The sequence below is a fragment of the Podarcis vaucheri genome (genome assembly GCF_965113315.1).
Source record: "Podarcis vaucheri genome assembly, chromosome: 4".
Classification (NCBI taxonomy): domain Eukaryota; kingdom Metazoa; phylum Chordata; class Lepidosauria; order Squamata; family Lacertidae; genus Podarcis; species Podarcis vaucheri.
This window is the reverse complement of record NC_138762.1, coordinates 79,258,573-79,330,661: the sequence shown is the minus strand read 5'-3', so window position 1 is coordinate 79,330,661 and position 72,089 is coordinate 79,258,573.

The following is a 72,089-nucleotide window of genomic DNA, read 5'->3' as shown; positions in this document are numbered from 1 at the left end:
ATAATGCTATCTCGAGCTATCCCCTGTGTGGCATTTCATGGGTTAAGGAAGCTATAGATATAAACTCTCAGGTTTGGGAATGGCAGCTATATGGTGTCACAAGGAAGGCCTTAAGCATATGTGGGGAGGGGAAGAAAGAAAAGGAGTGCCATTTCCCCTCCTCTCTTCTTGAAAATGGAGACATCTAGTCTACAGGTTGACCTCCATGCTGGTTGGTTACACTGGTAGAGGAATGGGGGCTGAGGGAGCACACCGCCCTCAGGACCATGGGGGGGGTACCATCACAGCTGCCCCCCAATGCACGCCATGCACCCCCCCAACCGCGCCGGGCGCCATGCCCCCGGGATATGGGCCACACCCCTGCGGGCAGCAAGCCATGCCCCAGGAACACGCACATGCCCCCAGGGATGCGCACCATCCACGCCACGCCTGCTCTCTGCTCCCAGTGCCAGAGCATGCAGCTCTGCCACTGCTTGGTCATGCCCACAGAATGGAAGTTGGCTGGATCCCCAGGGATGTCCTTTACCACATGCTCTGCCTGACCCCTGTGACTGAGGGCGGCTAGGTGCCGATCAACATCAGCACTCTGTGAGCACATGCCCCGCCGTGTGCACGCATGACGTCAGCATGCCCCACAGCGTGCTAATGTCACTTGCGAATGCCACAGGACATGGCTGCCATGGAACTTGGAGGTTAGGCCTGCCACTGGGAATTTTTTTTGCGAAGGGCTTGGCCCTCCGGCCCCAATACTTGGCGTCTCTGTGCTTCACGGGGAGGAGGCTTCAGGCACCAGGCCTGTGGGCAGACCAACTCTGCGTTACAAAGATGTCTGCAACCGTGACATGAAGGCTGGCAACATTAATCCCGCCATGTTGGAATCCCTTGCAGACAACTGCAGTGCCTGGGGACAGTCAAAGTTGTGTATCCACACAGTGACCAAAGGAGAAATGACTGCTGGGGGGAGCGCAGAAAGCTGAAATGCCATGGTACACCTGGTTCATCGCAAGCGGACACCTTCTTCTGTCTCCTGAGACAGGCAGATGTCAACTAAAAACCAGTGTACAGTGTACCTGCCCATGTGTACTGTACTTTGTATTCTGAATTATAGCACAAAGCTAAGGTAGTTTGCGACTCCTTGATTTTATTGTTTTATAGACAGCATCGAGAAAGCAGATACAGGGGCCAGTGTTTCCTAGAAATAATAGTTTTGAAAAACAGTCAATTTCAGAAGCTCAGAATTCTGTATGCATTAACAGAGTTGTTAGATCCTCTACGAAGAGCAAGTGCTATCAAAATGCTGCGCAGTTGTCAATGTGAAGGCATGGGGAGGGGAGGAAAATGTCCCCAGGGCAATAGAAGGCTTGAACTTGTAGGATATAATGCTAATGATTGCTGAATTAGACTATCTGTCATAATAGAAAATGTAATAAATATTATTCCTCGCAGTGTCACTACTACAGGGACAAAGGATCTGAATCGAAGTAAAACCGCAGAGCACAGACTGCTTGCTCATGACATGAGTATTAATTGCATTGAATCATCTATTAATATAAACACCTAACCTATATTTGAGACTGCCCTTTTTAAAAAAAATAAAAAAAATGGTTAAGTGCATTCTTACCAGTTACATGAACATTCCAGAAGCTAAAGCAGTATTTTGTACTATATTTGGAATCTGGCACTAAAATTTCAACTGGAATTTCACCGGTGGATTATTAGTAGAGGATTTATTTCGGGTTAAAATTAATACGAGACAGATCACGACCTTGTGCTAGCAGGAGATCTGAAAAGGAAGATAGCTAACTTGTGAAGGTTTAGATATGGGGAATTCCGGAAACTGGATGAGATAAGTCTTAAGTCTTAGATCTATTATTCTGCAACTTAATGGGAGAAAAAAGTAGAAATAACTGAGAAATACGTATAGGATTCTGTCCCGTGATTCTGAGTTTACCTGTATAGGATTGCACTTGTTCCCAAGGAAGTTTGTATAGGTTTGCAGCCTAATAAAATTAGAGAAGGAAGTATATGTTTCAGACAACAGACATGACCACTCTTGGGTTAACTTTATTTAGGCTGCAGTCCTATAGCTGCTTACTGTAATTTAAGTCAATTTAAAATGTGGGTATGCATATGCTCATTTGCATATACTCAGAATATTTCTTTTTTAAAATCAAGGTTGGCAAACTTTTTTTGTTTTTGTTTTTTTTTGCTGTAGCATATGAAGCAATTGTAAAGCATGGAATGGTTGTGGAACGCAGACAAAAATGTGAATTAATTGTATGCTTCACAACTGAAGCAATGCACATTTATTTAAATATGCATTTATTTAAATGTTGACACTTTTCCTGGTGCACAACAGGAAAGCGTAACATTGCGGTAATGTCAGTAAAAGTAGCACTAGCATAGCAATATAACTGGTTGAGTATATATATATATATATATGCAGGTTTTGGTGTCTTCGGGTGTCTTCCCGTGTAAGAGTCGGGGTGTCTGTGCGACGTTTCGACGAGGTCTCACTCGTCATCTTCAGGCTGGTGCTTTCGGCTTCTTGTTACTGGAACAAAGAAGCCGAAAGCACCAGCCTGAAGATGACGAGTGAGACCTCGTCGAAACGTCGCACAGACACCCCGACTCTTACACGGGAAGACACCCGAAGACACCAAAACCTGCATTCCTGTACCCGTGAAAATCTACGAAAGCAAATATATATATATATATATATATATATATATATATATATAGTCAAGTCCGTAAGGTCTGTTTGAATGATGCAGTTTTAAAAAGATGTCTAAAACAAAACAGGGCTGACTCCTGCTGGACTATTGGCAAGGAATTTCACAGAGGAGAACGTGTTGCATTACATGCCCTGACCAACTGCCCCCCTTTCCGATGAGAAAATTAAAACTAGGGCCTGAAATTACCTAGTTGAACTGCTCAGTAATATACCCTAATGAGGCCTCTAATGAGGCCTCCCGCTCATAGCTGTCAACTTTTCCCTTTTCTTGCAAGGAATCCTATTCGGAATAAGGGAATTTCCCTTTAAAAAAGGGAAACGTTGACATCATAATAACAATTGTTCTGGGCACAGCTCTCCCTATTCCTGGAAGGCCAACGCCATCCAGTTCAAAGGTTCCCATTACAAAAGCCGATTCTCACTCTGAACCAACACACCAAGACTGCAGGTTCATCTTGAGTTGGGCATGTGGCGAGACCATTTTGTGGCCGCTTCCCCATATGCCAGCGCTCAACTCATATTTGATGCCACCACAAAGCTCTAAATGTGACTTGGACAGTGTTGTTTGCGGGCACTGTGGATTGAGTTTTAGATGAGTGGTGCCCACCACACTCACTCAAAAATCCAAACCTTTTGGTCAGACGATAGGTTTTTGAAACATTCTCTTTATTAATGTATGACTGATTGTTCTCTTTTGTATTCATTTTCTCCTTTTACCCTGTTGATTAACTCAATGAAAAGAATTATGGCAAAAGCAAAAGCAGAAAAAGGCATACACACACTGAATCTCCAGAGCCCCTCCGAATCCTTTCTCCACGAACATCAAACTGGCATGCGTTTGGTTGGGTTATTTATTTCAGAGGTGGGCCGCGATGAGCAGTGTGACGCTTGCACGCTTATCAAATTAATAATGTTTGCACTCCCACAGCACCTATAATCTGAGGATCTCAAGGCATTCACAGCTTAACACTTGCCCAAGTGCCTGCCCAGGCAGCGGCGAAAATGAGCAGAGAATAATTTAGGAATCCCAGTCCCCTTGATACTTTTATCCTGTCTGTGTGGCGCAGCAGTCATTACAGTAGGGACTGCTAAATGGATAATGCGCTTCCCAGCTAGGGAGTGGAACTACACCAGTCGGCAAAGAGGAAGGGGCAAGATGCCTTTTGAAAGAAGCTGTCTTTCTTGCAAATCCAGCTAATACAGTTCTCAGAAGCAGCGATGGGGTGGGGGAAAGCACTGAGAAACAAAGGTAAATAATTGCCCCTTTGGGTCTTTGTACAATAACTGACTCAAAATGGATCGTAATGCCCGAAGCTAATCTTCCTTTCTCTGCAGCTTATAGGTTCAGCCACAATATAGGTTTAGCCACAATGGCAATTGGCAGTTGCTGCTAGTATTGGCTTGGCTCTTGCCGCCAATGCATATAGCAAAATTATACTGCTTGCTCCTTCAAGTTTTGCAAGACGGCACTGCACTAAAACGTTGTAGACTATCCCTGCCCCCTAAAAGGAGGTACATAGCTCCAGTCTGTCTGACTTCTGGTTTCTTTAGGTTTCTCTCTATCTTTCTCTGTCAATTCACAGATTCTGGACAGATTGTGTCCGTGTTGTTTTAGCTTAAGCATGGGTAGCCTGGCTTTCAAAATCTAAGTGTTTCCAACTCTGGGGCCTTTGGGTTAAGGACAGAGTATTAAGCAAATACATAAAGCATAAATGAATAAAGTAAATAAATTGTGTGAATGCAATTAATATGTTTACAATCTGGGTATGTTAGCCAGAGTTTCCTGGTTCAGTCATAAGCCAGGATCCCTGCACTGATGCTAGCATAACAGTAGGAGAGATGGAGGAGCCATAACACTCTTATGGCTTCTGAAACTATGGTTATGAAGCCAAACGAGAATGTCTGCAGAAGGCTTCGGTCTTCTGAACACGCAACTTTCATGCACTTCTCTGTCCCTGTTTCCTAGTCATGTTTTCTCCCTTTCTCTACCTGTACATACTTCTTTCTTCTTCTTCCACGTTCTCTTCCTCTCCCACAAAATGCAGTGCAAAACTGTCCAAAAATCCAGCCATTGAGTAAAGAAGTATGCAAGTTGAGACTCTTTAAGCGTAATGATGAGACTTGTATGTTGTATTTGATTTTCTAGGTTACAGAATTTCATTTTCCTGGTTTTTTGCATGTTAAGAATACAAACAACTGTACTATAGCTCATCTGGTATATGAGCTGGGGGGTTGTATTTCCCTTTGACAAGCGATGTACAGTGCACATAGTCAAAACCCCAACAGTGCTTTAGCAATACCCAGCTGGTCTAATAGTCTCTCGAGACTTTAGCCAATCAGTTGTAACCCATCATAAAGCCAACCATAGACACAGAATCAAAGCATATATTGGAAAGGAACTATTACAAATGATGGGACTTACTCCCAAATTAGCATGCACTGGATTCCCTGGGCATAAGCCTCATTGAGCTCAATGCACCTGACATCTAAGGAGATGAGTATAGGGTTTAACTGGAAATCCTTATTCATTGAGTTACATGTGGTGTAACACCCAGGTAATCTGATGTGTTGAGTTCAGTGGGTTTGGACTTTCTCCCAGGTATGTGTACAGGATTGCAGCCTTAATGTCCCAAATCCTTTGACATGGTCTGGTATAAGACTCCAAGATTGGGAAAGAACGTGAGCTCTCTCTCTCTTAAAGTAGAAAACTCTGCATGCAAGGAGACATGGGACTGAGAGATGTGTGATTGGATCTCCCACTGGTTGTTTTTTAAAAAAAAGCATTATAGCAACTACCCGCCCCCGCTGAATTCAATTGGGAACATAGCACTAGGGGAGGTAAGGTTTAATCTTTTTTGAATTTTCCTGTTGAATACACACACACAGAGCTGCTATTTTCACCACAGGGGAAAACATGGAGGTCCTCAGGATCAGCTGACGCACATATGTACTTCTGATGATTGCAAAAGGAAGTGGTGTGCATATATGTGTGAACTGGATCTCATAGCGGTCAAGATGCAGAGCTTCATTTGAAGTTGTTTGTTCTTTAAACACTCCCCTGCACATTTCTCTTTGGACCTTATTCAAAGTCTACTGCTTGACTCTCTTTCTCTACACAAATCTATGCACATTTATCAAAAGACCATCCTTCTGCGTTTGGAAATTGGGTATGTTATCATAGAAATGTGCCCAGCTGATATTCCTTCCCTTCCTGCTTCTGAACTCAAAATAGCACAAAGTGACCAATCTATGGGCAGCTGCACTCCATCATTTACATGGCAGTGATATATGTGCGGTTCTCTCATCAGGCTTTACATTTCTTGAATAATGTATATGTGAACTTGGTGGGGGTGGTGGTAGTGGAGAGAAAGCAAATTCTCCTAGGCATGCAGATTCAAGTGTCCTCTGTTTTTGTGCTGAGTAGCTAAAAGGAGATGGAGGAAAGAAAACAATCCCATTTCATCCATTTCTAAAACAATGGCATGCAAAAGTATGCCCGTATAGAGTCAGCTATAGGATTCAAAGTGAGAAATGGGATGAGGCACCCTTAGAATGGGAGAGAAGCGCTAAGAGAAAGCTAAGAAAGCCACTTTTCGACTTCAAGTATGGGTGCATCTGTCAGTTTGGGATGATCTTCATTTTTCATATCCAAAGTTCAGTTCTCTATGTTTCCATGTCAGTTTCGGATTCATTTATTTCACAAACGTCTCTGTGAAAATTCAGCACCAATGTCAATATACACAGTTTTGTGTGCAATTTTGCAATACCCTTTCCATATTACAATGTAGTTTTGGCATGCGATTTTCACCCATGTATGCATTTTAATGCACGCTTTGCCCTGGAATATGCATTTTGTATGCATTACTTGGCTGAAGTGCTGCATTGCAAAATTCAGTGACGTGTGAATTTCAAACAATAAAATTCAGGAAGTGCTAATTGAGTAGGTTCACCTTTAATTTTAAACTGAACTGATGTTCTCCCTCACTTTTACCCAGCACATACCTCATTCTCCAGTTTTCTGCTTCAGCTGTGGTTTCCCAGACACAGGACCCAGACACAGAGCTAACAACTTCTCTGGTTTCACCCTGTTGTGTTTGCCAAAAACCTCAAATCCCCAATGATCCTTATTTGTTTGCATCTTAATGAGAGAAATAAAACCACCTGAAAGATTCTTTTGCTGTGAATTCAGGTACTCAAACCTGCCCTTGTCTCATGTTTTCTTCCTCCACAGCACTTTTGGGGAGATACCTGCAAGGTGCTAGGAGAATTATAATGCATGCATCTGTCACCAGCAGAGAAGATGCATGAAGTCCAGAGCTTCCGCTGGAGTATCTTGGTATGCTATTTGCCACAAACCATTTACTCAGTCCTCGTTTCTTCCTTCAATGTACAACTTGCCACCCCAGCAGTACCTGCATTCTGCATGCGAATACAAGAATAACTGAGCCATAACCATTCTGATGCCGTTCAGGCAAATGACTCTCCCAAATCTAGAAGACTCATCTGAAAGGCTTCACTCTGCTGCTGCAGGAGTTGCAAATGCCATTAAATTGCAAAAGTGGCCTGTTTCCATTTTTTAATAGAATGGATATCTGCAGATAGAAACTGAACACCGAACAGGATGAGAGTCATGAAAAAAAGATCATATCCAAAATTCAGCTGAAACATCAGGCACAACTGTACTTTTTCATTTTTAAGAGACAGATTAAGTGTTGAGAGCAGCTGTCAAAATAAAAAAGATTATTTACAAGAATCTGGATTTTCTTCTTTTTCGGGTGGTGGGGGGTGCTGGGTCCAGTTACGAAGGTCACGTTACTACCATACTGCCAGTGTAGTAGCAAACATGGGATTAAAACAAAACTGAACTTCACTGTACCACATAGATCTATTAAAAGGATGTGATGATAAGTGTGACCTGGATATGTGTTTTTGGAACAAAAACATACTCCCTGAGTTCATGCCTGCATACACGCAAAAGGGATTTAGTAGCACCATTCATCGCTTGGGCATACCACTAAGCCAAGCTATGGCTCACAATGAACATATTTATATGCTGGCTCCCAGGGACCAGATCGCATCTTCTTTGTTCCTTCCCAGTCATTTTAGTTCAGTGTAGCACTGTAGCTAAACAAAGGTTTGGCTTAGCATGTTGTTTGAAGCTGGGATTGTGGTTAAACTCTGTTCTCCTTAACCATGGCCTGTAACCAAGGTTGTTTCTCTCTCTATCTTAACCATGGTTAAGGAAGAGAGAACTTAACCATGCTATTGGGTTCAAATGACACACTAAGCCAAACCTTGGCTTAACTGCTGTTCTTTGCTAAACTTTAAGGACCAGGGAGGAGTAAAGTGGATCTGATCCCCTCTCTGAGAGCCACCATGTTTGCACAGACCCAGGAAGCCATATCTTAATTTAGCATGATGTGTAAACCAAGGTGCAATCATTCTGGTTTAGTTTGAACCAGTGCCTGTAGACAGTTAAGCTTTTGCGTTGCATCCTCTGCAGGTTGTAAACCACAGTTCCCAAGATTCTCTCCGTGTGCACGGGGTGGGGAGGATGTGCTTTGAATGTGCTTAAAAGGTACAGTACACACACAAGCACGTCATGGGGACTGAAGCCTATGTTTCTGCAAGATACATGGCAAAGAATTTAAAACACTCTGGCAGGCGTTTAATATTATAATACAATCTGCTTTCGTTTGATTGGAATTCGACCCATTTTGTATGCAACAATTGCAATTTATAAAAGCTATGCTAATAACAAATGGATATGCTGTGTTCATAAAATGGCTAGCAATGGTTTTTTAAGTAATGATGGGTTTCAGTCATTTTTGAGGCATGGAGTTGTTTTCATGGACAAAAGATCTGTTGATTTAATGAACATGCTAGCACTATAATACAAGAATGTTGAAATTAAGTCTCCCTCAGTTTTTAAAATTTGTGCCGCTATAAGGCAGGCTAGCCCCTCCCTGAAGTCAAGCTTACCTCATGATGAGTTCTCCTTGGCATCAGCAGTTCCCTGATTTCTCAGCCACCATCTTCCCACTTTCCTCTTTAGAAATGGGGGAAGAAGCAAAGCAGCTATAGAAAAATCCAGATAAGAAAGAGAGCTATTGGGGAACTCACCTCCTTAAAAACTCCTAGGAACAGCTTGAGCTTTCTCTGAGTAAACCCGAAAAAAGATCAGGGCTGCGTTCACATGGCAGTTTATTCTGTCTCCATGACATTTCCCTAACTGTTCATTTCCGCATTATATTTCAGCTTTTACGTGACATAAAAGGTGGCTCCAGAAATATGGAGGAATATAGTGCAAGTTTAATGCTCATTTCATGTTACTTGCAAATGAAAAAAAAAAAAGTGCTAAACCTGTGCTATATTTCACGGTGTTCTTTTTATATCACACAAAAGCTCAAATATAACAGTTAGGGGGAACGTTGTGAAAATGGAACAAACTGCCATCTGAATGCAAACTAGGAAAGCCCCAAATCAAGATGGCGGAAATGTTTACCCATTTCTGCTCACTTGTATACAGTGCAGCTAGTCTCCATAATTGGAGAACATTTTACTCCGTTAGTCAAAATGTGACCTTAGCTAAAGACGAAGGAAATATCCCAGGGTGGAGCCAGCTAGCAGAGCAGAGCATTTCATTGCAGAGAATAGATAAGCCACACGAGTTGCTTGCAAGTTGCAGCTTTTCTCTTCAAAATACACGTGGTGTGTGTGTGTGTGTGTGTGTGTGTGTGTGTGAAGCATACAGCTCTTCTATCCTATCAAGCCAACATTTCTCCTTTACTGCCTGTTCCTGAGCCTGATTTACTAGAATGGCGTGTGTGTGTGTGTGTCGGGTCTTCACTACTTGTGACTTGTTTAATACATCCAGAACACGAACCAAAAATATTTTTTTTTAAGACTGCAGTCGGTCAGGACTTCCTTTTTAAAGGTTAATATCCGTTTAGCCCTTGCTGGACCTTGCCACCTAGTGGCTAACAAGGAGAGCCACTTGGCTTTGGGGGAGATAGTTTTTGCTGCTCCCTCCTATCTGCTTCCATCCACCATTTGCTCTCTCCCTCTCTGTTTGACAGTGGAATCGTCTCCCCTCAGGAGGTTGGAGGATTTTAAGCAGAGGGTGGACGGCTATCTCTCATGGATGCTTTAGCTGCGATTCCTGCCTAGCAGGGGTTTGGACTAGATGACCCTTGAGGACCTCTCCAGCTCTACAATTCTACGATTCTATTATTCTCTCTCAACCTTCTCTTACCCAGAACTACTTTGAAGGATCCTGTTCTTTTGAGGAACCCACAGTGGTGTCATGAAGATGGTGTGACTGTAAGAGAAAGCCCTGGAAAGGAAGACACTTAAAGGCAGCTAGGAACGAATTAACAAAGTGGACCAGGGCAAGTCATTGTATGGCAGTACAATGTAAAGGACCGCGAACAGTTACATCCAGTCAAAGGCAACTATGGGGTTGCGATGCTCATCTCGCTTTTCAGTTCGAGGGAGCTGGCATTTGTCCACAGACAGCTTTCCAGGTCATGTGGCCAGTATGACTAAACCACTTCTGGTGCAACGGACCACTGTGATGGAAGCCAGAGCGCATGGAAACGCCATTTACCTTCTCGTCGCTGTGGTGCCTATTTATCTACTTGCACTGGTGTGCTTTCGAACTGTTAGGTTGGCAGGAGCTGGGACAGAGCATCGGGAGCTCACCCGGTCACACAGATTCGAACAGCCGACCTTCCGATCAGCAAGCCCAAGAGGCTCAGTGGTTTAGACCACAGCATCACATGCTGGTGCCCAATGGGTCTGTTTGGGCAGAAGGAATGAGGGTGGAGCTGGGTGGAATGACTGACAGCACCTAAGTACAAAACCCTGAATGAATTAGGATTCACTTCCCCAAAAGAATGCCTCTCCCAGTATTGTCCTGCCTGGGCTTTAACATCTGCCAGAAAGGCCCTTCTTATCATTTTATCGCATGCACACAAAAAGCCCAAGGTGATTTAGCTCTGAGTAAGGTCTTCTTGGTGGTGGCAACACCCTGTCTGTAGAATGCGGTAGTACAAGTGGAACCGATACAGCTCAGTGTTCAGCACCAGATGAAAACACTTCTTTTGCTCCAGGCCGTTGTTTTTTATATGCTTTTACTGGTTCATTTCTTCTTCTTCTTCTTCTTCTTCTTCTTCTTCTTCTTCTTATTATTATTATTATTATTATTATTATTATTATATTGTATTGTTTCATTCGAAAGCAACCCAACCAAATGTAGTCTACATACATCTGGCAAAATAAATGAGATTTTATCTCTTCATGCAGCGGTTTCTGTTCTGTGAGATATTTACGTATTTTAGTTTAATTCTCTCGAGGACAACCCACCGGGCAAACAAATAACTTCCACGTACGCAGCCTCACGATGCTGCTTGAATGTCCTTGGAGACACTCAGTTTTTTTGTTTGCCACCATTTGTCATCCTCTGCTCAGAGAGATCAACAGTTTTTAGCACACAGATCAATATTCTCTTAACCCAGACCTAATCTAAGGAGAGTTTCCCAGTGTTTCACCTTGGCCTACGCCTGAGTGCCGGAGCTGCCCTTTTTTCCCTCTCTCTCCAGCAATAATTTTGTCTGTGTAAGACAGCAATTTTTCATCCTTTGGTCAAAACTGGTGACAAAAGAGGGAATAATGGTCCCTGACATATCAAATGATAGATTTGACACAAAGCATGCTGAGCTGGGAGCTTTCACGTGCCAAGGTAGAAAGACAGATAAGCCTGCTAATGGCCCTTTTGACATAGCTACCTTTTTCCTCCTCTCCCTCTTAGACCCAAACAGTCTCTGCTGTATTCCTCCCTCTCCCTCACTTCTCTCTCTCTCTCTCTCTCTCTCTCTCTCTCTCTCTCTCTCTCTCTCTCTCTCTCTGCCCTCCCCCCGGCCTTCTATAACTGGGCAGGAAGGGGAGAAATGCACTGCACACCCCAGCCCAAAATAAACGTTTTCCTGTCCTATAAAATGATCAATCTATGCCCTCAACGCCCCTCCCCAGCACAGTAAGGGCAGTTCAGCCTGCTGCTTGAGGAAACACTAACAAATATAGCCAGTGAGAGGGAAACAGATGGGACTAAGAAATTAAACCAGCAGAGATCTGGACAGCATTCAAAAAAAGGAGAGAGAGTGTGTGCAGAAGTTTATAATGCTAGAAACAGAAATGCTCTTTAATTTCTTTTTCTTTTAAAAAGCAACAATCCTGAGAGCTACTTTTTCAGAAGTCTGATAGACTCTATGCCACAAAGCCTGCAATCCTATGTGGTGTCTGTTATGCATACAGACGCAAACTCTGGGGACATCTCCCATTGAACTCAATGGGGCTTATTTCTGAGGAGACATGCCTGTGATTGCACCCAAAAAAGATCTGTTAAGGCTCTGATGAAAACTATTCTAGCAGGGAATCATAGACTTAGTTGACTTTAGCAAATCACTTGACTTTCAGAGAAAAAAGAAGAATATGATTAATTCTTTACCACTGCAGTGCTGTGGTCCTGTACCAACTTACTCTGGAGTTGCCTGCATTGAATTCAGTGCTTTTGAATACATTTGCATAGGATTGCACTGTTGAACATGCTTACTGATGGCTGGGTTGTGGTCTTCAAATGTCTTGTTTTCTATTATTTGTGTGAGAGAGATTGAGGGTGTTGTGTTGAGTTCATATTTTGCCCCTCACAAAGGGGGAACTTTTGGAAATGAAATAATTAACTAAATCACACCAAGCCAAAATAAATCCATCCCACTGGAGGATAGAAAGAACACAACCTTGTCCAGACTCAGTGCAAAACTGATTCCAAAGCATGGGGGTCGTATTACATTTTGCCACACAAAAGCTCCTTTCAGAAACCTGTCTAACAAAACAGGCACATATATTTTTAATTCCTCTATAGTTTTCCTCCAAAGCATGCGCTCACTTTTAAAGGCCCTGACCTTGTGTGTCATTTTTACTGGCAGTTAAAGTCATTTGTATTGTTATGGCCCTACAAAAATGAAAACAACAACTACAACAAAAACCCCAGCCACTCCACCTGCTTCTTAATGGCTGATGAACTTTGGCAAAAGGCTATTTATCCTCCTTCGTGTTTTTGAAATGTATATATTTTTCTACATTTTCCCATATTTTACATGAAGACAGTTGAGCTTTTCTGTAGCTAGACTATTTTTATCCCCCTTAATGGTACCATAGACATTTTAAATTTGATCCAATAAAGGAATAAACTGAAATTATTCCAAGGAGAATGTTGCACTCGCAAGGTCATCAAAGATCTGAGCTTGATGTTTTGTCGCTGTGCATTTAAAAAATACCAGAGCGTTCAAAGCCTTGTGGCTTGTTTCTCTACCTTTTTATAAATGTTTATGCTATACATAAGGGAAACATTATATATATATAGATCAAATGCATTTTTGGTTCCCTCTAACCTATGGTTGGTTTTTTTGAAAAAAGAAAGTCTTAATGAAAAACATTTTTTTATTATTACAAGTACATACCTTGGCACATTCTCCAGGAGTTTTTTGCAATTTTGACATTTCAACCAATCCTTTCAGAAAGAGGAAGTCCAATAAAAAGTTGGCCTGCAGTATTGATCTCCTCCCTGCTCACCTACTGAAAATTAAGTGGCCCACCAAAGATTAGACTGCCCGAGGGCACAAGACAGACTCGTCTGCTTCCTCTCAGCTCCAAGGAGTTTCCTGCCACTGACTTAGCTTCCATACACACTGTACATTTAAAGCACACTGATTGCACCAATGAATTCTGGGAACTGTACTTTACCCCTCACAACTCCCAGCATTCTTAAGCTAAACTTCCCAAGGTTATTTGGGGCAAGCTATAGAATCATGGAATCGTAACAGATGTTTGGCGTACAATTTCCCGATGTTTGACAATAGTTTGGCAATTCTGTATTGATTTGTTTTGGATATTTTGATGTTTGTATGTGATGCCATTTGCCAGTAGTGATGTATGGAAGTGAGAGCTGGACCATAAAGAAGGCTGATTGCCGAAGAATTGATGCTTTTGAATTATGGTGCTGGAGGAGACTCTTGAGAGTCCCATGGACTGCAAGAAGATCAAACCTCTCCATTCTGAAGGAAATCAGCCCTGAGTGCTTACTGGAAGGACAGATTGTGAAGCTGAGACTCCAATACTTTGTCCACCTCGTGAGAAGAGAAGACTCCCTGGAAAAGACCCTGATGTTGGGAAAGATGGAGGGCACAAGGAGAAGGGGATGACAGAGGACGAAATGGTTGGACAGTGTTCTTGAAGCTACCAGCATGAGTTTGACCAAACTGCGGGAGGCAGTGGAAGACAGGAGTGCCTAGCGTGCTCTGGTCCATGGGGTCACGAAGAGTCAGACTTGACTAAATGACTAAACAACAACAACAACATGTGATGCCAATAAAAGGTTTGATGATGATGATGGAATCATAGAATTGCAGAGTTGGAAGGGTCATCTAGTCCACCCCCCGCAATGCAGGAATCTCAGCTAAAGCATCCATGACAGATGTTTAGTCGGAACCTTCTTTTCTTGTAACTTGAAGCCATTGGTTCGAGTCCTGCCCTCCAGAGCAGGACAAAACAAGCTTGCTCCTCTTCCATGGGACAACCCCAGGAGATAGTTATCATATCTCCTCTCAGTCTCCTCTCTTCCAGGCTAAACCCAGCTCCTTCAACTGTTCCTCATAAGGCTCGGTTTACAGACCCTTTATCATATTGGTTTCCCTCCTCTGCATGCTATGCACTTCAGACACAAGTCATGTGTTTGAAGTGCAGAGTGGGTACCAGCAGCGGCCAATAGGGTGGCACTGGTGGGGCTGCAAGGCTCTCTTGATTTCCCATGGTCATGTGTTGCTGCCTGGTAGTGAGAGGATGAGGGAGAGGAGCAAGGCAGTGAGAAGCTTGGTGTGGTATAGGTACAGTGGTACCTCGGGTCACAGACGCTTCAGGTTACAGACTCCGCTAATCCAGAAATAGTATCTCGGGTTAAGAACTTGGCTTCAGGATGAGAACAGAAATTGTGCAGTGGTGGTGCGGCGGCAGCAGGAGGCCCCATTAGCTAAAGTGGTGTCTCAGGTTAACAGTTTCAGGTTAAGAACGGACCTCCGTAACGAATTAGGTTCTTAACCCAAGGTACCACTGTACATCAGCAGAGCCAATTGACACTCCTGATGCTGCACCCACATTATGCCAAGCTCCTGGCTCCTACCCCCTCTTGGTAAACAGCAGTATGAGGCAGCTGGGACAGCATGAGTCTCTTAATCTCAGGGTTGTGGGTTTGAGCCCCATGTTGGGCAAAAGATTCCTGCATTGCAGAGGGGGTTGGACTTGATGACCCTCATGTTCCCTTCCAACACTCCAATTCTGTGATACTTCCAGATCCTAGGACCTCTTGAAGAAGCCCAATATTTATAACATCACAATGCCCCTCTCCTCCTGGGAAAACCTGCTGCCATGTTTGAGAATTGTGGTTCAGGTGCACTGATCTTGCATTACTAAGGAAGAACTCCTTCACTTTCTCGATCCGTGTGGCAGTTTAAAAAATATGTAAGGTGCATTGTTTGAGATGCCCTATATTCCCTGATGCAAGCTTAATTGATTTAAATGGGGTGCAGCCCACCAGTAAGTTCTCCTGCTCTGCTGAAGCAAAGGGGAGATTCCAGTCCTTTCATGGAATCCTAAGCAAGGATCCTAAGCTCAAATGGACCATGCTCCTTCCTGGTTCTGCGCCGACAATCCCAAAAGAATGCAAAGAGTTAAGATGATGTTTCTTGTTGTGAAACTAATCAGATTCATATTAGCAGCGGTAAATGTCATGTTGGCACCTCTTCTTTCTGACACATTAGAGTTTCAAGTCTTTGCTATGAGGAAATAATGAAGTAAAGATATGCAGCCCCATATACTATGCAGCTTTCGTTGTCAGCCTGCACAAAAATGAATTGCATCTGCTACCGAGGAGGTCGTGGGGGCAGCAAGTTAGGACGAGTGCTTAGAGGAAGGATGTACCAAAAGAAACAGAAATCTTGCCCCCTCAACCCTGCCCCCTTCCTCTGCCAGAGTATAGTTTTGAAAACAAAATCTTCATAATGAATACTATCCCCACTCTATCCCAGTAACATAGTGGTGGATTTCACTCACATGAAGAAAGACCTTGAAATCCTAAAGAGAAAGAAATGTGATAAACCCTATCACTTACTATCAAGTAGATGCTTTTGAATTATGGTGCTGGAGGAGACTCTTGAGTGTCCCATGGACCTCAAGAAGATCAAACCTGTCCATTCTGAAGGAAATTAGCCCTGAGTGCTCACTGGAAGGACAGGTCGTGAGGCTGAGGCTCCAATACTTTGGCCACCTCATGAGAAGAGAAGACTCCCTGGAAAAGACCCAGATGTTGGGAAAGATGGAGGGCACAAGGAGAAGGGGACGACAGAGGACAAGATGGTTGGACAGTGTTTTCGAAGCTACCAGCATGAGTTTGACCAAACTGTGGGAGGCAGTGGAAGACAGACGTGCCTGGCGTGCTCTGGTCCATGGGGTCATGAAGAGTCGGACATGACTAAACGACTAAACAACAACAACAAAGTAGTATTATGATCAGAGGGAGAAATGGTACTTTATATTAGAGCTAAATTGGGTCTATGAAAGGGTACTTGGGCATCAGACAGTGGGGTACAGATAGCCAGGGATCACTAGGTCAAGTACGATGGCCCAGAGTGAGTGATTCAGGGCTGTTGGGGCAGGGCATCAGGCAGGAAGGAGACACAGCCAACAGGAAGGAAACCCCGAAGAAAGGCAGAGACCTTACTGGTAGGAGCTTGCTACCTGACTTTCCTTTCTGCCTGGTGAAAAGGAGCACCCAGCAGAACTGACCCCACCGCTCTCAGGTGTGGGTAGAGAAAGGAGAGCAACATTTCCTTCTCCCTCTCTGCTCCTACTTGTATGTTTCATTTTTTAAAAAAATAATAATCTAAACATAAGCCCTGCCTACTATTTTGGGACCAGATCCAGGGCAGGAGGGGTGATCCCCAAGTTGGCTCACAAGAGGTCATCCTGATTTTGGACTCCTGAATTGAATCCATGGAGAAGGTGAGAGGGGACTGTGCTTAGTCCTACTTGATATTAATGGTGCTGCAAGGATTTTGATGGAGTTGGGCCTACCACTTGCCGTGCTGAGAGAAGATATGAATCAGCCAGCACATGAGGTAAGTGCATTTAATGGAAAGCTTTCACAGATAAGGGATTTCTGTGGGGCCTGTGTTTGATCTAAACCAGGTTCGTAAATCCGTACTTAGAGATTTTTTCAGTCATCTCACATTCCGTTAAGGCTACTTTATCATTTTAATGCAATGACTACTTTTTGCATGCTGCATTGTTGATTGTCATTACCAGTGTGGTGTAGTGGTTAAGAGCAATAGACTCGTAATCTGGGGAACCGGGTTCGCGTCTCCGCTCCTCCACATGCAGCTGCTGGGTGACCTTGGGCTAGTCACGCTTCTCTGAAGTCTCTCAGCCTCACTCACCTCACAGAGTGTTTGTTGTGGGGGAGGAAGGCAAAGGAGAATGTTAGCCGCTCTGAGACTCCTTTGGGTAGTGATAAAGCGGGATATCAAATCCAAACTCTTCTTGTCTTCTTCTTCAAAAAAAATGTTTAGGGGTACTTTCATTTTGATTCAAGAAAACCACAATTTTATAGTTCAAATTGGGAAAAATAAATGCAGTAAATGGACAAAAGTACAAAGATTCACAAAATGTTTAGGGGTATGCGTACCCCTGCATCCCCCAAGAAAAAAGCACTGGTTGTTACCATAGGGTTCCCCCCTCACGTTTTGTCCGCCAAAGGTTTCAAACTTTATTCTTGCACCTGCTGTCATTCAACTGAGCACAATATCACTAAAGACTACTTAACAACACCAGTTAGCAGCAGCCAGCACCAACTCTGCCCAAGCCTCACATTGCTATTTTCACTAAGCATTAGGTCTGTTTGGTTGCAACACATGTGCCAACCCCCCTTTAAAGCAAATATTATGCTCCATGGTGAAGTACAAAAGCTAAATATAATTATAAGATATCACACTGCCAAGTGATTTTAGTTAAAAAACATATATGTGTTTACACTTCTGAGAAAGGATAGAATTTGAGAACTTGGAGTGTAGTGTTAAAAATTCCAAGATGATGGTAACAAATGAAATGGTTTATTTCTATACACAGTTTTTCTCTGACTGTAACACCACATCTACCAGAAGCAGCAAATCTAGAACTCTAGCTCATGAGAAAGGTACAAAACTCTTCCCAGAAATGTAAGTGTGAATTCCTTTACATATCAGATGTTACATCTATTAAACCACAGAAGGAATCGAGTTGGTAACCTTGAGCTCACAGAAGGTCTTTTGATCCAGTGGCTACCTATGCTAATCGAAGAGAGGTGATTTTTTCTAATTCCTCCTCGCCCCTCTGCAGTTCCTCTCAACCATCTTCTCTCTGTTCTGGAGAGTTCCCCAACTGGGTTCCCTCAAGTTGATTGAGGAGGGAGGAAAAAGTATATGGCACCCGTCATCAAAAGACCCCAGGGCAGCTTACAACACAAAATCAACATAATAACCACACAAACCAAAGAGCTTGGAACTATTTATGGAATGCTTATATTAGTATAGAATGATTACGTTGGACCTCAAAGATGGCATTGACCCAACGTAGGCAGACTAGACACCCAATTGTTTCAGTCTGAGAAGGACCCAAGCTGCTTCTTCGCATGGAACATGCAAGTGGAGAGAGTGGGGAGACATCTGGCAACATTCACCTGACCTCCAATCTGGCACTGCCAATGGCACATTTGCACTGCATTGATTTTGCCATCTCAGCCCACCCCCCTCGACCTCCCAGTAGGCAGCAATGATGCAACCAGCCAGAGGTCTTGTGAAAGCTGGTGCCCCACCCACCACGCTGCCAGCCGCTGGTTATAGGACCTTAACTATAAGCAGGGAACCTTTTACAGCTCAAGGGTGACATTTCCTAATGGTCAGCCTTTCGGAGGCTGCCTGCAAAACTGTCCAGGGCAACAGGTGGGGTTTTTAACCATTGTACAGTAGGCATCATTCCAGCTGAATAGAAAGCAGAGATTGACACACATACACCTCCACCAAAGCAAACAATAGGCAGTACCACTGTTCAAGCACCTTCTTTCGCCAGGCAGAAGCAATTGAGGAAGGTGGAGTGGGTGTGGCCTGGGATGTGGGTGTGGCCAGGGGAGGGGTGTGGCCTGAGAAGAGTCCCAAGGGTCAAGAAGAGAGGCCTGGAAGTCTGGAAGTTTCCTTCCTTCCCATGAAGAAAATGCACAGTTGCCCCCCAGGGGAAAGTGTGTTACTCACCAAACCAGGGACAAAAACAATACAGCATGTATGCTTTGGAGTTTGTTTAAAATGGCAAGCAAATTCTTTTATGAGTTTGGGACCACACGAGGCAAAAAGCCAACACATTTTCCATTCCCGTTCCTGTCTAAGACTATAATCTGGAGCATAATTAATACATAGTCCCATTGAACCCAGCAGGACTTACATCTAAATAAACAAAGGTTTTTGTTTTGTTTAGTTATTAGCATTTTTATTGAGGGGTTTTCCATTTAGCAATCAAGACAGATAGCAAAACACGAGGGAGGGCATCTGCTCTGAAAGCAAAATGCCCCCGATTCAGTCCCCAGCATCTTCAATTAAAAAAGGATCTCTGGAAGCAGGACTGGGGAAACTATTGCCTGAGACCTCAGGGACTCGCTTCTAGTCAGAAGAAAGAGTCCTGGGCAAGATGGACTCAGCAGAAGGCAGTCTTGTATAATGACAAATGAAATGCTCCTTGTTCCTGGCACAAGACTACAGGAATACAAGAATACATACAAGGATGTGATCCTGAAACAAATTAGTTGCCAAGTGCCCCAGACAAGAACTGTAAGAAAGAAAAAGGGTTTAGCAAACAAGCCATATAAGTAAACCTGGACAGAAGCTTTAGGAGTACCCAACATAAGGGAAGGTGAGTTTAGGGGGAGTGTGGTCAAGTCAACGTGCAGCCATTTTAAATGCAAATATCTCAGTCTCTTCCACTCAGGAGTGGAGCCTAGCTGCTCATTGATTCAACAGTGACTGCAGGAGGTTTAAAGCTGAGGTTATCTCTGCAAGGAAAATGGGTGGAAATTGATTCCTAAAAGGCTTTCGGAATGTCCACATAAGTGATGACTGTCAGCTGCACAGAATCCACAATATGCTAAAACACAACAAGAATTCTACGCTGCTATTGTCCTGTGGAGATTGGTCAGTTTTATATTTTCTTTCAAAAAACTGCTTAACTCAGTTGTCCAAAGCTGTTATTAGCAGGATAACTCTGGGAGTCTTGCATGTTTTCACATAATGGCATTGTCCTCAAGCTTAGACGGAGGATGTTTCATCCAAATCCATGCATCTCTATCCTACTAAGTAAATGTAGATCTGATTTCTTGTATTTATCCCTGCCTCACTGAATATATAAAGCAAAGACAAACCTAGACAGCATCTTAAAAAGCAGAGACATCACCCTGCCAACAAAGGTCCGTATAGTTAAAGCTATGGTTTTCCCAGTAGTGATGTATGGAAGTGAGAGCTGGACCGTAAAGAAGGCTGATCACCGAAGAATTGATACTTTTGAATTATGGTGCTAGAGGAGACTCTTGAGAAAGCCATGGACTGCAAGAAGATCAAACCTCTCCATTCTTCAGGAAATCAGCCCTGAGTGCTCACTGGAAGGACAGATCGTGAAGCTGAGGCTCCAACACTTTGGCCACCTCATGAGAACAAAAGACTCCCTGGAAAAGACCCTGATGTTGGGAAAGATGGAGGGCACAAGGGGAAGAGGACAACAGAGGACGAGATGGTTGGACAGTGTCCTCGAAGCTACCAGCATGAGTTTGACCAAACTGCGGGAGGCAGTGGAAGACAGGAGTGCCTGGCGTGCTCTGGTCCATGGGGTCACGAAGAGTCGGACACGACTAAACGACTAAACAACAACATTATATATATATATATATATATATATATATATATATATATATATATATATATGAATGAATATGAAACTTAAATATATGAAGCACAAATTTTCTCTCCCCCCCCCCATCTTGGTAGTTTCATCTAATGCTGGACTCTTCACCCAGCTGCAGGGCAGGCTGAATTCTGGTCAGCAACTTTATTTTGCATAATTATGCATCATAATTATCTAGTAATTCAGTGCTGTTTTTTCTGCCACCAGTATGAAAGCTAAAACATTATCTCCCACTGCCCACTTTGCTCGGGTTGGCTTGAGGCCTCAGCTCAGTGAATACAACTGTTTCATTCTTTTCACAGCCTATGTAACTTAAAGGCATACCTACCAAGCCCCTTCAGTTTCATTAGCTCTGGAGACTATCAGGGCACAGAGACCATAGACCGCCCCTTTCCATGAAAAGAAATCCCTTCTGCCCTGATGCCTTGAACGGCTTAGCATTTTCCCCTACCTCAGCCATTTTAAAACCTTCATCCCCAAATCTGCCAGTTGTCATTTAATTCTGCTGTAGTTGAAATATGAACGGACAGGGTTGATAGAAGTCCCAGCCACTCCCAGCTCTAGATTTATCAATGTTTTGTGTACAAAACAGCACCAAGCCTTCCCCTGCTTACCAGCTGGTCAAGGAATTAGAGCCAAACAATTCCTACTTGATGCCAACCAGGCAACAGGTTAATCCAGCACTGCCTGAAGTGCCATTGTGGGAAGAGCAAAGGCAGCCTTCTTTAGAAGCTACCATGGCAACACCCTTTGCCACATGACCGTTATACCGCTTCACCCGCCAGGCTTCTGCTAAAGTAGAGGTGGCGAACCATACCCTCCAACATTTCTCCAATGAAAATAGAGACAGAACCTCTCAGGTCTCCAAGGGTCAAATGCTGCCCTTCAGGGCTTCTCTGTCTGTGCTTTGAGACTCTCCCAATGTCACATTTTTTCCACAGGTCATAAACCGTACTGGTCATGCTCTGACCCCCTTTCAAGTGCTTTGGGTTGGCTAGAACGTGCCCTTGAAGTGTGACAAAGCTCTTGGGTGGAGAGGTATACATGCAGAAACCTCTTATCTTGCATGACTCAAAAAAGTAGTCTATCCTCCACAAACACATGACCCTGGAAGACGACCTTCAAGCTGAAAAAGGTTCCCCACTCTTGAAACGTTGAGTGACGGTCTTTCTGTTTATTACTTATCCCAGCTGATGACATCTATTGCCCAACAGTCAGATTCTAGCGAATGTGCAAGGGATTTTTGAGAATCTGTGGGAAGCAGTCTGACAAGCAAGTGCTAACATTGTGCATAACAATGAAGGAGAGATCAATACTTTGCAGCGTTATGTGATAATACGCTCTAGTTTGTGACAAGTCTTTCTAGGCCCAATAAAAGGGATTTTCCCCCTTTCAGTTTAATTTAAAGTAACTTTGCTTTGTCTATTGTTTTCATGTAAACTTTTAATCTGCAGTGTTAACTTGCCTCCAGCAAATTATGTCTATAGGATGTTTTTCCAAACTGAGCAATTCTAGGGGGATTCTAAACTGTCTTTATCAAATACTACACGAAGAAAAATCTGTTGCTTGAGAGAGATGCAGGCAGAGACATAAAAGTAATGAAAAAAACATATTTTATTTATTTTTTAAAAAATAAAAAACAGCCCATCAGGGAACCCACCCCCTCCACTTTAAATAGCAGCTGCTGTAATGAATTTTACACATGGTATAAAAGGTTATATAGGGACGTGGGTGGCGCTGTGGGTTAAACCACAGAGCCTAGGACTTGCTGATCAGAAGGTTGGTGGTTCGAATCCCCGCGATGGGGTGAGCTCCCGTTTCTCGGTCCCTGCTCCTGCCAACCTAGCAGTTCGAAAGCACGTCAAAGTATATTTGATTTAACTGATTACATTTCTTACCCACCTATCTTTCAAAAGTCTCCCAGGGTGGGTTACACACCACACAGTACTTTAAATCACAATTAAACAGAGCAGCAGCACTCATAAGCAGAGGTTCTGGGGATCAGAAATGTGGGCTATAAATGAAAATTAACAAATAAAGAAATGAATCTATAGACTAGCTCTGAGGCTGCAAACTGAAAGGTCGTTTAACGGGATGCTTAATAGAAAACAGCTTTCTGTTGCAAATTGGACTACTTTAGAACCAAGAAATATTGCCACAAATTAAATATCCTTAGGATTGCAATGTAAAAGTTCTGAAATATAAAGTGAAATTGAAAAGAGGCTTACAAGCAGGAGTAGAGTTTGAATTACATTTCTCACAGGTACTTTACGTTGTAATAAGCAATTTAGAGAGTCAGGCGCTTACTTTTATCTTATTTCAAATGTAATTAATTCTACTGTTTTTAACTGCAGGATGGTACATTAAAATGTAAAACTAAAACTAGCATGGTTCATTAGCTGAATAATGTTTTAATACTTTTGTAAAAATTTAATGTACTACTTTTAAAATATCAGTAAATTAGCCCCATGTAAAAAGGGAGACGAGCTTACATTAATATGAAAGAATAAATGCATTTTTTAAAAAAACCAACAAAGGCATCCTTTGGTCATTCTTTTCATACCTACGTTTGAGAATCTGTAACCAGTATTCACATTAAAACCAAGACATGGTTTTTAATGTGCATACTTTCCTATTGCTTTCCTGTTGTTAGAAGAACCAAATGTTCAGTAGCCTGTAAATTAGATCTTCTTTTTATAGTTGAATGGGAATAGTTGTAGAAACAGCTGGAGACATTGTAGTTCTTGGTGTTGGGTATCACAGGAGGAAAAGGAAGCGGGCTCATGCTTCCTCTTTCCTGTGCATCTTTGGAATGGTCAGGTAGCATCCTTCTGGACACTCTGTGGGGGGAATAACCCAGAAAGAGGGGGGAGAGCCTCATGACTACTGGCAAGGCTAGCGCTAGGTTTCTGGGGGGTCCTTGGACACAGGATACCAGGGGGTCCTCTTCTCCTCTCCCTTTCCTTCCTAAACCACATTCCTCCCCCCTTGTGATCTCACCCCTTTAAAACAAAACACATCATTCCTGGTATGCCCCCCCCCTTGTAAAAACAAAATTTAGATTGGGGTTTTTTTTTTAAATGTACACCTCAGCTCCAAAAGATTCATTCTGGTTTACCATGCTAATGATAGGCAGATATATTAATAGGATCAGAACCTGGTGCTTTCCACTCTGTTTACAGACCACTGACAAATAATTCTTAATTTTGGCCGTTTCTGTTCACTTCTCTACTTTAATTTTTTCTACCCATACACAAGTGTTTGCATCTAGGTGAGTAGAATATACCCTTCTCTGTCATTTGCAAAGACTGTTAAAAAAACACACACATAGAATAAACATCTTAGTTTTCCACCAGGATTTTCTACTCACAAGTAACTCAGCTGTGCTGAATTAAAGGCATCCCAGAGTTGATCTGAGAACACGTTTTTTTGCCGCGCGACACCATTACATCAAAGCACCGAGGTAAGCCAAAGACAGAATGCTAGATGAAAGGCTGCCCTCTTAAACAAGTATTCTTTTAAAAAAAGTTAAATTCTGTTTCTTGAGAAAGGCATTCGGCTGCAGTGTTAGGTACAAAACGACATTAGGGGATACTACTGTGTCACACGGTTTCAGTTCGGGAGAAATAAAACTCACATGAACACAGGTGTAACACAGTATTCCAGCCTGCCTCAGTACTTCAGAAACCCTCACCACAAAAAATCCATGAAGAGGAATCACCTTTGTTGCGTAGGGCAGAGTCATGCTATCAGAGCTACTAGTATGGAGCTACTAGTATGGAGCTACTAGTATGGAGCATAAAAAGGGACCTATCTAGGGACAAGCTATTTGAACAAGCAGGGCTACCATAAAGTGTCACAAACGTACAAGTTTCCAAATTAAAGATACCTATGGCTAGGCTCTGGGAGCATCGCAGGTGGCACTGTGGTCTAAACCACAGAGCCTAGGGCTTGCCGATCAGAAGGTCAGCGGTTTGAATCCCCGCGACGGGGTGAGCTCCTGTAGCTCGATCCCTGCTCCTGCCCACCTAGCAGTTCGAAAGCATGTCAAAGTGCAAGTAGATAAATAGGTACCGCTCTGGCGGGGAAGGTAAACGGCGTTTCCGTGCACTGCTCTGGTTCGCCAGAAGCAGCTTAGTCATGCTGGCCACATGACCCAGAAGCTGTACACTGGCTCCCTCAGCCAATAAAGCGAGATGAGCGCGGCAACCCCAGAGTCGTCCGCGACTGGACCTAATGGTCAGAGGTCCCTTTACCTTTATGGCTAAGCTCTGGGGGGCCAAGTTTGAAGCTCATGAGGTGGCCTTGGGGTCACTTACTGTCTCTCACTCTAATCTACCTCACGGCATGGTTGTGAGAATAAAATAAAAAAAGTCAAAACCGCTTTGAGAATTACTCAAAAGCACATCTGAGTATAAACTTTATCTTACGTGATTCGAAGTTTTTCATTGATCATATTTAAATCCAGATATGAACACAACTTTTTTTTGATTACGGTAGCAAAAGTGATAACACGCTATCAGCAACTGTGAGGAAGAGCTACATTTCTGAAACAGGTGTGTCATGACTATCACAGCCAAGACAGGCTGTCAATAGATCATCACTCTTCTACGGCAGAGCCTGAAGCACAGGTGTCAAATAAATAGGATGGGGTGAAATAATAAGATAACTAATGAACTCCTTTTTTCTGTTTTAAAATTCTTTGCACTCATTTCACCAGCATTTTCTTTGGATGAACTACATTTTGATGCAGCATGTACTGAGAGTCATAGTCCGGTTTAGTGAGTGCTGCACTTGGAGCAGTTAAACCTGGGTTCAAAGCCTTGATTTTATTTAAGAGACAGAAACCCAACATTGTTGGGATGCTAGGGGCAGCATCAGGATTTATTTCTTTGTTTTTGCTTTTATAATTGAAATATACTCAATATACTCCAGCACTCCTTGCTCCACGAGTCGGTCCAATTCCTCGTCTATACGGGGTTTCAAGGCGAACGGGACCCGGCGGGCCTTGAGCCTGACCGGTCGTACTGCGGGGTCAAGCTGTAGCGCAATGGGGGGGCCCATATACTGTCCCAATTTCCCGTCGAAAACCCCTGGAAATTCCTTGCATATGGCGTCCACGTCCACTTGTAAGGTAGTGTGGTTCACCCCGGTGACAGCTAGCCCCAGTGGTCCAAACCATGCCAATCCCAGTAAGCTAATGTAGGGGCCCTTGACCACAAGCAAGTCCAGTTGCCGCGTCCGCCCTCGGTATTGCACCCTGAAGGTCCCCACCCCCATTGTGGGGACCTTACGTTTCTGGAAGTCCCGTAGGGTGAATGGGGCCGGCCTGAGTTTGGGACCCCCAGTAGGACACAGTTTCCTTAAGGTCTTTGCCGAGATTATGGATAGAGTTGAACCCGTGTCAAGCTCCATGCGGCATGGGGCCCCCTCTATCTGTACCTCTACATAAATTTTCTCTACGTTGGGGTGGGGCAACTGGTATACCTGGCAGTCCGTGAGCTCCGTCGAGTTGCCTTGGTGCGTTGGGCCCCGGGACCTGGGGCTCTTGGGTTGGTCATCTGATGCCTGGTGTCGGGTGGGCCGAGCCCGACACACCCGGGCGATGTGTCCCGATTTTCTGCACTGCCTGCACTCTGCGTTGCGGAAACGGCAGGTCCTCCTCTCGTGACTCTCCCCGCAGCTTGCGCAGTTTCCTCCTTCTCGTCGAGGCAGCTGTGGTCTGTGCGCTGCTTGAGTGCGCTGCTGTACTCGGTGCACCTCCTCCCTGTCGGATCCTGAGTCGTCGGTGAGGTCTTCGTGGTGGACCCTTGGTTGGGATGGCAGGCTCGGCCGTGCCTCTTGCGTTGACCTCTCGGCAGCTTCCGTTGCCAGGGCCTCCTCCAGAGCGACCTGGAACGTTAGGTCCTTCTTAGCGTAGAGGCGTCGTTGCAGCTTCTCATCCTTCAGGCCACCGACGAGGCGGTCACGAAGCATGTTCTCCAGCTCTGAGAAGTTGCAGAACCGGGCGGCTTGGCGGAGAGAGGTCACAAACCCAGTTATGGTTTCCCCAGGGGCTTGTCGCTTTGCGTAGAAGGCATTTCGACGAGCCACCACTGAGGGCTGTGGCGAAAAGTGCCCCTTCAGCTGTTCCATTATTGTTTTGTATGGAACAGTAGCGACGTCTTCAGGCGCAAGGAGAGCCCGGGCGATTTCAAACGTCTCCTCTCCGCAGACGCTGAAGAATATTGCCCTCTTCTTGGCGTCTTCTTCGTCGGTGACCCCTTTGGCTTCCAGGAGGAAGGTGAAACGGGAGACGTACGCTTCCCAGTCTCCAGATGCTGGGTTGAATGGCGAGAAGCTGCTGTTGGTTGCCATTCTGAGTTCCTTGTGTCTCGGAGCTGAAGCCTGGATACACGGTGCGAGGCAGCGGTGCGGCAGGTGGCGGTGCTGCGGTGCTGTGTGTGGCAGTCAGCTCAGCGGGATCCCACCTTCGTCGCCAGTGAAATATACTCAGAGTCGCAAAGTGATTTCATGCTCTTTATTCAGCTCATAGTGGTGAGGAGGAATGAATGGAAGTCCCCTCCCAGTATCTGCCTTATATACATTATTTACACAATGGGCTGCACATGATTGGCTAATTCCAGAATTCTACTGTAAGCCAATCAGGTTGTGGATTCACTTCAATCTGGAGCAGGATTGGGTGGTTCCTGCCAACCAATCATGCTGCTGCATTGTTCCAGGGCCAATCAGACTGCTGCATTCTGAATCCTATTGTTCTAGGACTAATCAGACTGCTGCAATTTGGATCCTATTGTTCTCAGTACATAACACCAATTCCAGATTTTCTAGTCTTTGGTATGTAATGGGGTGTACAACACTTCTATGTGTACCCCAAACAATGAGACAAATCAAGGTGATTTGGGGAGATTGCCATGTTACTGAGTTGGACCGCACCTTTTACAAACCATCTTGAAGGATTCAATAACATTCTGGAGACGGCTTTCCAAACAGCACTTGGCCATTACTTTCCTCCCAGAGAAATGACACCACGCTAGCTGGAAAAGGAGCCAGAGCTTGAAATGGAAAGGGTGGAGAAATCTTTAGTTTTGACTGACAGGTTTAGCAGTGATTTGGAGGAGGGATTAAAACTGTGCTTCTTCTCCACATACATCTTCCCCATTGCAAGTCAATGAAGAGATCTCCATTATAGTACCCAAAGGCTATGACAGACATAGGATGCACAAACAACCATTGAGGGAACTACGTCCTTGCTGGGACGGGGGCTCTTTCCCCTCTCCAGTCTTTCCCAGGTTCTTTTCCCACCATTAACCCCCCCCCCCACTATGAAGAGATTTTACAGAGAGGAGACTGTATCCCCCCAAAATATGTTTGGGGCACAGAAACCCACCCATATCAATGGCACTTCAGGTAACAAGGTCATTGTTGTGACATCACTCCCACCCCAGTCTTCCCTGGGGATCCATGGTCTTTTATCCCAGCCCACCCACTATGATTCCTATTTCTATTGATTTTTATGATTCCTATTTCTACAGTTTGGCAGTGGTTAACTGGAACTGCCACACTCTCCCTTCCTGCTGCTCAGGAACCTTCTGCTATGGGGCATTTTTGTGAGAACCACTGGAGCTATCATTCTGAAATTGGCAAGCTTCACCCCCCTCAGAAGGGGGAGCCCTGCTTGCTGACTACATCCAATTCCAGCAGAAAAAATTAAAAAAATGTTATGGATTTTTATATATTAAAAAACCATACATTAAAGGTGCCCTTGCACACACAAAACAAAACACCCCCCCCAAATGTATCTGCCTGCAGTATGTGCACCCTGAACCCACTTTGGAGGAACTTAGATTCCTGCAAATTTAATCTCCGAAAAAGAAAATATTTGCTTTTCGTTTTACCATCCTAGTGAATAGGGGGGAAGGGGAAACAGAGCTTCCTTTTTAACAGATCAGACTTGGACCTGAAAAGCAAGTCAAACTGGGAAGACACTGATCAGATCCCAAACAGATCATGCCACTTCATGAAGCTAGAAATATAGATCTAAATGAATCTAATGGTCATTGCATGCCCCAGTAGGTAAAGATTTCCAATTCTTGTAATCTAGCCAATACACTGAAATAGTATTGCAATATGTTCTCTGTCAGTGAAACAATACCTATCAAATCAGCACTCTCTATTTACTTCCATCCAGGAAAAATACTTATTCCTTGTTAATGCCCAGTAACTTGATTATTGTCTTTTGACCTTTAGGTCTCTTCCCATATTATCTTTTTATGATGGTGGTGGTGGTGCTGACATGGATGTGCATGACATGTTACAAAGCACAAGAGGCCAGGCTCCCACCTAGGGGGCTTGTAGTCTGTAACATAATAATTACAATTTTCAGTATTCACCTAAGATAGCCTTTTGCAATGCTGTCCCCTCAATATACTGTTGGACTCCAACTCCCATCATCCTTGGCCACTGACCATGTAAGCTGGAGCTGATGGGAGGTGTGGTTCAAATAATCTGAAGGCTACCAAGTTGGGAAAGGCTTGAAAGTGCACTGTCCTAAGAATGCAAAGTGTAAATGCAGGAAAGACTTGTTCCCAGACTTCTAAATCATGCAGGCACACTCATCAGAGAACTTGGACTTTCTGACAGTGGCAAAAATTTCATAATTAAATAGCCCTTTAACATCTTTTTTGGGGGGAAAGAGAGCAGTCCATTTTTTTTTCTGATTTGCCAGTAACATAAAATTATATGAGCTGTACTGGGTCTTTATCTTGGCTTCTTTTATGAGTTCCATAATATCTTCACTGACTTTAGTACTTATCAAAGTTTGGCCTGGCGAGATGGTGAAGTGTAGAGGCTTTGCTTGCCAATGCACAGAAAATCTTGCTGCGGAAGAGAATTAAGTACTCTCGTCAGACCTGTACAGAAAAGCAACAAATCTCCAGCAGTTCTTCAGGGAGGTCACTTATCTAACTGGTCTAAGGTCAGCGAATAAAAGTTTGGGAACGTGCTAAGAGCAGAGCCTTTGTACACCGAGTCGGGGTCTACAACGTGCAGACAGAGAGCATTGCAGTTAACAATGGCACCCATCAGTCAGTGGTTTTCTGGCAATTGTGAAAAGATAGTATTTTTTTAAAAAAACAAGTTCACCCAATGAGGCCAGCGCTCTTATTTCCACTGAGCTAAATCTGTAAAATGTCAGGGGACTTACATGTAAGGGAAATGGCAACTTAGAAGAAATCGGTGTACCTTTCTTGAAAGAAGGTGGAATATGAAAGGGTTATGAGTGACTTTCCAAAATGTTCACATTTTTGTTAGGTATTTATGACCTTGCTAAATGTCAGTCTGAAGTGTTTATGTGTCATATGTGTGACATCTCATATTGTCTCTGCTCTGTGTAAATGGAACAGACTTCTCAGGGATGTGTGTTCAAGCCCCATGTTGAGCAAAAGATTCCTGTATTGCAGGGGCTGGACTAGATGCCCCTTCCAGCTTTCCAATTCTATGGTTCCTCTCACATAATCAGTCTTCTCCTTCATCACATCCCCTGTGCTCCCTTTATCTTTTCTGGATGGTTGGGAGGATCAACTTGAGCAGATTTGGGATACCATGGAGGGCTGCGGGGAAAGGAGAGGAAGGAGAAGTCTGCTTGCACAAAATTGGATGACTTATTTATTTGGTCTAGCCCATGCCAATTCTAAATAATACCCCAATAAAAGTATACTGCCACTCTTCTACACAGTTGAATCAAATGTGCATTGCATTATTCAGATTTCAACAATGAATAACCTGGTGAATGTCATGCTCCGAAGAAAAGCATTCCATTTAGGGTTGTGAGAAATATTTTACATGCCCAAGAAAGTTTTCAAGGCAAAATATATGCCCAGAGTAATAGCATCACTGTAGCTTACCTGTACAAGGTAGGACAGCAGCAAGACTGGAGTGGTGAGGGTGAACCAGGGAAGGCAATCTGGCATTCCTACTGTTGTGTCTGAGTTGCCCCAAACTTACTGCCAGTCTGCCTTGTCCCTGGGGGTGGAGGAGAAGTTAAATGCAGTTTGTATTTGAAGGTGAACATACTTAATTTCTGCCTCCTGAAACACTGTGGAAACTGAAACAGAGCCATCCTTTGACATTTGCATTTCTCTGAATTTTGCAATACAAAATTATCCAGCTACGTTGTGAGTACAAAAATGCATATATGAAGATAAATTGTGCATTAAACATGTAGTCATTTGTGAAAGCCACATCCCAAAATGCATTGTGTTAATGCAAAAATGTGTATATTGGAAGAAATTTGCAGTAGAAGACGGATGAATTTTCATGAGAACCTTTTCGTTCATCACAAAGTGAGGTGGACGTGTGGAGAACTGAACTGAGAGTCATAGGTTACCCCCTTCCTCCAGCGTTCTGGTAAATAGAAGGCATGCCAAGGCTGGGAGATGGATCCACAGAGGTACCTTGCCTCTGCTGATTGGTGATTGGCCGCAAACACAAGCCCTGCCCACTTATCAAAGTGGCCTGCAGGGGTGAGGAAGCCGTTCTTCACCCTTGCTTTAGTTCTTTCCATTTGCAGCCTGTAATGGGTATGAGTTACTCGTGTGTAAACTGGTGCCTTTCTCGGTTAATTTGCCTTGTTAAAACCTTCTGACTGCACAGCCCCTTCTCATGGTGGCTGCCTCAGTCACTGGCAGAATCCGTCAGTGGGCGTTTCTTGAACCTCTTCCAACATAAAAGTTGTTTGACACCCAGTCTCCTCCTCCTCTCACTACGCGGGAGTCTTCTGCGCAGGGAAGGCGTGGGTAGCGGAGGACCTGGGCTCTCCTCACTGATGTCCAGTGAAGAGTCCTGGAGCCCTCTCTCCACTTCCCCCGTCTGCCTCCCTTTATCCCCGGTGTTGCGCTGATTGGCTTCCCCCTCTCCTGAGCTATTTCTCCCCCTGCTGCTGGGTCCTTCACCAGCATCATCTGGGAGCCTCCCCTTCGCCTCTTGCTCCGATGTCAGTTCCCTGACACAGCCTAAGTATGATGCCGAGATTTCACCACAATGACTTTATTGACCACCACGGCAAAAAGGCAAAACAGGGGACATCAGCCTGGTTGGTTGCCTCACCACTGAAGGCACTTTCCCTCCCTCACCCCCTTTCTGCCCTTGATGAAATGAGGGACGCTTCATCTTCTATTACAATACAAAAGACCAGACCCCCAGGGTATAGGACAGTATATAAATTCAATACATAACAACAACAACCACCACCACAACAACTTCAGTTGGGTGGGAGGAAGGCAAAGAGTTTTCAAGAACTGCACTAATTTTTATTTCTCCCTAACCCTCATACTCAAAAGAAGATGTGCGAAGGGAAAATATCTCCAGCAATTCAACATATACACCACACACGGACAATTCTCCAACTTATCTTCACATCCACAACACACTTCCTTTCTCACAACCCAAACCATCAGAAGGAGAAACGCTCGAAGTAGTAAGATATAACTTTCGTTGTCTCAGCAAAGAAAGGTGAAATGTGTGTGCAGAAGGCGAGAAAAGAAAAGAAGATTGAGAAATGGGTTAAATACAACCCTGTAGGTTACTGTAGGCCAACTCCTGGCCATATTAAATCTGAGGCAGAGGCACTTGATGTGTATCAGCCTCCAGCAGGGAAGAGAAGGTGTTGTGCCACATACAAAAGTGACCTCCTGGCTTATCCTTCTGAGTTTCTTACAGAAAAGGAGGCTGCTTTCTGGGAAAGAAAATGAAGAGGAGTGAAAAACGGGAAACGGAATGAGTAAACTGGTTCTCCTCCTCCTGGAGTTGCAAAGGCTGCTGCAATGTTTCCATAGTACTGAAACATCAAAGGGGCAGAAAATAACGATTCTCAAGGCTCTGGATGGTTTAAGAAGCAAGTTTTTTTAAAAAAACAAAAACTTGTCAGGTTTTCTCTGAGAAGAAAATGCAATGCAGTTCTTCCAGGCCTCTCCCAAGACTCGTGATGAACACATCCCGTACAAGAGAGCTGATATTGAAAATTAGAAGCACTTCATCATGTAGTACATGAAGGTAAAAGTATTTAACTTCTAAAATTAGAAGTGCCAGAGCTCAACTTGACTGAAGTCAGGCTTTTTTAAAAAAAAATTTTTAGAAGCTATTCTCAATAATTGCAATGCGTGGGGATTACTCAGCAGTTCTCTTCCTTAGGGGGCCAAACCAGATGTGTCATTAATTGTGTTAATGCAACTTATGTGTAGGGGATTTTTTTTTTGTTTGCTATGTAAATAGCAGCCACACAGGAGGCAGAGCAGCATGGGGCCTGCAAGGAGTAGGGAGGGAGAGTTTTTTGGGGGTCACCACAAAAATGTTTTCCCAGCTTCTCTTTGCATTAGGATTAACGGACAAGAGAAATCACTTCTGATTCTTACACAATCAGAAGGGATCCTTCATCATCGGACACATTCTGTTGGTTCGAGATCTTTGGATAGTAAGCAGTCAATAATTGGAAATAATAAATAAATGAATAAACTTCACTAACAATTTACCTCACGAGTTGGAATTAGTGGCTATAGCTGATTAAATGGCATAATGTGCTCAAGCTAAACCAGGCATGGGGAATCTTTCTGACCTGGTGGCCCAGATCTTTTCTCTCCCCTCACCCTGGAGACCAATGTTTGCTTCTTTTAGAAAAAAATAACTAATATTTTATTTAGAAAATTTCATTTATAAAAGATAGAGAAAAAAGAATGAAAAAGTGAGAGTGAGAAAAAGAAACAATACTGTTACATGACCATACATTAATATACAGACTTGTATAATACTGTTATCCTAATACACATATAATTGCCTGTAACATAGTATATTCTGTGCCAATTCATTCCAAATATCATTGAATTTAACCCAAAGAGAGTCTGCATCTATAAGTTCAAATGTTGCTAGTGCTGCCATGTTATCAAGCCATTGATTAAAGCAGTGGTGGCCAAACTCGGCCCTCCAGCTGTTTTGGGACTACAACTCCCATCATCCCTAGCTAACAGGACCAGTGGTCAGGGATGATGGGAACTGTAGTTCCAAAACAGCTGGAGGGCCGAGTTTGGCCATCACTGGATTAAAGGGAATCATATCTCTATTCTGCCGATTCATCAGTATCAGTCACTTGGCCACCATTAGGGCGCATAGAATCCATTTTCTCCCAAACTTAGTAAGTGTGGGACACAGTAAAAGCATATGTTGACAAGTAGGCTGGACCACCTGTTTGTAAATCCTCTGATGTCATAAAGGATTGGAGACAGTGACCAATAGCATTGAGTTCCCTACACATAGGATGATTTGCTGATTTGTTCAGTCCTATTTTCTGCAAGATATGGGAACATGTGAAAGAGCCCCAAGCAAGATTGAATTCAGCTCATAAGCAGAGTGAACGGGTACATTCCCGCTTTATGCAGGGTTCAAGTGCGAGAGGGTTCTCTGCTTGTGACAAGAGGAAACCCACTGAAAACAATGAGTCTTAGGTTAACCAGTGGATCCAATCCATTGGGTTTAAGGTAACATGAGGTGGAATGAAAGTTCTACCTTTGGTTTTACTTGTGATGGTCCATTCTCATGTGCATGCCAACCCTTCATTGCTGTGGTCAGTGAATATGCTTACCTACCCTCCAACATTTCTCCAATGAAAATAGGGGCACTTATTACCGTATTTTTCACTCTATAAGACATACTTTTCCCCTCCTAAAAAGTAAGGGGAAATGTGTGTGCGTCTTATGGAGTGAATGCAGGCTGCGCAGCTATCGCTGAAGCCAGAAGAGCAAGAGGGATCGGTGCGCAGCGATCCCTCTTGCTCTTCTGGCTTCAGGGATAGCCATGTAAAGCCTTGGGAGCACAGTGGGAGCGCTCCTGCCTCTTCACTCAAGAGGCTTTGCTTTGCTTTCTTGTTTCTCGTTTTCCTCCTCTAAAAACTAGGTGCATCTTATGGTCAGGTAGAATCATAGAACAGAATCATAGAATCATAGAGTCATAGAAACATAGAGTTGGAAGAGACCACAAGGGCCATCGAGTCCAACCCCCTGCCAAGCAGGAAACACCATCAGAGCACTCCTGACATATGGTTGTCAAGCCTCTGCTTAAAGACCTCCAAAGTAGGAGACTCCACCACACTCCTTGGCAGCAAATTCCACTGTCAAACAGCTCTTACTGTCAGGAAGTTCTTCCTAATGTTTAGGTGGAATCTTCTTTCTTGTAGTTTGGATCCATTGCTCTGTGTCCGCTTCGCTGGAGCAGCAGAAAACAACCTTTCTCCCTCCTCTATGTGACATCCTTTTATATATTTGAACATGGCCATTATATCACCCCTTAACCTCCTCTTCTCCAGGCTAAACGTGCCCAGCTCCCTTAGCCGTTCCTCATAAGGCATCGTTTCCAGGCCTTTGACCATTTTGGTTGCCCTCCTCTGGACACGTTCCAGTTTGTCAGTGTCCTTCTTGAATTGTGGTGCCCAGAACTGGACACAGTACTCCAGGTGTGGTCTGACCAGAGCAGAATACAGTGGCACTATTACTTCCCTTGATCTAGATGCTATACTCCTATTGAGGCAGCCCAGAATTGCATTGGCTTTTTTAGCTGCCGCGTCACACTGTTGGCTCATGTCAAGTTTGTGGTCAACCAAGACTCCTAGATCCTTTTCACATGTACTGCTCTCAAGCCAGGTGTCACCCATCTTGTATTTGTGCCTCTCATTTTTCGTCTTATAAGGCGAAAAATATGTTGTTGTTGTTGTTGTTGTTGTTGTTGTTGTTGTTGTTGTTATATTTATACCCTGCCCATCTGACTGGGCAGCCTCAGGCACCCTGGGCGGCATCCAACATATGTAAAAGCAGAATAAAACATTAAACATTAAAAAACTTCCCCATACAGGGCTACCTTCAGACGGCTCCAGGGTCAGATAACTCCATGTCCTCCAACATTTTTCCGATGAAAATAGGGATGCCTTGAGGAAAAGTGAAAAGGGATGCAGGTGGCACTGTGGTCTAAACCACTGAGTCTCTTGGGCTTGCCAATCAGAAGGTCGGCAGTTTGAATCCCATGACGGGGTGAGCTCCTGTTGCTCAATCCCAGCTCCTGCCAACCTAGCACTTCAAAAGCAAGCCCAAAAGTGCAAGTAGATAAATAGGTACCGCTCTGGCGGGAAGGTAAACGGTGTTTCCATGCGCTGCTCTGGTTTCAGTGTTCCGTTGCACCAGAAGCGGCTTAGTCATGCTGGCCACATGACCAGAAAAACTGTCTGCGGACAAACGTCGGCTCCCTCAGCCTGTAAAGCGAGATGAGTGCCGCAACCCCAGAGTCGTTCGCGACTGGACTTAACTGTCAGGGGTCCTTTACCTTTTTAAGGAAAAGTGGGATCAAATCAGAAACTGGGACAGCTTCTGTAAATCTGGAAAATAAGGACACTTGGGTGGAATCTACACACATATTAAAAATGTTCTGAAAATGCTTTTTTTTAAAGAAAAAATATGGAATTTTCCATAAGGCTCACCATTGGCATATAGCATCAAATTGCACTTAAAACGTTTTATTTGCGGCTGTATAACCGAGTCCTATGAATGTATGAACAACATGAATACGGCCTATAAATGTATGAACACACCATAAACCAAACGTATGGACATACTGTAAACAAAATTCATGAACACACCATAAAGAAGTTTCAGTACCTGTAATGTATTTGAGATGCGGTTCAATATTTTGAATTGTAAATAGCACCATGCTGTCACCGGTAATACAAAAAAGAAATGGAAGATATGAACCGCCGAGTGGTACAGCCATGTAAACAAGCCATGCTCACAGCAATGCAAAGGAACTAGCTCACCTACCTGTTACACAAAGTAATCTCGGTATTAGTATGCAAATGATGAGGGAAGTGCATGGGCAGGTTTCAGTAATAACAGTGGAGCTGATGGACAAGAAGAGTTCTGGGAGCTGGTTTCGAGTCTTTAATTAATGCAAATGGCAGTCCCCAAGGTAAGAGGAGGAGATGGATCCTGAGATGGGATTTGGAAACAGACATGAGTAATTACCATAAGGTTGACTTGAACAAAGTATTCTAAAAGGTAAAGTTTCTATTTTCAGCGCACACAGAACATAACCAATTATTTCGCTTGCGGCCCACGTGGTGACGCAACACCCTTCCGTTTATAGTCCTAGAATTTGAATCATTTTAAAAATAATTAATTCACCTCTTAATTATTCATTTAGGAATTGCTTTGTTGGATTCCCATGAGTACTATATTAGGAATGTCTTTTGTTAATCAGATATTTAGAATGTACGAAGAGTGAAGGTTTGGGCTCTTTTGTGAAACTACTGAGGATTCAGATTGAAACGGGTGTGCAAATAAGACGAAACCTGTAATTTGCGCTGCTCCTCTCCCACTTTCGGAAACGAGCTTCTAAAACATGGACTTCTCTTTTTATATAAATATTCTTGGCATCCATATCTTAAAAATTCTCAGTCTTTCAAAGTTAACACTCAAACAGAAATGCTAAAAATATAAATCAAAAGCATTAGAAAATAATGCAGTCCTCCAACATGATTCTCATATGCAAATGGAATAATTATATTTCTTTACTTATCTCAAAAATAATACAGGGGGGAAAAACCCCAAAGGAAATATGTCAGCCTTTGAAGTATCTGTTGCCTTTAGTGGAGAAACAACTGGTACCAAGCATTTTAAATGCAGGAAGAGAGAGAGAGAGAGAGAGAGAGAGAGAGAGAGAGAGAGAGAGAGAGAGAGATCTATTTTCATCTTGGATGAGCCAAGGGTCAAATTTGGACATGTACTTGGCAAGTTAAAAATCCATGCTGGTCATGCTCACCACTAATACAGTGGTACCTCAGGTTACATACGCTTCAGGTTACATACGCTTCAGGTTACAGACTCCGCTAACCCAGAAATAGTGCTTCAGGTTAAGAACTTTGCTTCAGGATAAGAACAGAAATTGTGCTCCGGTGGCACATCGGCAGCAGGAGGCCCCATTAGCTAAAGTGGTGCTTCAGGTTAAGAACAGTTTCAGGTTAAGAATGGACCTCCGGAATGAATTAAGTACTTAACCCGAGGTACCACTGTACAAGAATGCCTTTAAAGTGCCAATTGCCAATTTCTGGTGATGTACTTAGAAACACACAAATTCTCAAGCCTGTCTGGCTAAACCTGTCAACAGTAGCATCCTATTCCAGCTCTGGCAGGTGTATTCGGGGTCTCTGAGGGCCTGTGGCCTAGGCAGGAAGCTGGGCTCTGAAGTGCCGCAAGAAGAAGAAGTGTCCTGTTGAGCAACGACCAGGTTCCTCGTGTTTATACCAGACCAGGCCAATCCACATGCTGGCTGCCTATAGCAGGACTTGGCCCCTGGCACACTTTTGGCTTTGCAGCACAACAGGGTTCTATGAAGAAATATGACCCATAACCCACAGTGGCTGCTCAGGATAGGGATCAGCTTCAGACCCTGAAATGCCAAACATTACTGAAATACAGCTGCCTTTTTGTGACTTGGTTTGCACACGGGTTTGCTTGGCAGAAGCACTAGGCACACACTAACACATTTAACATTGCAAGCGTATGTTCAAAACCACTCAACATAAAGAAGGGAGAGAAAGTGCTCCAATAAAACACAGGCGGAGGGCTTTACAATCTTCCTCTTGTGTCTTAAGTGCTAATGCTTGTTCATATTAGTACCAGATTGATGTGTGTGTGGTTTTTCTTTTTGCCTTCCACGGAGTAGGCTTTCTTTTCCATCTGTTTGAGGAAAACATTGGGATGGGCAATTACTTCTCTGAGCAGCAAAAGGCAAAAGGCAAAACTGTAGGACAAAAATGTCATCAACGGAGGAGACAATGTCACTCCAAGGACATTGAGCACATTTATAAAAGGTAACTATTAAATTCCAATTCATAATGTAGTCTGATTCTTTGCTTTTCTGCAGAAACATCACGTTGGCTTCTATTGCCATGGAAAGAAGTTGTGGATTGGACTGACGTCTGTGAGACTGAATCCCTTTACAGCAATTATTAGGGTGTGGAACTTCTTTGCAAGACCCCCAAATAACACAGAAAGACCCAGCCTCATTCCAGACAAGATGGGGGACACCTGGCTTGAGAGCAGTACATGTGAAAAGGATCTAGGAGTCTTGGTTGACCACAAACTTGACATGAGCCAACAGTGTGACGCGGCAGCTAAAAAAGCCAATGCAATTCTGGGCTGCATCAATAGGAGTATAGCATCTAGATCAAGGGAAGTAATAGTGCCACTGTATTCTGCTCTGGTCAGACCACACCTGGAGTACTGTGTCCAGTTCTGGGCACCACAATTCAAGAAGGACACTGACAAACTGGAACGTGTCCAGAGGAGGGCAACCAAAATGGTCAAAGGCCTGGAAACGATGCCTTATGAGGAACGGCTAAGGGAGATGGGCATGTTTAGCCTGGAGAAGAGGAGGTTAAGGGGTGATATGATGGCCATGTTCAAATATATAAAAGGATGTCACATAGAGGAGGGAGAAAGGTTGTTTTCTGCTGCTCCAGAGAAGCGGACACGGAGCAATGGCTCCAAACTACAAGAAAGAAGATTCCACCTAAACATTAGGAAGAACTTCCTGACAGTAAGAGCTGTTCGACAGTGGAATTTGCTGCCAAGGAGTGTGGTGGAGTCTCCTACTCTGGAGGTCTTTAAGCAGAGGCTTGACAACCATATGTCAGGAGTGCTCTGATGGTGTTTCCTGCTTGGCAGGGGGTTGGACTCGATGGCCCTTGTGGTCTCTTCCAACTCTATGATTCTATTATTCTATTCTATGATTCTATGACACTGAAATGAACAGAGATAGTTGGGTGGTGGAAAATGACACCATGATGCTGTCTCTCCTATCCATGTACATTTTGTTCCACACAGTTAGACTATCTCTAAATGGCCTTAGGGGGAAATCCTATGGCAAGATCCACTCAATTGAGCAACTTAGGAGGCAGCAGATCTCTGGTTCAACCAGCTAATTACAAACTCACCTGGGCTCAGCCAACATTAAGTCCCCAACCCTGGATCAGCCAAAATATGCTGGCATAACCTACACCTGGGTCTCAATTGGCTGAACCAGTGTAAGTCCCCCAAAGGGGCATTTTGGGGGTATGGAAGGGGTGAGACCAGAGATGGGGTGATTAGGCTGGATCCTCAGCTCAGTCACATGGCCTGGCAAGAGGGCATCAAACACAATTTTAGAGGTTTGTTTAGCCTCTGCCAGCTTTAGGTAGCAGTGGCAGGCCCAGGCCCACTACTAAACAAGGTTTGGATCTGGTCTAACTTTATACCAGCTCAACTCTCACCAGCTTCTTGTGCTTCCGTAATCTCTTTGGCATCTCTGCTAGAATTAGCTTTAAATCTGTAGGTTTATTGTCCAAGTCAATGAGCTTCTCAAAGTAAAATGAGAGTTAAATATTAGATTTTCTTTGGTCTTAATTTTATATATATATAAAATTACAAAGCTAGTTGCAATTAAGACCATGTTTCTATTTTGCAGGAGGAATGAGGCAGCCACAACAATTAGTCCACATGTGCAAAGGAAGGTGAGGGAAAGAACTTTTTTTTTTTTTTGCACAAGGAATTGGTGGATTCATCACTATGCTAAATACAACCCAAGAAGTTCTCTTCTAGGTGAATGTTTTTCTGATTTATTCTTTTCCTTTTTAACAACACCAATGAGCAGTCATGTGGCCCATCTACAGTATGGAAGAGTATAGAGGAACATATAATCATAATATATTGTAACCCTGCAGCCATGATTTTTTAAAAAAATCATATATATCTATATTTAATCTGGCAATGAAATCACATAAGTATTATTATGGGCAAATATATGGTGAGCGTTTCACCTTGTTAAATAGCAGGATACATGTTTCTATACTGAAAAGGAACCCAATCAAGATGACAAGGTCAAGACACTCTTGTGTGACATCACAACATGGCTGCCATGTATAATTCCCGCTTCCCTGGAAGCCAGCATGTTTTGCTAACATATTTTGACAAAAGATGCTCCTCCATGAGAGAGAAAATTATAGAGCAGGCTGAAAGCTATACTTTATATCACTCTCCAAGCAGGGCTGACTGACCAGCCTGCGGTTCTGTATCACGAATGAAAGGCAAGGAAGATTGCATGGCACAGTATATACTGTCCTTGAGACATCACCTCACGGGATTCAATATGAGGAGATTAGTGTGTGTGTGTGTGTGTGTGTGTGTGTGAAGGTGCCCCCTTCCACCATTGTAGATCTCTGAAAATATTAAAATATGGAAGACAGTCGGCAGAGTAAAGGCTCATATAATATGGCTAGAAATTAATGCAATGTGTGTGACGCATCTAACGTACAGCACATCTTCAGCCACAGATTATTTTTCAGGAACCGTGGGGAAGCGGAAATAAAAAGAAAGCCTTTTGCTGGTGGTGGTTAAAGAGAGAGAAGTGAATAAAGTGGAAAGTTGTGTTTGCTGCTTCCCAGCTCCCACTGTTCAGGCCACAGAGGGTCACTGAACTGCAGTTCATTTCCTATTCCACTCTGTGACTCCAAGACTTTGAAGACTGCTGTAGGGATGTAATCATTCTTTCTCGAGCTCTGGTGAGGGGGGGAGAGAACACACACCAAAGCATTTTAGTCATTCACTTTCCTTATAAAGCTCCCATTTCATCCTTTTAATTCATAACTTTTTTTTTTTAAAGTAAGCTATATAGTCATTATTAGTCGTCTGCCGAATCCTGTGCACTAACTGCTTTCTGGCGTAACTTCCAGCATTTTTAAAATTCCTCCAGCGCTTCCTGATTGGGGAGGTTTGCTAGGCTACAGCCTGAATATTAATTTAGGCATGTAATAGTGAAACATGGCCCCAATATCATATTAAACAAGACTGAAGGGTTTCTCTCTCGCACACGCACACCATCAGCTACTGCTGTTTTGAATTTTGCATACTGCTGTGCCTTCAGTGTGAACTCTGAACCGAAACGCTGGTTTTAAAGCAATGCCATCAAGGGCCACTGCTGCTGAGGTGTCGAGGCCACTTGGCGAACCCTGGAGTAATAACCCTCAGACAACAACCTCGGAATCTTAATTGTGTAAACAAGCCTTTCAGTCGTGTGAGCAATACCAATTAAATTATGGGATGTCTTTGACAGTGGCCACTTCCATGGAGTGAATCTTTTCAACAAACTACAACAACAAAGGCAATATTAAATGCCCACATATCTTGCAAACAGCTGGAGATTGACCCATCGTCTGTCAAGCTCTGCTTTCTCTGACTGTGCCTATTAGTTCAGGTGATGTACCACCTTGTTTGGTGAGCACCTGTGCTACCAGGTAAGTAAGTTATCCAGTGAGAAAGCTGTGAGGGGGGAAAAGGCAAAGGACAAGACAAGCGTAGCTGCAGTGGCTTGTACCTGGTTATTCTACAGGCACAGAGTCCACATTCTGTCTCCTTGCCTTCCCCTCCCAATCAAAATATTTCCTACATGATGGCTATAGACTCCTTCCCACCAAGAGTCCAGTGATTCCGATTCTTCCCAATCCTAGACCAGCATTCTCATAACCATCCCATTCCCAGATCATCTTTTCTGTAGGATAATGGTCTATGAGTTACACCTGTGATTTTGATGTTTGACCAAAACAGAGCTAAAATAACCAGAGATCAAATATTCAGCAGATACACAGTGTTAAAATTACAGAGGAGGATTCTGATGAGGCTATATTCTGCGGAAGCTCTACATTCACGATACTCTTCACATAGTATTGTTGACAGTGTTCACAAGAAAAGACGATATTTATTGGCTAACTTTTATGGAAACCTGATTTCAATCATAGAGTAGCGAACAACAGCCTTTCGTTGACTTCACTGGACTTTGGACAAGGTCCAAAGTTGATTGGTCCCATATAACTGATACCACGACCCATCCGATTGAAGAATATTTTTTAAAAATTCAAAAGCAGGAAAATGACAGACGTGTAAGAAAGCTGTGGCATTTTTAACACAAAAAATATAGCTTCCAAGAACAGAAAATTGAGTAGTTTCCACAGCACAGTCCTCATAATCACTTTAAGCTGGCTATTAATATCATCATTCTCTCAAATTCGAAATACACCTGAAACGACCATTTTTAGAGCAGAGCAACAGGCTTTTAAAACGTTTTTAGTAGACTATTGTTCTTAATTTTTTTTTACAACCCATTGTCAAAATAAATCAGATTGCGCTTATCTCCACAAGACTTTTAAAAAGATTAAGATGATGATGGGTGAATCACTTTACGTACCTATTACTTTGTATATTTCTATTATTTGGAACAAGTAGAGAATGAACGAATTGCAAATCAAAAAGGGTATTGCTCTTTTGATTCAAGCGTTTCCTTTTGTGAAGGACTAATGAAAGAGCTCTTGAGAGAGAGGATGATGTTCAAAAGTCACAAGATGTCATTTCAACCCATATGTTTCACTAAACAGCTTTAGGTCAAGATTCTTACTGCAAAGGAATGTTGTCTGGCATTGTACTACCCAAGCGATGGAGAATTTGCTAAAGGCTGAAAAAAGAAAGGGTGCTTAAGGTCACAGATGTGACATGGGAGAATGATGATGAGATCTCCTGGCTCTTTGTTTTGTTTATTTATGTGTACACTGGTACCTCGGTTTACGAACTTAATCCGTTCCAGAAGTCTGTTCTTAAACCAAAATCATTCTTAAACTGAGGCATGCTTTCCCTAATGAGGCCTCCCGCCGCCGGTGCCCTTCCACCGTTCGGATTCCTTTCTTAGACCGAGGTAAAGTTCTCAAACCAATACACTATTTCTGGTTTTGCGGAGTATGTAAACCAAATCGTTCTTAAACCGAGGTACCACTGTACTATACAATCCTATGCCTGCTTACTCAGAAGGGGCACACCAATGAAACCCCTCAGTCTGCTGACGTGGAGTTGGTCTGGATGAAGTGGTGGTGTCTATTCCTCAAGCCCTGCTGGCCTTAACGCCAATATTATTGACCAAACAGCAGGCGGAAGCTGCCACTGGCAGTATTCCAATCAGGAGTAGCTAACAGAAACCCATGAAATTGGGCCTTTCAGGAACAGGGAGTAGATGGAGCTGGGCAGCAAGCAAAAACCCACTGCCATCATGTGACAGCAATAAGCCCAAACCAGACATCTTTTGCTGGGCTAGTCTTGAGAGCCAGTGTGGTGTAGTGGTTAAGAGCGGTAGTCTCGTAATCTGGTGAACCGGGTTCGCGTCTCCGCTTCTCCACATGCAGCTGCTGGGTGACCTTGGGCTAGTCACACTTCTCTGAAGTCTCTCAGCCCCACTCACCTCACAGAGTGTTTGTTGTGGGGGAGGAAGGGAAAGGAGAATGTTAGCCACTTTGAGACTCCTTAAAGGGAGCGAAAAGCGGGATATCAAATCCAAACTCTTCCTCTTCTTCTTCTTGGAGCTTGTGTTAGTGAACACTCCTTTTCCCTGCCCCTATTTTCCACCCTGAGGTGTGCAAGTGGCAGGTCTGTGAATGCTGTGTGGAGGGGAGGATTTTAACACCCCTTCTGCAGCACTGCTACTCCAATCAGAATCATAGCCTCTCAAGTTGCTTTATTTTTAACAAAGTTGTGAGATCCAGTCAAAGAGCTCTTTGGTCATTTCTGATTTAGTTCTGAGTTAGAGCATCACTGCAACCCTCCTTTTACAGCCAATGTGTGCCCCCTCTGAGAGATGTTTGAGGGGTGGCAATGAGAGAACAGGCCTTTTTGGTGGTAGCCCCTCAGTTTTGAAATCCTCCCACCAGGTAAGCTTACCTGGGACTGATGGATAGGTTTCTGGCAATAGGCAAATATATCTTTCTCTGGGTGAGCACTTTCAGTATTTTCTATTGTTACTGAACTTCATTTAAATGTATTTTCATCTCTTATTATTGTAAACATTGTTCTGGGGTGCCTCTGCATGTATGAAGCGGTGTATAAATATAAAAACTTAGCTGGATATATAAATATAATAAAGTAAACTAATTCATAAAAGTAAGCTGCTATGAAGCTCTTAACAGTAAAACCTTCCTTACTATTGAATATAACCACAGCCAGCTCATAGCAGCAGAGAGAAAAATTATTGGATTTCTATCTGGAGCTTCCCCATCTTCTCCCTACTGTCATTCTTATTTATCCATTAATTGCCTGCAGTCCAGAGGAATGTCAGGACCAACTCAGGCCTGAAGGTCTTTTGCACCATTCCAGGTGTGGCATCAATTGTGGGATGCGAAACACATAGCAGTCAAGTACAACATTCCTAGAATGAACATGCTAGGAGATGCTTTGTATGCAGTCAGGAGAAAACTTCCTGCTTGCCTCCTGAGCTGTGGCAACCTTCCTCTGCATGTGACTAGAGCCCTGTGTGTCTGTGTGTGGCCTAATCTGGGGAAGAGGAACACACCATCTTCTTTGCTCCCCTCTCTTCTCCATTTTGCTTTTCCATGTGTTAGCAGAAGTGACTGCCTGTTCGAGGTCACTTAGGAACTAACTCCCATATGGGATAGTTCCACATGTGTATGTAGTTTTGTAACCTAAGTCTGCTTGTATTTTTAATCTTTGTTGGAAGCCGTCCAGAGTGGCTGGGGAAACCCAGCCAGATGGGCGGGGTACAAATAAATTATTATTAGATCCAACTGTGAACTGAATGTTTGTGAGTAAACTACTTTTATATTGACTTTAATAAGATTGTTGTGTCTATTCTTTTTAAGAGGGACAATAAGGGATCTTACCAGGAATCTTATATTGAGAGGCTCAGACAAGCCTGCAACAAGCTAACCACTGTGCAAATTTTAAAAGGGGGAATGTTTGGAACTCTGCTAAGATATAGAACTTGCTAATGCAAGTTAGGAAGGAGATCATCAAATAATATATCCTCCCCTGCCTCCCTAAACATCCCCAAATCAACTCCTGCCACCTGCACTGTTTGTGGCAAAGTGCCGCAGGTTAACTAGCCAGGTGCAAATAGAAAATTAGTGTAAGACCTCGCAACAGAACTACATATATAGTTTCTTGAAACATGACCTCCCTCTCTCCCTATCCTGTGGGTGAGGAACATGCATCCTTCCAGATGTTGCTGAGCTTGAACTCCCAGCATCCCCAACCACTAGCCAAGCTTGATGTGGCTGATGGGAGGGCAACAACATCTGAAGTTCCACAGCATTAAGATGGTCAAAACTCATCTCTCTCTTTTATTTTGCTCTGCAAAGGAACATCAGACAGATCCATATAGAGTTAGTAGGGAATTTCCCCACAAAATTAAATACAGAAAAGCTTTTAATCTCCTAAAATGATGACTTTAAGGACTTCATTGAGCACATGCTCAATTCATGTAAAAACAAAGATATCGCCAAACACATTACCAAGCTAAGTAAAACATAATTGCGCCACATTCTATTATGTAAGTTATGCACATTAGCTGTACTGGGGAACAGCTAAGTAAAGCTAAAAATCATAAGTTGAGAAGCTGATTGGGAGAGAAGAAACAACAAATGAAGTACTGCTACAAAGGAACTAACTGGAAAGTAACTGTGTTAAATAAAATATAGAAAAATCAGAAAGATAAAAGGATGTGAAGGAAAGGGTGGGATAGGAGGCGGTTTAGGTTAAAGACACAGTTCAAGAATGAAAGACAACAAATTGGAAATTAAAAGAAGGTTTCCAGCGATTTCGACTGTGAATCTCTTTGGAACAGGTAAATAGGCCAAACCTTCCTGGGTGCATGCTTATGATGTGGTGAAAGTTAATTGGGGATCATCCAGCGGGTTATATATATAGTAAGCAGAAATTCCTGGAAGTATAGCAGAAATGTTTTCAAGTTCAACAGTCATTGTAACTGCTGCTGACAATGCCTGTGATCTACCAAGATGCACATTTTAGACAAAGAAGGATTACAGGTGAGCTTTCCTAAATTTTTATTTCTTTCCGGTTTTAGTCCTACTCTGAGTAGACCCACTGAAATTAATGAGCATGACCCACTTAGGTTTGTTTTACTGTCAATGCGTATACTCAGAGTAGGACTAAGTTTGGCTATAAACCCTTTCCTCATACCGCAAAATGCTTCTGAAAATGATGGCCAGTTCCAAAAATGGTTTATCAGAAAGCACGAGCTGTTGTTTAATGAAGACAAATCCCAAGGATCTTTGCATGCATGTAATTTTAGCTGCCAGATTGCAAGATTCTTTGCATCCTTATTGACCGCTGTTTTTCTAAGAATCTTGGAACTGTAGAGTTGGAAGGAACATCAAGCTTGCAACTCTGTATAAAAAGAAAGAATTTCACAGGAATACAGCCACAGCTATAGCATTTCATGCATTTTTTTAATTTAAAAAAATGCACCACTTTTAGCTACGATCTCTTGGAAATCAATGAAAATACGGAAACAAGAATTAAGAATAAAAAGTAAAAATGACTGTGGGCTGAGACATGGGACAGCAAAGTATTATTGGTTGGTATTGTCACTTTCAACACCCACCCATGAATGCTCTGATAAATACACCAAAGGGGGGGGGGTGCTCTCTCGGAATCCAACTCTTTTCCATTTTGTTGACACCCTATTTTATCTCTGTAATGGCAAGCTGCAGAGGCTATCAGTAGAGACTCATCCCCCTATTAGCTCCTGTGAGGTTAGCAATCTGATACCTTATTCTAGGAAAATAATCTGCCCTGTGTCTCCAGAATATTGTCATTCATATTTTACTTGGGGTACTCTATCATGTGACCTGCTGCAAGTTCCAGTAATCAGCAAGAAAATCTAACCCCAGACATGAAAGTTTTGAGAAACCTAGTACAGGCTTAACAGTAATTTCATAGATCCAGGTAGCAAACAGAAAAGCGATTTAATAAAGTGAGGAGCATATGATACTCAATATTCTGAAAATATGGATGTGTTTTGTTTTTTCAGAACAAAAAGTTGGAATTAAAATACACGTGTGCACAGATCTTTGTTCACACACATGCACACTCAGGAAAAATAAGCAAGGAAAATCCTTTCCAATAGCTAGTTTAAAAAAGACAACTGTTCTCCTGTACTAGGAGCGGTTGCCGGCCAAATAAAATATCACTGTTCCACTAGGAAATGGCTAGCTAAACAGAAAGTGTAATGAATCTGCAGCTGAGGGTTTCTCCATGAAGTCCCCTGTGTCAAAAAATATTAAAATAAAATAAAATACTATAGAAGCTTTTTGTAGTTTTGGATATTCACAAGACTGGTTGCTTAGTATTATGTAAATGATAAATGGCTAGAAAAATAATAATAACCTGGAAGAAATGAATAAAGCATGTGGTTCAGAGGAAGAGAGATTAGAAAATGATACTTCTGAAGTAATTTTGCTTGGGGGGAAATCAAATACATTCAAATAATAATAATAATAATAATAATAATAATAATAATAATAATAATATACCTCCCTTCATCTGAAGATCCCAGGGCAATTCACAGCAGAAAAATGCAAAACAAGAATAGAAAATTCATAATAAAATGAAAACAAATAGAAACCAACAACCCCCCTTCCACAAACACATTTTAAAGCCATAGAATGTTAATCAGCTGAAATATTTAGTGCTCTCACATACCACTAAAGCCAGTAGAATTACACTGATGTGCATGAAATCTTACTGATTAACAATACAATCCTGACTATGTCTACACTGAGTCCCATGGACTGCAAAAATATCAAACCTCTCCATTCTGAAGGAAATCAGCCCTGAGGGCTCACGGGCTCACTGGAAGGACAGATCCTGAAGCTGAGGCTCCAATACTTTGGCCACCTCATGAGTAGACTCCCTGGAAAAGACCCTTATATTGGGAAAGATTGAGGGCACAAGGAGAAAGGGATGACAGAGGACGAGGTGGTTGGACAGTGTTGTCGAAGTTACCAGCATGAGTTTGCACACACGCCACCCCAGGCACCTGATTGGCTTGCTCTGGCGCTGAATGTATGCCTGTGGAATTCCCATTAGGCAAGAAAACGTACTGTTGACAAATATTTTGCAGCCTAGTATGTCTACTGATTTGAAAGTCAGTTCATACGTCATGACCACTTCAGTAAATAGGAAGGGGACAGGATAGTTTATCTTCTTCTGCAGATCAGCAGCATATCATGTTTTTAAAATTTTCATGAAGATATCACATCACATCTGATTTCTTTATTACAGTGGTATCTCGGGTTACATACGCTTCAGGTTACAGACGCTTCAGGTTACAGACTCCGCTAACCCAGAAATAGTACCTCGGGTTAAGAACTTTGCTTCAGGATGAGAATAGAAATTGTGCTCTGGCGGCGTGGCAGCAGCAGGAGGCCCTATTAGCTAAAGTGGTGCTTCAGGTTAAGAACAGTTTCAGGTTAAGAACGGACCTCCGGAACGAATTAAGTACTTAACCTGAGGTACCACTGTATTTAGCTTATTTATTATTTACGTAGCATCCCAAGAAAAAGGAATCAATATAAGAAATGCAAGGCAAATTCTGCATTCAAAAACCAAGCAAGGCTATCAACACTTCCATATTTTAAGTAACACAATAACAATAAACAACATATATAAGTAAAACAGCTAAGAACCACAAAATCAAAGCAAAATACAATGTAACAACAGTACATGTCTATAATAATGAACATACCCTAAATATTAAGGGGTGGGGGGAAAACCCAAACATATACAAGTATCAAAACCATGCACATGCACATTCACACAACATAAAACTAATCTAAACACGCAACCTCCTAATACGCAATCACATACACAATTTGGGGGTGATTTTCTCAACAGCAATAACCAAACAAAAAACAGAAAAGTTAGAGCTAGCCTAGAAGTGGGGGAAATCTTCGTTTTATTACCAGCATTTCCTTATGTGGGGTTGGCAACTGAAAAGGGAAGGAGATGATGCCTGGTGGGTTTGAAGGAGAGGTATCTGAACCAGTTTCCAGAAAAGCGGGATGAGAAGTTGATTTCGCCCATGAACTTCATTTATTTCTGTGAATGTTGTCAGTTTTTGTTTGCTCTGGGAGCAAAAACCTGGACATTTTTGTCCAGGTTTTTGGTGTGTGTGTTTAACGGCAGATTCGTTTGGGAACTGGAATGGAGGTAGGAATGAATGGGCTGGAAATAGCTGGTGTGTCCATCCTGAGCATTGACAAGAATGTGCCTGCGCTGCACGCATTACTTCAGTGAACATGCGCAAAATTTAAAAAGGCTCCTAGCAGCAGCTGTTGAGGAGCCTGGCTTTCTGCTTGGCTCCTCACTCAGAAGACACTGTAGAGTGGCAAAAGATAGCACAGTGGTACCTTGGGTTACATACGCTTCAGGTTACAGACTCCGCTAACCCAGAAATAGTGCTTCAGGTTAAGAACTTTGCTTCAGGATGAGAACAGAAATTGTGCTCTGGTGGCGCGGCAGCAGCAGGAGGCCCCATTAGCTAAAGTGGTGCTTCAGGTTAAGAACAGTTTCAGGTTAAGAACAGACCTCTAGAATGAATTAAGTTTTTAACCCAAGGTACCACTGTACACAGCAGTGTGATTGATGGGGGGTGCCAACTTATCCCTGTGTGTGAGAAAGGGAGAGAACATTGTGTGGACCTGCTTGCCCCCCCCCCCATATGCCTGTGAATGTAGAAGAGAAATATAATTTGTTTCCAACCAAAGCATATCCTTAAACATACAACAAATCTTATGTGTGATGGTGACCTGTCAGTCTGTGGCTCATAATAATAATAATAATAATAATAATAATAATAATAATAATAATTTATTATTTATACCCCACCCATCTGGCTGAGTTTCCCCAGCCACTCTGGGCAGCTTCCAATCAAATGTTAAAAACAATACAGCATTAAATATTAAAAACTTCCCTAAACAGGGCTGCCTTCAGATGTCTTTTAAAGATAAGATAGCTACTTATTTCCTTCACATGTGAAGGGAGGGCATTCCACATAGCGGGTGCCACTACCGAGAAGGCCCTCTGTCTGGTTCCCTGTAACCTCACTTCTCGCAATGAGGGAACTGCCAGAAGGCCCTCGGCGCTGGATCTCAGTGTCTGGGCTGAACGATGGGGGTGGAGACGCTCCTTCAGGTATACTGGACCGAGGCCATTTAGGGCTTTAAAGGTCAGCACCAACACTTTGAATTGTGCTCTTAGCTCACTTTCTAAAGTTAACAGAATTACAAGTGCTTTGAGTTATCTGCCATGGATTCACTGATTAGCCTTAAGATTAAGGATACATTCAAAGCACCCACACATAAAGGTCATGGGAACTGTATTTTGAACTATAGGGCTAAACTGCAGTTCCCGAGAGTCTGCGTGTGGGAATGTGCTTTTAATGTACATAGTCTGGCTTTGTCCTCAATGTCTCCTATGAGTAAATGATTTCTCATTTATTATGATCTTGGGTGCTCTTTCCCTATTTTGCCCCATCTTTCACCTCTCCTCTGTATATAGATTGCTTCCTGTTTTGCTGACAGTAGTGTGGCTGAAGGCCGGTTTGTGCTGCGATCTCTTAGGGCCTGTCGCCATGTGTGCAGGGCGTTACTTGATATTGCTTGGTGGCGAGGAACTTATATAAACTCAAGCGCAAATTGTACACCTAAGAACAGAAGATTTCTGTAGGACCTGCCCCGGGCCCCACCCTTGCGCTCTGTCCAGATGTGCCAGAATCTCATATTTCAAAAGCTGACAATCTTATCCCGGCCATGTGGAATGATTTGCAGTGGCCTTCATGTGGAGCCTGTAATGTGCAGGTCGGTTTTAGTTCCTGTCTTATTCACTCCATTTCTTTAATATTCCTTTTGTACAGGCTCTCCAGAATAGCACATGTGTTAACAAATGTTGCTTCACTAACTTCATGCATACTGCTGGGATATTTCCTCTGACTTCAATACCTCCATTTATACATCCCTCCTCTTTGCTTGCTTAATTCTTTTTTTAAAAAAGAAATAAGCTGCTGTCGAGCACTAGGCCAAATATTTTAGATTTTTACACCGTATTAACCTCAGGTCCCATACCGTTGAGCATACTGCTTAACCCTTTATGGTATATGTCCATTTATAAGTTGAATTATGAGAGCCACAGTTTTGGAGCAACGAAAAATAGACAATGGCAAAACGAATCTTTTTAAATGGTTTTAATTAACCGAAGTCCTTGTAAATGCTTTTAGACCTGAAATATATCCAAATATAATATGCACCAGCTTTGAATCCCATCGGACATGAAGCACTGGGGGGAAAGGCTATGAATGTTAGCCTGCCCATGTGTTGGGGCACCATATCCCTAGCATGGCATGTTGTTTGTTTTGCACTCCCCCATTCCTCTGCTGAACAGACATAGATGCTTCACAGTTGGAAGAAAATATATAAAGAAAAATGCTTGGATATCCAGATTTGTGGGTCTAAAACGGGGTCAGCAAACTTTTACAGCTGGGGGCTGGTCCACTGTCCCTCAGACCTTGTGGGGGGCTGGACTATATTGGGGGGAGGAGAATGAATTCCTATGCCCCACAAATAACCCAGAGATGTATTTTAAATAAAAGCACACAATCTACTCATGTAAAAACACCAGGCAGGCCCCGAAAATAACCCAGAGATGCATTTTAAATAAAAGGACACGTTCTACTCATGTAAAAACACGATGATTCCTGGACCGTCCACGGGCCAGTTTTAGAAGGCGATTGGGCCTGATCCGGCCCCCGGGCCTTAGTTTGCCTGCCCATGGTCTAAAATACAATGTGCATCTCATGGAGATGTCTAGTAGACGTCATCATTACTTCTGACGGTGCATAAACGCCTCCTAAATAGATTTTTTTACAAAAAAAAAATAGCTTTCCTTAGCTCAGTTTCTATCTCAACCCATGCTAGCAGTTTGGAGTGTGTAGCCAACAACTACAAATAACACACACACACACATACACTACTCAATGACCAAAAAAATGTTCCCATGCACCAGTTCATCCTCCCCCCAACCTTGTGCCATCCAGATGTTTTGGGCTACAACACCACTGATCATTGTCTATGCTGACTGGCCCTATTGGGAGCTGTGGTTCAAAACATCTGGAAGGTGTCACATTGTGGAAGGCTAAACTAGTTGTTGAATGACAGCCAACAGAGGAAAGTTGTAAGGCTCTCTTGGGTGAAAGCAAAAGCGCTGGCTGGTCCAGATCTCTAGAACTTAATTGTAAAGGGAATCAAACACATGAGACCCACCCCACACAGGAAATGCATAATAGGGGTAGGCTCATTCACAAGCATAAAATCTTTACCAATATGGGTCAGAATCCATTATCCTGCTAAACTGCGCCTACCCACTGCTGCAAGCTCTCATTCATTTCAATCAGGTTTGTACAGGAGACATTTGCTGCAATAGTAAACAACACCAGCTGTAACTGAATAGCCCAGAAATGAGTGACTAACACAATATGCTAAACCTCTTTGCATTTTAGAAGCAAATTAAAGTAGGAAATACAGTAACAGAAAATAAATGAATGGAACACTGAATAGCATAGCATTCTCCATCATTAAGTTTGATGGCGGTGAGATGAATAATCACCACGTATTAACAAAAAAACAAACAAACCCCAAGACAGATTCATGAAAGCTACTCAGGTCTTTTAGACAGAAATTGTGTCAAAATGGCACACACACTCCCATCCCTGAATACTACGTTTCCTTCAAGATGACACATAAGAATTACAATCACCTTCCTCTTCTTCATCTGCTTTTACTTCCTATTTTCTGCTCTTCCACAATCCCACCATTCTCATCGTCACATTCATTAAATCTGACATTTCCTGTGCTTTCTCTATTCCACTGCCTTCTGTCTTCCGTTTTACAACTTCTGGGTGTGTTAAGCATCATCAACATCTGGAGGTCCCCTATCCATTACTTCTTCATGCAGTTAAACTATGGAACTCATTGCCACATGAAGCAGTGCTGACTCCCCAACCTAGATGGCTTTAGACAAATTCATGGAAGAAAGGGCTATTGATGGCTACTAGCCATGATAGCTATGTTCTGCCTCCACAGCTGGGCTCTTGTGCCCAAATCCTGGTTTCAGGTTTTCCATAGGCATCTGTCGGCTGTTGTGAGAACATGATGCTGGGCGACTGGCCTGATCTAGCAGAATCCCCCTTTGTTCTCAAGTTCTTAACCCTGATGTAAGGGAAGCATGCCTGTAGGAGCCTGGATTGTGTGTGAAATAGAGTCGAGAGTGGATTTCATGCTCTTTATTCAGCTCATAGTGGTGAGGAGGAATGGAAATTCCCCCAGAATGTCTGCTTTATGTACATTATTTACACAATGGGCACCACGTGATTGGCTAATTCCAGGATTCTCCTGTAGGCCAATCAGGTTGCGGATTCACTTCTACCTGGAGCTGGATTGGGTGGCTCCTGTGGACCAATCAGACTTCTGCATTCTGGGTTCAATTGTTCTAGGACCAATCAGACTGCTGCATTCTGAATCCTATTGTTCTAGAACCAATCAGACTGCTGCATTCTGAATCCTATTGTTCTAGAACCAATCAGACTGCTGCATTCTGAATCCTATTGTTCTAGTTCCAATCAGACTGCTGCATTCTGAATCCTATTCAACTCAGTACATAACAGTGTGTGAGGCTTTTCTTGTTGGGAAGCCTAGCAAACCATTTAAAAAGCCTATCCTACCGCAGCTTGCCTCCTCAGCTGTGGTACTTACAGCTGTGAGAACTGCAAGGAAAGCACTGGCTGCGCGGGCAGTTCTCTTGGGTTGCCAACTTTTGGTCCTGGCAAAGTGCCTGTGCTTTTTCACAGTTGCACAGCGAGACAGAAAGTCGGCAGGTTTAGCTGTTCACTTCATGCTGGGAAATGCCTAAACGGCTGAATATCTTCTTCTCATGAAGATGTCAAAGGCACAGCAGCTCTGACAGGGTGGGAGGGTGTAAGGAGGGGCCTTTGGCAAAGCTAGTGATCATATGTGCCAGTAAGCAACTGTTTCAGTTGTTGATAGATGCCATCGCATGTTCTGTGTGGCGTCTCAATGCTGAGTTAAGCATTTAAGCATGGGATGTGGAGAGAAGAAAATATTGTATGATATTTTTGTGTTTTTTGGCTTCTATGGAAGCCGCCCAGAGTGGCTGGGGAAACCCAGCCAGATGGGTGGGGTACAAATAAATTATTATTATTATTATTATTATTATTATTATTATTATTATTATTGCCACCAAGCGCACCTTCGCCATTCCAAGAGATACACACCTAATTATTCTGAAGTTACATTGCCACTAATAAGGATATAATGCAGTACTGGCACACAGACTGCAGAGAAGAAGAAGAAGAAGAAGAAGAAGAAGAAGAAGAAGAAGAGGAGGAGGAGGAGGAGTTTGGATTTGATATCCCGCCTTTCACTCCCTTTAAGGAGTCTCAAAGCGGCTAACATTCTCCTTTCCCTTCCTCCCCCACAACAAACACTCTGTGAGGTGAGTGGGGCTGAGAGACTTCAGAGAAGTATGACTGGCCCAAGGTCACCCAGCAGCTGCATGTGGAGGAGCGGAGACGCGAACCCGGTTCCCCAGATTACGAGACTGCCGCTCTTAACCACTACACCACACTGGCTCTCAGAGGTGCATTCCAGTTTTAATTTTCCTGCAAAAACTTTCTCATCTTGACTATAGTTCACGTTCTCCTTGGATCACAGCTCTTGGATCACAGAAGGGGAGCTCTTGTCTTTTAGCTGTCAACTTAATTGTGCTGGTACAACCTAGAAAAACCTGTTAAACAAAGAGCTGGTGGTTTAAGTGAGTGTCTGAAGTTAAAGAAAGACTGGAGGATTCAGGTGTCTTCTGTAGAGACAGCGCCTCACGTTCTGCCTGATACATCTCAAGACCCCATATCTAAAGAATATGCCGAAATCTAAATGAGCCGATTTTAAAGAGGAGAATTACTTTCCGTAGGATGAGTTAATTAGGGAACGAAGGGAATAGATTTAGTAATTAATTCAGATTACATAAGGCTATTGAGAATACTATGAATATAATTCATTGAGAAATGCCCATCAGGGAACCAAAGATTGTTTTCCCTTTCCCTCCCGCCTAGTCAGTATAACATCTTTTATGCTAAAACATGCTATTCAAAATGTGAAAAGAAAGCTTTTTCAATGGACCACAATTGGTGTGCAAAGTTTATGATGACCTGTTTATGATCCGTGTGCTTTTGGAAGTGAACAATGCTTCCTGGAATAAAGCATCGTAGGGATCATGCTAAAAGGTCAGAGAGGGGGACTAGCGTTCGTGGTTTTGATACAGGCAAGAGAAAACCAGGACGCGGTTCATCCCTTTTCATCAGGGGCTGGTGAAGGTAACTGCAAGCAACTTGAATGTGGCTGCACTCAGACAGCACTTTATTCCTTTTCCCCCAACACTTTCTTATCTGGTCATTTGTGTGTTTTATGTCACCTTTCTGCATGATATAAAAGCCACTTCTGGAAATCGGACTACGCAGAATTAGAAAAGATGATAGGAAGGATTCAAAACCTGCGGGACCAGAGATTCACAAAAGATTGGAATAAATATGCGAACTATTTGAAGAGCAATTGTAATCAACAAATTATGCTAGTAGGACTACAAGAAGTTTTGTAAGGAGGAATATATGAAATATTGCAAAGAAGATAAAGAAGAGAGACATTAGTTATGATAATTAAAAGTAACAGTGAAAGTAAGAAATGTAAATTAAGTGGAAAAGATTTGAAAATTTTCAGATGTGACTGACGGATGTCAAAAAATTGTATAAGATATAAAAGTTTTACAATTGTTGAAAATGATATGTGTGTGTGTGTTTGTGTGTGTGTATGAAGTTACACACACACACACACACACACAAAGACAAAAAGCCACTTCTGGAAATCTAGTGGAAGTTAAGGGCTCCTTTCTGTGTTAATTGCTTCCAAAAAAATAAAATAAAAATCTATTGGCAACCCTATTAAACCAAGAAATTGCGGTATGAAATATAGGGTACTATACTGGCATACAGTTCTGTCCTGCTTTTTTCATGGTGTCAGGCTGCCAGGCAAGGCTTACCTCCCCCCCTCTGTAGAAAACAGCACGAAGAGAAAGCAGTCTTTTGCAGTAACAGAGAGGTTTATTGAACACAGCAAAAACATTCAGCATCCATTCTCATCGTGCAGGTGCTCCCATTGAGTTCCTCCCACTTCCCTCTAGTTCCTCCCATCTTCCCGTCTCCTCACCACGTGATCCCTCAACCACTGAGCCTTCTGAGAGGCTACCCTATCCAGATGCCTAGCCCTAGGGCCCATGGGCTGCATACTTTCTCTTCCTGTTCCTCTCCCCTTGGTTGCTCTTCTCCCAGCTCAGCCCAACTGTCAGTTTCCAAACTGTGCCCTTCCTCAAACCATTGCTCTAGGTCGATACTATCCTCCTGCTCCAGGGGAGCTTCAGGATCAGGCCCCTGAGCAGAGGGATAAGGGGGCTCTCACCATTCTTCCTCAGAACAATACCCTTCAGTCTGGTTCCTGACACATGAGGGGAATCCTAGGAAAACAGAAACACACATGGAATGCCATAGCTATGGGGTTGCTAGCCAGATTTTTTGCCCTGGGTGAAGCCTCCACTGCCACTGTGGATCCCAGCCTGTGTGTGTACGCAAATACACATGGGGGAGGGTGCCAAACTGGGTCTTTGACCCTTGTAAAATAAAACCTAGTTCCTCCCCTGGCATATGTGCTTGAAGGATGGGTGGTGGTGACATGCCTGATAATGTCTGCTGTTGTGTCAAACCCACTGGTGGACGAAGGTGGGGGCGGGGGGGCTCACCCCGGGGGCCATCTGTTGGTTTCTGTGTTGCCACTGTGCGGTGCTTGGAGTCACAAGACTCTGTTTTGCACACCAGACATTCCAGGCTGTTGGAAGTCTCACGGAAGACGGGAGATGGATGTGATGTTATTGTTTCCTGTTCCTTTGTTTTCCCAGTTGCTCTCTGCCTTTCACAGAGAGAGGATGTGTTTTCTGTCCGTGTAATTAGGAATAAAACTTTTAGCAATGTAGCCCATGTTTCTCATCCTTCCCTGCTGCTGGATACTCTGCGTAATGAGTGAACATGCCTGGAGCCTCATCAAAGGCTCAGGTTGTTAATTATCGTCGGAGGAGAGAACGAAGGCCTTGACCAGAGGATGAGCTTTATCAGCTTGGTCGTAGTGGAGGCTCCGATACCATCTTGGGGGGGGGACATTGTGGCTGCCCCCACCCCCGCCGCCTGGGACTCTTGGCGCTTGGTGCACACCCCTGGGCCACTTGCCACTTGCTGGGCATGCCCCAGGACGCGTGTTGCTTGCCGCACACCCCCTGACATGCACCACGCCCCCACGGGCAATGTGCCATGCCCCTTGGGATGGGTGCCACACCCCCTGCGACACCCGCCAGCCACGCCCCCGGATGTACTCCACTCGCAGTGCTGGAGCAGGTAGCTCCGTCACTGGTCAAACCATGCCCCCTGGTGTGAATTAACTTAGCATGACATGCTAGCATATTGATCACGAAGCCGCAGTTCCACAATCCAGCAGATAACGCAGAGTCAAAACTGGGGCAGAAGCGCTAGCATTACAGCCAGGAAAACAAAAGCAGTGGTTCCCACTTCGGACGGCACTTTTAGACACGTTCATCCCACCTGTAAATACAATATATTTAAAGTGTATTTCCCCTCCCCACCATCCAAAGAATCCTGAGAACTGTCGTTTGTTAAGGGTGCTGGGATTGCAGCTCTGTGAGGGCAAACTACAGTTCCCATAATTATTATTTTTTCAGGGTGGGGGGTGGGGGAGCTTGCTTAAAATTTGTAGCGTGACCCGCCAGCCCAAAACAATAAACTGGCACATGAAAGTTTGCAAAGTATTTTGAGCATTATTTTTGTGTGTGGAAAAGCAAATGAAATGAACGAATGATTGAAGGAACTCTTTTCTCACATAGCAACATGATCCAGAGGAACACAAGATGCTACCTATTGTATGGTAAGACAATTGGCTATCCAAACCAGTTTTGTCTACGCTACATTGACAGGCATCTGCATGGCTTCATCCTGAGTTCTCTTATTTTTGCTCAGACCGGCTTTTATATAAAAGCTGAGCAACATATTCTATCTGCATAAATCTCAAGAGGAGCTTCAGCTTAAATCAGAAAACCGTATCTTAACAAGAAAGGGAGATTATATTTCATGAGCCTTCACCAAAATCACAACTACATGCTTTGAACAAATGTGCTGCCGTAAAGCGTGTTCTCACTAAAAGAGAGCACGTGTTGCGGATGGGGCCGAACAAAACTCCACTTGGTTGCCAGGCAGTATTAGATTCAAGGGGCCTGGAGCAGATTGGAGGATGGTGTTACTGGGGTAAATTTGATGTTGCCAATTTAGGGGTGGGATCAGTGGTTATTTAAGCAAGGTCCACAGCTTTCTCTTTCTCTTTCGCTGTGGACATCGGATCTCCCGCCCGCCCTCCCTTGCTTGGGCTTGCGCCTTGACCTTGCTCTGCCTGTCATGGGGTCGTTCGCCTTGGTGCGGGGGCCCAGTAGGAATTTTTCCAATTGGCTGATTAGTGTGTGCCTTTTGGGTTTTGCCTACTGCTTAGCAAATCGTCACAACTTGTAAGGTTGGCGGTTAGGCATTGGTTAAATTGGTTGGTGGAGGGGTATGGATTGGCTGTGCCTGCCCCTCCAATGCTGCTGCTGACGGGTATTCCGTTAAAGGAATTCTGGGGCTTACCATCCCTTCGTCCAAACCCTTGGAGCAGGGTGCGGGCCGTGTAAGTTCCCAAGGAACAAGCAGGGAATAGCTGAGGGTCTGTGTCGCAGTCCCAGCTGTCCCTGGTCTTGTTCCTCCACACGCTGACTCACGGGAGTCAGCGCTGTCCCCAAGGCGGGGGGGACAGATAGTCATAACCAATGCCTAAGCAACCACTCTCAATTTGTATGAAAATAAAGTTGTGGCCAAAAGTATGCCAAAAACCTTAAACAAAAATTATGTGTGATGTGTGAGTTATTGGGGTAGGGGTTTTGGGGGACCTCAGCACGCAAAGCGTGTTCTCACTAAAAGAGAGCACGTGTTGCGGATGGGGCCGAACAAAACTCCACTTGGTTGCCAGGCAGTATTAGATTCAAGGGGCCTGGAGCAGATTGGAGGATGGTGTTACTGGGGTAAATTTGATGTTGCCAATTTAGGGGTGGGATCAGTGGTTATTTAAGCAAGGTCCACAGCTTTCTCTTTCTCTTTCGCTGTGGACATCGGATCTCCCGCCCGCCCTCCCTTGCTTGGGCTTGCGCCTTGACCTTGCTCTGCCTGTCATGGGGTCGTTCGCCTTGGTGCGGGGGCCCAGTAGGAATTTTTCCAATTGGCTGATTAGTGTGTGCCTTTTGGGTTTTGCCTACTGCTTAGCAAATCGTCACAACTTGTAAGGTTGGCGGTTAGGCATTGGTTAAATTGGTTGGTGGAGGGGTATGGATTGGCTGTGCCTGCCCCTCCAATGCTGCTGCTGCTGGGAATTCCGTTAAAGGAATTCTGGGGCTTACCATCCCTTCGTCCAAACCCTTGGAGCAGGGTGCGGGCCGTGTAAGTTCCCAAGGAACAAGCAGGGAATAGCTGAGGGTCTGTGTCGCAGTCCCAGCTGTCCCTGGTCTTGTTCCTCCACACGCTGACTCACGGGAGTCAGCGCTGTCCCCAAGGCGGGGGGGACAGATAGTCATAACCAATGCCTAAGCAACCACTCTCAATTTGTATGAAAATAAAGTTGTGGCCAAAAGTATGCCAAAAACCTTAAACAAAAATTATGTGTGATGTGTGAGTTATTGGGGTAGGGGTTTTGGGGGACCTCAGCACGCAAATGCAGCATGATTCTTTCTTTCTTTCTTTTTCTTAAATGAAGAATTTAATTTCTTAGGAATAAGGGGAACCCGGTAAGAAAAGGTGTTTCGTTCCATTTTTGCATTTTTCAGTCCTTGTATCCATTTCCGTTTCCCTCTGGTCCCTTTTTAACCGAACATTCAAGACTTAGTTGAAACTGAAGATAAGTGTTAACACTTTGTCAAGCATTTGAATCCCTTCCAGCATATTGTAGTATAATCCGCTGTCCACAAACATCCCCTTCATTATTGCCTAATTACATGCAAATTTCATAAAATGAATGAGTTTTAAGTACTTGTCAATCTGTCATCCTAGGAACCACTGAAACATTTTGACTGCTGGATAAATAATCAGCAATAATCACACTATGCAAATTTGATATTTTCTGTACAATTATCTGAAACCATAAATAACTGGACACAAAGACATTTGGCATTCTTTCAAAAAGACTTGACCTAAAGGTTTTTTCCTCAGAACACACATGCGTGTGGAATTTTTAAAATTCTGACTGAGTAAATGTGACCAGTGGAAAGAGGATGGGCATTTAACATGCTTGGTATTTTGGTCGCCTCACCATCCGCCAATACCCATGAAAGGCTGGATAAAAAGTCCTCCTTCGTTTATTTTTAATTTTAGATGTTAACTACATTTGCTACATATCTCCTCTAGTCCTATTTCATTTCATTTCATTTTCATTGTTTTAAGTTCTTGGTTTTATTTATTTTCATTCTTTTCAACAGCTTTAAAGAAAAAGACCCCTTACTGCTTTTGTAGCAGTGGCAGCTGAGGTCCAGTGTGGCCGCAGGCGACTATTGGAGCTTTTTTTACAATGTTAATTTAAATGGGCCAATCATGGCCAGTTAAGAAGGCAGGACTTGGAGGCAGACCTGAGGAGAGCCTGGCTTCTCTCAGATCTGCCTCCAGTTGAATTAAACTAGGGTTGCTGGCAGCAAGAATATTACTGGCACAGAAATGGAAACAAGAAGAATTACCGACAAAAGAAGAGTGGCAAATGAAATTAATGGACTATACAGAATTAGACAAATTAACAGGAAGAATTCAAAACATGCAGGACCAGAGATTTTTAGAAGACTGGAGGAAATATTTGAACCATCTAAAAAGCAATTGTAATAAACAGATTACCCTAGTAGGACTGCAAGAAGTTCTGTAAGGAGGAGTATGTGAAATATTGCAAGGAAGATTATGAAGAGAATCTTTAGTTAAGGATAATTAAAAGCAATAGAGAAATTAAGAAATGCAGAATAAGTGATAAAGAACAGAAAATCTTCAGAGGTTGTTGATGGAAGTCTAAAATATTGTATAAGATAAGAATTTATCTTAAATGATTGTTGGAAATGATATGTTAAAAAATCAATAAAAATGTGTGTGTGTGTGTGTGTGTGTGTGTGTGTGTATGAATTAAACTAGGGCTGCCATATTTCAAAAAGTTAAATTCCTGATTTTTTAAAAGAAACCCACCAGCTTTTTTGGGGGAACAAACCCCAAACATCCCTCCAAAATAGTGATTTTGAAACTTTTGAAGCTGTTTCTGCTGCTTTTTCCTTCACATTGCCATACATCCAGGTTTTCCCAGACATTTTGCAAAATTTGCCCATGACACCATTTTTACATGCGAAAATCAGGACATGTCTGGAATTTTTCCAACGTATGGCAAACCTGATTAAACAGACAATGCTTGGAGCCAGCAGCACAGTCAGCAACGAACCCACCCACACTGTATGTTTTGGTCCTGCCGTAAGGTAAGTGGGCAGCGCTTGGGTATGACCTTGCTATGGAATTTATCAGTCGCCATAATGGGGGACAGGGAGCAATTCACCTGCAGACGAATTGGGCCAGTCTGGAGGATTAAGCCTAACTCATAGCAACAGTCGCAACTTGCTGGCAGAAGAAGGCATTGGGTTGGATCTTCAGTCTAAACAAAGGGAGGTAGAAAGGAGCCCTACTCTTCATAAACAAAGTATCAGGGTCCCCTGGTAAAGAGGTCCAGGGAGAAGGTTCTGTTCACATGGATTCCTGGAGGGATCACCCTATTTCATGTGCATCATGGGAGGCCAGGACTAACCCAGGATCAATTTGGATGAAGTAACCAGCCAGCAATTGGTTCGGTCGATTGAGGACACATACGCAATGCCTGTGCCAAAACCTACTTACACCTGTAATCAATAAAGCTGTGCCCAATTTCATTCAGCAGCTTCAGGGATGATGGGAATTGTGGATCAGCAACATCTAGAGGAAGGGTGGCACTGTGGGTTAAACCACAGAGCCTAGGGCTTGCCAATCAGAAGGTCGGCAGTTCGAATCCCTGCAACGGGGTGAGCTCCCGTTGCTCGGTCCCTGCTCCTGCCAACCTAGCACTTCAAAAACACGTCAAAGTGTGAGTAGATAAATAGGTACTGCTCCTGCGGGAAGGTAAACGGCGTTTCTGTGTGCTGTTCTGGTTCGCCAGAAGTGGCTTAGTCATGCTGGCCTCATGATCCGGAAGCTGTACGCCAGCTCCTTCAGAGCACCACAACCCCAGTGTCGGCCACGACTGGACCTAATGGTCAGGGGTCCCTTTACCTTTTACCTTTTATCTAGAGGACTGACAGGTTCCCTTTCTCTGATGCTTTGGCTGGATACTTGTTTGGGGGCGAGGGAGGCAGTGGTGAGCACATCACCGCAAGGAAGACAAGTTGACAGTGTATGGGGTTAATCAGGCCATTTCTAACGTTAAGTCAATGGGCAGCGTATATGAGCACATCTACTGTAGCTATACTCTACTGCTACGTAGTCTCGTTAAGATTCTTGGCAAATTCTGTGCATGGTCAATGAGCCAGAAATAGCGCTTAGAGGAGACCTTCCTGGCCATGTGCCGTGTTCAGCAATATATCAGGGACCGTTAACCCATGACATTCTTACATTACTAGTTATCTAGCTGCAACTGAGACACACCCACTGGTATCGACCAGGAGAGGCCAGGAGCAGAGATCTGTGTCCCAGGCCAGCTCTCCAACCGAAATCCCCAGAAGACTTCATTAGTTTACTTATTTACAGTATTTATAGCCCAATCTTTGTTGTATATTAGCACAGATTCATGCCGCTTTGGTCCATTCTTTGTTGTCAGCACCATTTTGGTATCGTGTTCCCTCTTTCTAATTTGCCCTAGAATGCTTCAGAACATTTTAAGGAAGTGACTGAATAATATGCAGCAGGTACATTATTAATTGGATTTAGACGTAACAGACCTCAAATTAAAAATGCTTTAATGTTGTTGTTGTTTAATTATATATGTAGAATTGATTACCATTTCACATGGGGGTTCCTGATTCCTGAACGCATCGGCAGAGCACATATAAGCGCACCCCACCCTGTTATGCCCTGCCCCCATTCCATCCTTTTAGTGGCTTTTTGGTGATGTTTTTGGTCACTTCCAGGTTCAGCTCTGTGTATATGGTCCTCTCAGGTTAATTGCCCTTCCAGCCCCCTGGCTATGTCTTCTATTTTGTACTGACCATAGCAGAATATATACACAAACGTCAGGGCATACACAACAAAAGCCACTTGAGACCTATTGCCAAAGTGTGGAAAGTCCATGGCAATTCTGCTTGCACAGAAGAACAATGACTGGGGAATGCTGGGATCCAGCAATATGAACATTGAATAATATACCCATCGGAGTTTGGGGAAAGTGTCACACGCCCACACACCAAACTAAAGAAAAGGGACAATAGTGGTGTCTGTGTGCTCTCAAAAACATCTGTTTCCACTTTAGAAGAGACACACACAGTGGCGGAGAGCAGGCAGGGCTGGTGTGCATCCTGGGGGTATGGCGCACTGTACGCAGGGGTGTGGCGCGTGTTCTGGGGGTGGGCAGCCGTGATGGAACCCCACCAGGATTGCACTGCCGGGGGCGGTGTGCTCCCCCCGCCCTCTCTTCCTCCACCAGTGGACACACATGAACCTGGGGGGGGGGGAGGAAGCACATCAGTATATGAGCACGTGGGCTTTCTCTGGATTTGTGATGCAGGGCAGCAGCTCTGCTACCTTACAGGAGATGTGTTACAGGAGAGCCAGTGTGGTGTAGTGGTTAAGAGCGGTAGTCACGTAATCTGGGTAACCGGGTTCGCGTCTCCGCTCCTCCACATGCAGCTGCTGGGTGACCTTGGGCCAGTCACACTTCTGTGAAGTCTCTCAGCCCCACTCACCTCACAGAGTGTTTGTTGTGGGGGAGGAAGGGAAAGGAGAATGTTAGCCACTTTGAGACTCCTGAAGGGGAGTGAAAGGCGGGATATCAAATCCAAACTCTTCTTCTTCTTCTTCTTCTTTGCTTCCACTTACGCTCTGCTAGTATAATGCTGTAGTATAATATAGTATATATATGCTTTGACTTATATTCTGTACAAATAGTGATAAAGAAAACAAATAATAAACAAAAGCCGTAAGTCTTCAGTGCTCTCTCATCTAAACTGCCCTTTGAACTTCTCAATGTTCAAAAAAGTGGGGCTAGCAACACCATTGTATTTTTGCTCTAAATGTTGCCACATTTGTTAAAATGCACCTTGCCACATGTCCATTCTTCATATGCACAAAAACCTGCACTGGGTTCATTAAACACCTGCCATATTGAGTCATAAAGCCCACAGCGCACTATTTTCACAGCCATTTTTTATATTATATTTGAGAATTTAAAACTCTGGCGTTGAAAAACGACTCAGAGCACAGATTATAAAAAAAGAACAAAAGATGGGTTTAATATTAGCACGGGTTTAATATTGGAACCCTGCATCAATTCAGCTGACCTAGGAAAACATACGTCAAAGGCATTTTATTGAATAACAGATATGTTAATCTTAACATGGCAGTAACAAATTGCAGTGTTAGAAATTTTCCCTTTGATTGACAAATTAGTGATATCCCATGCAAAGCCTGAAAGAAAAGCTTTTGGTGCTTGACAATGATCTTTGGGCTCTGTGAAGTTAAACAATAGGCAACCCCTCCTTATAGCTTCTTCTGTGCTCGCCTTTGCTATCTGTGTGAATCTGCAGTAGTTATGCAATCAGAATAGCTGAATGACCCATAGAGGGAATATTATTCCCTGCCCGTTGTGTCCTTGAAACGTCTTTATCGTCATGTTTTTTTTTATTACACTGAAAACCAATGTCAGCACAACAGTGCGGCTCTTGAAATCTCACTCTAATGCTTGATAATAAGAACGTTGAACAGTGATTTATCCCACATTGTTTTTGTTTGAATTATATTAAAATTAAATAATAATAATAATAATAATACCATTTGACAAACCTTAGTATAGCTTCATTGATATTATTATTAATTAGGAATCCCCTGGCAAATTATTGTGCAAGGCCAAATGAAGGAGCTGCAATGTCAAATATAATTTGGTTTCGAAAAGATGGGGAGATGCTGAAAGGCGGAAATACTCTAAATTGTGCCGTTCTCTCATTTCAACAGTTATCAATACCCGGCAACTTAGTAATGTAGCTATTTCAGTACAGATGCCTCATAGGTTTATAAATAGGGACGACACTGACATCACTTTGAAAAGGAGGCTGTTCCAAGCATGTGTTGCATTAATTGCCTTCTAGAATTTGTGACCTTCTCTCCTGCCAAATATGAGAAACGGTGTCAGTGATGTCACATGACAATGAGGTCATCCTCCTCAACAGCCATGACGCCTGGCATGGAAGCCAGTGGAGCAGTTCATCACTGCAGAACCAGGGAGCAATGGAGGTGCTAGAGAGTTACTTGGCTGTGTACGGATTAGAGCATCTACCTGGGCAGGCTTCTCAGGCTCTCGCCTGGCTCTGCCAACCCAGGCTGACTCTTGGATCCTCATAGATTACATTAGCTCGCATCCATGTTGAAAGCCCCAAATCTTTCAGTACCTCCTTTCCAATGTCAGAAGTGCTGGGATTAACAACAAGAGTTCTCAATGACAGGTAACTGGTAGATGTAGCTATTTCAGAACAAACACCTCATAGTATGCAAGCTATTTCACCTGCTCTTACAAATGAAATAGTTGCTAGCCGTTCACATTGTGTGCGGGGTGTTGGCCAGATTGCTCCAGCTGCACCCACAGGCAGGGATGGGAATTCTTATAGCCTCAGAAAGCTCTTCTGGAGGACTGCCCAAATACCAGCTACTTATAGCACTCGCCAGGAGAAGCAGACTTACCTGCCTATCACAATGTGTGTGGGCAGAAGTGGCTTTGAGGGCTACCCCGATGGAGATAAGGAACATTGGCATGCTAATGTGCATCCACACAAGCCACCTGGGATAGTCAACATTGTGCTGTAAACTACAACTCCCATGAGTCCCGGGCAGCACGGCCAATGACTAGGCATCATGAGGGTTGTAGTCCACAACACCTGGAAAAACCCAAATTGCTAGCCCTGTAGTCTTCTGCTTTGGCAATCACTTGTGGCCGAGTAAGATTGTCTTCCATAAACACGGTTTTAACAATAAGTCCATAAGTGACTGTGGAGGCCAATTCTGGATCAACATGCCCTTTCACAGTGGGAACATTGGTTTCCAGGTGGGATTGGATCATGGTGTGGATTTGCCGAGCATGCCTTCCTCTTAGCACATTTCTCCCTTGCGTCCTGAGTTTGAGTGTCTTCAAAGCCCATGACACCTTTGGTAAAGACTGTTCTCCAATTGGAGTGCTCGCAGGCAAATGTTTCCCAATTTTTGGTATTTATACTACATTTTTAAAGATTTGCCTTGAGACAGTCTTTAAACCTCTTTTGTTGACCACCAGCATTACACTTTACATTTTCCAGTTTGGAATAGAGTAGTTGCTTTGGAAGACGATAATCAGGCATCCGCACAACATGACCACTCCAATGAAGCGGATGTTGAAGAATCATTGCTTCAACACTGGTGGTCTTTGCTTCTTCCAGTACACTGGTATTAGTTCGCCTGTCTTCCCAAGTGATGTGTAACATTTTTTGGAGACACCGTTGATGGAATCTTTCGAGGAGATAGAGATGGGGTTTATAAGTGGTCCATGTTTCACAAGCATACAGTAAGGTTGGTAGTACAATAGCTTTGTAAACAAGCATTTTGGTTCCCCTACATTACACCAGTACTGGCCAGGGACAGGGATTTTCCTAGCCCAGAATGAGCCTCTCTGCCCTTCCTGGCATACACTCACCCTGCTTCATGATTATCTGGCTGCCTATTGGGCCAAGTAGGAGATGATAGATGGATTGTGTCTTTTTTCTTTTTGCCTGCACCACACTGTAGTTTTGGAGTTCAGAACGAACTCCAAAATGCCATTTGATAGCAGTTAGTGCCAATGGGGCAGTTTTCTTAACTAGCAGTTAGTTGGTCACCTTTCACAGGACTGTGCAGAAAGAATCTGGTGAGCATCCCAAAGTACACTTAAGCAGACTAAGAATATCAGAGTCTTGCCATTCAGGGCTGTGGGATCCATGACATGGGATAAGGATTCCACCTGGGGCCAACCAATTTCAACTACCTGGGGGCCAGAGGGTGTTTCAGGAAATCATTGATATGTGGGGCTAGTGTCAAGGAATAAAGTGGTAGGCCGGCCCCTACAATGCAGGGGGCAGGTGAGTTTCTCTGTCCACAAGTAAATTGAATCCGTAGCAGACCCTGTAATTTAGTTAACTCCCCTCCCACGCTTGAGCTGCAGATCCTGCTGTTTTTAAGCTTAAAAACTGTGACCTAGTTACCCAATGCTCCAATATCTTGTCTCTGTACTCTGCCGTGCACTCAGAAAGAAAGCTTCAAAAGCAGTTGCTGAGGATAGGAAGGGAGATGAAGATGTTGATTGGCTTTGCTTGCCGTCTTCCAGCATTTTCCCCTAGCATCAGCATGTTGTCCCACCCACTGGCCATGGAATGGGACAACATCTAGATCAGAACAAAGTCCGGTGACAGGATGCCTTAGACAAGAAAAATGATGTTTGAGTGCACCAACTCCTGACACAGGTGCACATGGGCAAGGATCCTCACTGAGCTGCGGATTTGCATGCACAGGTGCAGCACCTCCACCACCCTTCGACTGGATAGGAAGAACAGACACAACACAGCTTAATTGGGTCAAATAAGGCCACAATTTTATTGACTACAGTTTGGCATTGGCATTGAATATAACCATTGACTCCTGACCCGCCTACTGGAAGGGTCAACCTGGCAGCAGGGGAGTCCTGTGACTTAAATCAAACAGGCGCAGTGGTGGCCAAACTTGGCCCTCCAGCTGTTTTGGGACTACAATTCCCATCATCCCTGACCACTGGTCCTGTTAGCTAGGGATGATGGGAGTTGTAGCCCAGAAACAGCTGGAGGGCCATGTTTGGCCACCACTGCAATAGGGGGACTCCTCACGGATCCCTTTCATGGGATGCCCTATCTTTTGGAGGGGCAGGCAGAAATGACAACTTCTCCTCCACCCAAGACAAAGGTCTACCCAGTGCCTAAACTGCCAAAGTTGTGGCGATTGCTATGGCAGCTTCACCATAGTGGCCTGTGCCGCTGCAGCTTTCTCTGTGATGTTTCACATCGCATTGTCTGGATCAACAGAGCTTCATTTAAGTCAGGGGTCAGCAAACTTTTTCAGCAGGGGGCCGGTCCACTGTCCCTCAGACCTTGTGGGGGGGGGCGGACTATATTTTGAAGGGGGGGAAATGAACAAATTCCTATGCCCCACAAATAGATGCATTTTAAATAAAAGCACACATTCTACTCATGTAAGAACATGCCAATTCCTGGACCTTCTACTGGCTGGATTTAGAAGGTGATTGGGCCAGATCCGGCCCCCGGGCCTTAGTTTGGCTACCCTTGATTTAAGTTCTCTGATCTCCTGCCTTTTCTCTACCAGTGACACACCTCAGTTAGGACCTCTTTAAAAAACCCCCACAAAAAACACCTGCCAAACCAAACCAAACCAAACCAAACCAAACCAAACCAAACCAAACCAAACCAAACCAAACCACTACCACCTCAATTCTGAGAGCAGAATGTGGTAGCATTTGGTATTTAAGTAACAGAGTTGGACTGGTACTGGGGTGTTATTCATATGGCTACAGAATGCAGAGAAACAAAAAGCATTTCCCTCCTTTAAATTGTCAAAGGTTAGCCCCAAGCAAATTCTTATTATTAATTCACAATCTCATAAAAATAGGGCTTTATAAATGAAAACATTGACAGACCCTTAGCTATCACGGCGCAACGGGGAATAGCTATAAACAACATTTTTATTCCTCCAGCATACCTTACCCTTGAAAGTTTACACTAATTACCTGTAGTTTTGTTAATGTTTTCAGCTGCCCTTCATCTCTCTCAGCCAGACATACCATTCAGCTTCTCCAACAGATATATGCAACAGCTTCTGTTCACACCTGACATCAATTTCCTTTGATGTTCACAGTCTAAATGAGAATGCTACAGCAAGCTGTATTTGTGAAGTATACAGGATGCCTTTAAAACGGTGGCAGGTATTTTCCTCATTAAAGCAGCCATAACAGATAGTTAGATATGACGCTGTCCCTCACCTTCCTTCTAATTAATGACTATGATTGCAACCCAAATAAGATCAGGCAATTAAATGTGATAACATTTCAGAAGCGAAGAAAATATACAACAATCTTTGGAATGGCTTCCTGTAGATAAATAAAGTTGATCTTAGTGAAATTAACATATAATTGTACTATTCTATCAAAAAACGGCATGAACCAAAGAATGTAATAATTTTGTTTTTAATTGAAACATGAGCTAGTCTAGTGGCTGAAACCAGAAGCAACTCCACATCTGTTTTATAGTCTCCATTTGGATATTATCACAAAAGTTTGGGCTCATCAAACACATTTGTGAATAAGCAATCTCTTGCCGAAGAGGAAAACAAAAGCAAACTAATCTCTCTTTCTCCACCTATAACAGTCTGAAATCACACACAAAGGCTTTGTAGTGTGTGCTGCTCATTTTATAGCTCATTTAGACCTAGCATTACGGCATATTTAGCAACAGCCTCTGTCCAGAAGTAACCATTTATATCTTTAGATTACTTTATATTTTTTCTGCAGACCAATGTCAGTTGCCATCATTAAGATGTAAGTTGTAAAAATAAAAAAGTAGCATTGTGGTGGATTGTGAGAGAGGAAAGTGTGTTTATATCTTTTGGAGTTATTTTAAAAATGTGCTTTTGAGGATGGCACAGTTCCTTAAGGGCAAGTGAATGATTCCCTGCCGCACCAGACCAAAGGCTTGTCTAGTCTCAACATTCTCTTTCTGACAGTGGACAACAGATGCCTTTGGGGAAACCACAAGCAGGGATTGGGCACAAGAGCATTCATCCCACTTGTGATTCTCAGCAACTGGTATTCAGAAGCATAGTGTTTCTGCTAAAACAATGGATCAGGTTTCAAAAAGTTTCATTTCGCTTGTAAATGGTCATGTGTTTGCTTTGGCATACGTCAAATGTTCTGTTCTACAATTCAGCTGGAATTTCATTTTTAAACTGTATCCACTGTGCCGCTTGGACTTGCCAATCGAAAGGTCAGCAGTTTGAATCCCCGGAACAGGGTGAGCGCCCTTTGCTCGGTCCCTGCTCCTGCCAACCTAGCAGTTCGAAAGCATGTCAAAGTGCAAGTAGATAAATAGGTACCGCTCTGGCAGGAAGGTAAACGGCATTTCTGTGTGCTGCTCTGGTTTCGCCAGAAGCGGCTTAGTCATGCTGGCCACATGACCCGGCAAAACTGTCTGCAGAAGCGGACAAACGTTGGCTCCCTCAGCCAGTAAAGCGAGATGAGCGGCGCAACCCCAGAGTCGTTCGCGACTGGACTTAACTGTCAGGGGTCCTTTATCTTTACCTTTTAACACAGGTAAAGGTGAAAAGGTAAAGGACCCATGGATGGTTAAGTCCAGTCAAACTTGACGATGGGGTTGTGGCGCTCAACTCTGCTTTCAGACCGAGGGTGCCGATGTTTGTCCACACACAGCTTTCCGGGTCATGTGGCCAGCATGACAAAACGACTTCTGGCACAAGGGAACACTGTAACGAGTGCCAGAGTGCACAGAAATGGCATTTACCTTTTTGCCGGACCTATTTATCTACTGGCGCTGGTATGCTTTCGAACTGCTAGGTTGGCAGGATATATCCTAATAATACGGATGGTATTGGTCATATCCTCCAGTTTTTCTCAATTCACAGCTCTGTATGGCCTTTGTGATGTAGGATGGCTTTGTCTCTTCTAAAACATGGTCTGAGACTTCATTACATTGCCTCCCCTGTTCCCCATACCTTAAGTATAGTAGTGGATGGTGTTATGTGGGGAGGGGGCAGGCAGTTACCTGGGTATCCACCAGGTGAGTTGCTGTGGCTTACA